Here is a 72,089-nt window from a genome sequence, read left to right as displayed (position 1 = left end):
CTTTTTCAGCATCTAATGAAATGATCATGTGTTTTTTTTCTTTGAATTTGTTTGTGTAATGGATAGCATTGATGGATTTCCGTATATTGAACCATCCCTGCATCCCTGGGATGAAGCCTTCTTGATCATGGTGGATGATCATTTTTAATGTGTTCTTGGATTTGGTGGGAAAGAATTTTATTGAGTATTTTTGCATCGATATTCATAAGGGAAATTGGCCTGAATTTCTCTTTCCTAGTTGGATCTTTTATGGTTTTGGTATCAGCATATTTGTGGCTTCATAAAAGGAGTTGGGCAGTTTTCCTTCTGTTTCTATTTGGTGGAAAAGTTTGAAGAGTATTGGTGTTAAGTCTTCTTTTAAGGTCTGATAGAATTCTGCCCTGAAACCATCTGATCCTGTACTTTTTTTGGTCAGAAGGCTATCTATGACCCCTTCTATTTCTTTAGGGGTTATGGGTCTGCTTAGATGATCTATTTGATCCTGATTTAATTTTGGTATTTAGTATCTTTCTAATAAATTGTCCATTTCCTCCAGATTCTCCAGTTGTGTTGAGTACAGGCTTTTATAGTAGGATCTGATGTTTTTTGACTTTCTTCAGTTTCTGTTGTAATATCTTCCTTTTCATTTCTAATTTTGTTAATTTGGATACTGTTTCTGTGCCCTTTGGTTAGTCTACCTAAGGTTTTATCTATCTTATTGATTTTTTCAAAGAACCAGCTCCTGATTTTGTTGATTCTTTGTATGGTTCTCTTTGTTTCTACTTGATTGATTTCAGCTCCGAGTTTGATGATTTCCTGTCTTCTTCTCCTCCTGGGTGAATTCGCTTCTTTTTTCCCAGGGCTTTCAGTTGTTCCATTAATCTTCCAGTGTATTCTCTCTCCAATTTCTTTTTGGAGGCACTCAAACTATGAGATTTCTTCTTAGCACTGCTTACATTGTATCTCATAGATTTGGGTATGATGTGCCTTCATTTTCATTAAATTCTAAAAAATTTTTGATTTCTTTATTTCTTCTTTGAGTAGAATATTGTTCAGTTTCCATGTATATGTTGGCTTTCTTTTGTTTTCAATGTTATTAAAGACCAATTTTACTCCATAGTGATCTGATAGGAGGCATGGGATTATTTCAATCTTCTTATATTTGTTGAGGTCTGTCTTGTGACCAACTATATGATCGATTTTGGAGAAAGTACCATGAGGTGCTGAGAAAAAGGTATATTCTTTTGCTTTGGGATAAAAAGTTATATATATATATATATATGCTAAATCCAATTGATCCAATGCTTCAATTAGTTTCACTGTCTCCCTGTTTAGTTTCCTGATTGTTCCTTTGATGAGAGTGTAGTTTTGAAGTCACCCACAATTATTATGTTGGGTGCAATGTGTGCTTTGAGCTTTAGTATAGTTTCTTTCGGAGAGTGGAGGACTAGAAAAGGGGAAATCATTTGAAATGTAAATAAAAATATATCGAATAAAAAAAGAAAAATGAATATATCAAATTAAGAAAAAAAGAAAAGAAAATTATATAATAAAGAATTGGCAGAGTAATACAAAACTGGCTGTACATAAGATGCAAGGAACTAATTTATTCAGTATATTCTTAATAATTACCTTATATACCTAATAAATAGTTGACCATTAAAAAAAAAAGAAAGAAAAGAAAAAAGTGAATGAGGGCACCCTTATATTTGGAGCATAGATGTTCAGGATTGAGAGTTCTTCTTGTTGGATTTTTCCTTTGACCAGCAAGAAGTGTCCTTCCATGTCTCTTTTGACGAAATTAGGTTGAAAGTCAATTTTATCTGATATTAGAATGGCAATTCCTTCTTGTTTCCTGAGGCCATTTGCTTATAGAATTATCTTCCAGCCTTTTACTCTAAGGTAATGTTTGTCCTTGACACTGAAGTATGTTTCCTGTATGCAGCAAAATGTAGGGTCCTGTTTACGTAACCAGTCTGTTAGTCTTTGTGTTTTTATTGGGGAATTGAGTCCATTGATGTTAAGAATTATTAAGGAGTAGTGGTTATGGATTCCTATCGTTTTTGATGTTAATTTTATACTTGTGTGGTTATCTTCTTTTGGGTTTGATGAAAAAAATTTAATATCCTGCTTTTTCCCGGGTATAGCTGTTTCGTTGTAATGGTGTTTTCCCTCCTATTATCCTTTGTAGGGCTGGGTTTGTGGAAAGATGATGTGTAAATTTGGTTTTGTTATGGAATATCTTGATTTCTCCTTCTATACTGATTGAGAGTTTCACTGGGTATAGTAGTCTTGACTGGCTTTTGTGTTCTCTTAGAGTCTGCATGAGCCCTGCCCACCCAGGATCTTCCAGGTTTCATGGACTCTGGTGAGAAATCTGGTGTAATTCTGATAGGTCTTCCTTTATATGTTACTTGCCCTTTTTCTCTTACTGCCCTAAGTATTCTTTCTTCGTTTAGTACATTTGGTGTTTTGATTATTATGTGATGGGAGGTATTTCTGTTCTGGTCCAGTCTATTTGGAGTTCTGTAGGCTTCTTGTATAGTCATGGGCATCTCTCTCTTTAGGTTAGGGAAGTTTTCTTCCATAATTTTGTTGAAGGTATTTGCTGGCCTTTTAAGTTGTAAATCTTCACTCTCATCAATGCCTATAATCCTTAGGTTTGGCTTTCTCATTGTGTCCTGTATTTCCTGGATGTTTGGGGTTACAAGCTTTTTGCATTTTGCATTTTCTTTGACTGTTGAGTCCATGGTTTCTATGGTATCTTCGGCATCTGAGATTCTTTCTTCGATCTCTTATATTCTGTTGTTGATATTTGTATCTATAGCCCCTGATTTCTTCCCAAGGTTTTCCATCTCCAAAGTAGTCTCCCTTTGTGCTTTCTTAGTTGTTTCTACTTCTGTTTTTAGATCCTGGCAGTTTTTACTCAGTTCCTTCACTTGCTTGTTTGTGTTTTCCTGTAATTCTTTAAGAGGTTTTTGTGTTGCCTCTTTCATGACTTCTGCCTGTTGGTCAAAGTTTTCCTGTATTTCTTTAAGTGATTTTTGCATTTCCTCCTTATTGGCTACTATTGTTTGACCCATATTCTCCTGAATTTCTTTAAGTGATTTTTTGTGTTTCCCTTGTAAGGGCTTCTAGCTTTTGATCGTTTTCTCCTGAATTGCTTTACAAGATTTATTTATGTCTTTCATGTGTTCCTCTAACAGCATCCTTACCAGTGCTTTTAAATCTGGTTTGTAGGGGTATCCAGGACTTGCTGTTGTTGGAGAATTGGGTTCACATGCTACCATAATGCCTTGGTTTCTGTTAGTAATGTTCCTATGTTTGCCTTTAGCCATCTAGTTCTTACTGGTGTTAGATGGTCTTATTGTCACTGGCTGGTGCTTCAACCTACTGTGGACCTTTAAGGCTATTTCCATGACACTGGATGACTAAGTTTCCTCTGGCACAGATTGCTGATATGCTGCCTTCCTATTGTGTGCCTTTGGAGCCCTGCTCAGTCTTGCCTCAAGCAATGTTATACTTGGTTTGTCAAGGTGAACCCAGTGTTCCTGGACTGCTCTGTCATGGAGCATGGTGGTGGGGGTGTTACTTTCTCTGTTGATTCTCACATCACAGGCCCAACTCCTGACCAGCTGGCAGATGATCTGCCCATGTGCTCAGGTCCTGGGCGGAGGCAGACCCCTGGCGGTTTGCACCCTCAGAGATCTTAAGCTGGGGATAATACAGTATGTAGTAATGCTTTTCTGACCCAGCAGGCCGCGAAGAAGTGTTGCTGGGTTTCAAATGCTCTGCTGATGCTGGTTCTTGAATCTCCCCCCTTCTACCGAATACCCTGCTCCTGTCTGTTCTTGAGTGAGTTTCAGGAAGTAGGATCTTCCCTGTGTCAGATGTGTCACAGGTCTACCACATCTGATGGAAAGGGGTAGTGGCAATTAACCTGCTCCTGCCAGTTCTCTAGAGAGTATTAGGTAGTGGGATCTTCCCCGTGTCAGATGTGGCACTGGTCTCTGGCTGAGCTGACTGCTTGGTCACAGGAGCCAAGATGGTGGTAACCTTGGACCACAAGGCTCCGTCTAACCTCGGGACTCGATGCAGGTCAGGCGTTCCCCTGGCTGAGCTGGCTGAGCTACCAGCGCCAAGATGGAAGTGACTTTGGACCGCGGGCCTAGGCCTCCGTCTAACTACAGGACCCTCTTCAGGTCAGCTGCTTCCCTGGCTGAGCTGCTGGAGCCAAGATGGTGGCTAGCAACCTCGGATTGTGGGGCTCCGTCGAACTCAATGAACAAAAATGCTAACAGTGTAATTGATTTGATCTTTGTGAAAAACCTCAAAATAATTTTAATTTATAATCTCAAAATGTAAACATTGGGAAGCATTTTAAACTGAATCCTTAACTTATTATTGGTTTAATAGGTAGAAATTAATAAGTTGATAAACCTCAACCAATTAAAGACTGTAACATTAGACAATACTTATAGCTCAAATATCTTGTGTTTCGTTTTATAAATTTAAATCACTTCTAAATTTGCTTGCTAATTCAGCAAACACAATTAAAATTTCAATTGAATAAGGAATATGGAGTCTCATTCCTCTATTCCCAGCACTCAGGAATCCAAGGCATGTAGATTTCTCTGGATTTATTGCCAGGTTGCTGTATAAAATGAGTCTGTGGACATCCAAATTTTTAAAATAAAATTAAATTAAAAATATTAATTTTAATTAATAGAGTGGTGTTCTCATGTTTTCAAAGATAACATTTAGCACAATTAGTCTACAAAACTACTTTGTGACTCCCTGATTAGTAGAAATAAATCACCAGTTTCCCATTAACACAGTGTTATATTCATATTTATTTTGAAATCAAGTAACAAATTTAAAAGTTTGATTAGATAAAATATGAAATGGCAAAAAAATCTTCAAGCTGGTCTGCCTATTTCCATTATTATGGAATTATATGAAAAATATATGAATTTTCATAATAAGGGGAAAAGCAACAAAATCTTGATTAATATGTAACTATGAGAATAGTTTACCATAATAGATTTTGAGCAATTATTCCAAAGATGAAATTGATTCTTACTTCAAATTTTGTGTTGTTTGTGTTTGTGTATGTGTGTGTCCCTTGCATTCTCAAAACGCATCAGAACTATCATTGTGTTGTTCTATTATATAGCCTGAAACTCAACCCATTAGTAGTCCAAAAGATAGAGATAATAGTTCACAGACCACATGAAGCTCAAGAAGACAGAATACTAAAGTGTGGATGCTTCAGTCCTTAGAAGGGAGAACAAAATACTCATGGAAGCAAATACAGAGACACAATGTGGAGTAGAGACTGAAGGAAAGGCCATGCAGAGACAGTCCCACCTGGGGATGCATTCCATATACAGTCATCAACCCGAGACACTATTGTGGATGCCAAGAAGTGTATACTGATAAGAGCCTGATATAGCTTTCTCTTGAAAGGCTCTGCAAGAGCTTGACAAATACATAGCCAGTTGCTCACAGACAACCACTGGACAGAGTACAGGATCCCCATGGAGGATTCAGAGAAGAGACTGAAGGAGCTGAAGGGGATTGCAACCCCATAGGGAGAACTATATCAACCAACCAGATACCACAAAGCTTTCAGGGACTAAACCACCAACCAAAGAGTACACATGGAGTTACCCATGGTTCAAGCCACATATGTAGCAGAAGATGCCCTTGTAGGACATCAATATAAAGGTCTTTGGTCCTGTAAAGACTTGATTCCTCAGTATAGGGGAATGAGAGGGCAGGGAGGCCGGATTGGGTGGGTAGTTGCAGACACATCCTAATAGAAGCAGAGGTGGAATAGAGGGGTTCTGGGAGGGGAAACCCCATGAAATGGAATACCATTTGAAATGTAAATAATGAAAAGATGCAAATACAAAAAAAAAGAAAGAAATATGCAGGCTTTGAATTTGTCAAAGATATGGATGAAAGGTTCTAGCTCACACTGTTCTGTAACGACAGTATTCATTTCTGTTTTCCAGGGGCAAGTAAGGTTTTGATATTTGTCATTTACTGCACATAGAACATCACAAAGAACTCTTGTAGTAAGCTGTCTGAATGGAAAGATAGGGAATTTTGAAGAGGTAAGAAGGGGTCTTCTTATACCAAGGGATAGTTTCCCTTTTTAAAATGGGTAATAATTAGATATGTCTGAGAAACAATTATGAGAGGCCAAAAAAATAGCTAAAGAGGAGGAAGGATACACCCCCATAAATATCTGCCAACTCTTGAGTCAGTGAATCAGTTTATAAATCAACAGTTCTAACAAGGTCTCCCTTACTTGTCTTCTTAGAAATTATCTGTCTTCTCATTTTCAGATTTTAGGTCTTAGCTAAAGATTGAAAGTTACTTTTAATACCTTGAAAATATAAAATTTTGGAAACTTAATTTATAATATTTGAATATATTTTGTCATATGATTATTATAAAAATTATTGAGTAAAATGTTAAGTTTTAACATTTGTAATGATATGCTTGTAAAGTATGCCTAATATGTATGTTTTAAATATTTCTAATGACAAGAAGAGGAAAATGGGCATATTCATTACCTCAAACAGTTATAACTTCCTTGTATTGGCAGTACTCTTAATTTTTTCTACCAGCTAATTTGAAATAACTAGTTAGTTGGTGTATTCTGGTGCACCCGGAAGCAGACTGGGAGCACACAGCTTGCTCCTGCAGCACAGAGCTTAGGTTCCAGTCCTGAGGTCTCTGGTGGGAGCACTCATACCTCTCCCCTTCCAGATCCAGATCAGCCTGGGCTGCAACACCACATCTCCAGGTCCTGCAAGAGGCAAGAGGGGCTTCCGGGCAGCCAGCGGGGAGAAGTCAGTGTGCACTGGTGAATCCAGCAGGCCCCAGCAAGTCTACTTAAGTGACCAGAAAACCTCCACCAGAGAACTCCTAAAGCTGATAAACAACTTCAACAAAGTGGGTGGTTATAAAATCAACTTAAGCAAATCACTTGCCTTCCTATACTCAAAGGATAAGCAGGCTGAGAAAGAAGATAGGGAAACGATATCCATCAAAATAGCCACAAACAATATAAAGTATCTTGGTGTGACTCTAACAAAACAAGTGAAAGATCTATACGACAAGAACTTCAGGTCTCTGACGAAGAAAATCGAAGACCTCAGAAAATGGAAAAAACTGCCATGCTCGTGGATTGGCAGGATTTTTGTTTTTAATTTTTTTATTCGATATATTTTTTATTTACATTTCAAATATTTCCCCTTTTCTAGCCCTCCACTCCCCAAAAGTCCCATAAGCCCCCTTCTCTCCCCCTGTCCTCCCACCCATCCCTTCACACTTCCCCGTTCTGGTTTTGCTGAATACTGCTTCACTGAGTCTTTCCAGAACAAGGGGCCACTCCTCCTTTCTTCTTGTACCTCATTTGATGTGTGGATTATGTTTTGGGTATTCCAGTTTTCTAGGTTAATATCCACTTATTAGTGAGTGCATACCATGATTCACCTTTTGAGTCTGGGTTACCTCACTTAGTATGATGTTCTCTAGCTCCATCCATTTGCTTAAGAATTTCATGAATTCATTGTTTCTAATGGCTGAATAGTACTCCATTGTGTAGATATACCACATTTTTTGCATCCACTCTTCTGTTGAGGGATACCTGGGTTCTTTCCAGCATCTGGCAATTATAAATAGGGCTGCTATGAACATAGTAGAGCATGTATCCTTATTACATGGTGGGGAATCCTCTGGGTATATGCCCAGGAGTAGTATAGCAGGATCTTCTGGAAGTGAGGTGCCCAGTTTTCGGAGGAACCGCCAGACTGATTTCCAGAGTGGTTGTACTAATTTGCAACCCCACCAGCAGTGAAGGAGTGTTCCTCTTTCTCCACATCCTCTCCAACACCTGCTGTCTCCTGAATTTTTAATCTTAGCCATTCTGACTAGTGTAAGGTGAAATCTCAGGGTTGTTTTGATTTGCATTTTCCTAATGACTAATGAAGTTGAGCATTTTTTAAGATGCTTCTCCGCCATCCCAAGTTCTTCAGGTGAGAATTCTTTGTTTAACTCTGTACCCCATTTTTAATAGGGTGGTTTGGTTTTCTGGAGTCTAACGTCTTGAGTTCTTTATATATATTGGATATTAGCCCTCTATCTGATGTGGGATTGGTGAAGATCTTTTCCCAATTTGTTGGTTGCTGATTTGTCCTTTTGATGGTGTCCTTTGCCTTACAGAAACTTTGTAATTTTATGAGGTCCCATTTGTCAATTTTTGATCTTAGAGCATACGCTAATGGTGTTCTGTTCAGAAACTTTCTCCCTGTACCGATGTCCTCAAGGGTCTTCCCCAGTTTCTTTTCTATTAGCTTCAGAGTGTCTGGCTTTATGTGAAGGTCCTTGATCCATTTGGATTTGAGCTTAGTACAAGGAGACGAGGATGGATCAGTTCGCATGCTTCTGCATGCTGACCTCCAGTTGAACCAGCACCATTTGTTGAAAAGGCTATTTTTTTTCCATTGGATGTTTTCAGCCCCTTTGTCGAGGATCAAGTGGCCATAGGTGTGTGGGTTCATTTCTGGATCTTCAATCCTGTTCCATTGATTTGCCTGCCTGTCACTGTACCAATACCATACAGTTTTTAACACTATTACTCTGTAGCATTGCTCGAGGTCAGGGACACTGATTCCCCCAGAATTTCTTTTGTTGCTGAGAATAGTTTTAGGTATCCTGGATTTTTTGTTATTCCAGATGAATTTGTTAATTGCTCTTTCTTAACTCTGTGAAGAAATGAGTTGGGATTTTGATGGGTATTGCATTGAATCTGTATATTGCTTTTGGCAAAATGGCCATTTTAACTATATTGATCCTGCTGATACATGAGCATGGTAGGTTTTCCCATTTTTTGAGGTCTTCTCTCATTTCCTTCTTTAGAGTCTTGAAGATCTTGTCATAAAGATCTTTCACATGCTTGGTAAGAGTCACCTCAAGATACTTTATACTGTTTGTGGCCATTGTGAAGGGGGTTATTTCCCTAATTTCTTTCTTAGCCTGCTTATCCTTTGAGTAAAGGAAGGCCAATGATTTGCTTGTGCTGATTTTATAACCTGCCACTTTGTTGAAGTTGTTTATCAGCTGTAGTTCTCTAGTGGAGTTTTTTGGGTCACTCAGGTAGACTATCATGTCATCTGCAAATAATGATAGTTTGATTTCTTCCTTTCCAATTTGTATCCCTTTGACCTCCTTATGTTGTCAAATTGCCCAAGCTAGTACCTCAAGTACAATACTGAAAAGATAAGGAGAGAGGGGGCAGCCCTGTCTAGTCCCTGATTTTAGTGGGATTGCTTCTAGTTTCTCTCCATTTAGTTTGATGCTGGCTACCAGTTTGCTGTATATTGCTTTTACTATGTTTGGGTATGGGCCTTGAATTCCTGTTCTTTCCAAGACTTTAAGCATGAAAGGATGCTGAATTTTGTCAAATGCTTTTTCAGCATCCAATGAAATGACCATGTGGTCTTTTTTCTTTGAGTTTGTTTATGTAGTGGATTGCATTGATGGATTTCCATATATTGAACCAACCCTGCATTCCCGGGATAAAGCCTACTTGATCATGGTGGATGATCGTTTTGATGTGTTCTTGGATTCGGTTGGCAAGAATTGTATTGAGTATTTTTGCATGGATGTTCATAAGGGAAATTGGTCTGAACTTCTCTTTCTTTGTTGGATCTTTGTGTGGTTTTGGTATCAGCGTAATTGTGGCTTCGTAGAAGGAATTGGGTAGTGTTCCTTCTGTTTCTATTTTGTGGAATAGTTTGAAGAGTATTGGTGTTAAGTCTTCTTTGAAGGTCTGATAGAATTCTGCACTGAAACCATCTGGTCCTGTGCTTCTTTTGGTTGGAAGATTTTCTATGACTCTTTCTATTTCTTTAGGCGTTATGGGACTGTTTAGATGATCTATTTTGTCCTGATTTAATTTTGGTATTTGGTATCTGTCAAGGAAATTGTCCATTTCCTCCAGATTCTCCAGTTGTGTTGAGTTCAGGCTCTTGTAGTAGGATCTGATGATTTTTTGGATTTCCTCAGTTTCCGTTATTATATCTCCCTTTTCATTTCTAAGTTTGTTAATTTGGATACTTTCTCTGTGCCCTTTGGTAAGTCTGGCTAAGGGTTTATCTATCTTGTTGATTTTCTCAAAGAACCAGCTCCTGGATTCGTTAATTCTTTGTACGGTTCACTTTGTTTCCAATTGATTGATTTCAGCCATGAGTTTGATAATTTCCTGTCTTCTACTCCTCCTGGGTGTATTGGCTTCTTTTTGTTCCAGTACTTTCAGGTGTGTCATTAAGCTGCTAGCGTATGCTCTCTCCATTTTCTTTTTGGAGGCACTCAGGGCTATGAGTTTTCCTCTTAGCACTGCTTTCATTGTGTCCCAAATATTTGGGTATGCTGTGCCTTCATTTTCATTAAATTCTAAAAAGTCTCTGATTTCTTTCTTTATTTCTTCTTTGGTCAGGGTGTCATTGAGTAGAGTTTTATTCAGCCTCCATGTGTATGTGGGCTTTCTGTTGTTTTTGTTGCTATTGAAAATCACTCTTACACCATGGTGATCTGTTAGGAGGCATGGGATTAGTTCGATCATCTTATATTTGTTGAGGTCTGCCTTGTGTCCAATTATATGGTCGATTTTGGAGAAGGTACCATGAGGTGCTGAGAAAAAGTTATATTCTTTTGCTTTAGGGTGAAATGTTCTATAAATATCAGTCAAATCCATTTGGTACAAAGCTTCTATTAGTTTTACTGTGTCCCTGTTTAGTTTTTGTTTTCCTGATCGTTCCATTGAGGAGAGTGGAGTGTTGTAGTCCCCCACAATTATTGTGTTAGGTGCAATGTGTGCTTTGAGCTTTAGTAAAGTTTCTTTTACGAATGAGGGTGCCCTTGCATTTGGCGCATAGATGTTCAGAATTGAAAGTTCTTCTTGTTAGATTTTTCCTTTGACCAGCAAGAAATGTCCTTCTGTTTCTCTTTTGATGACTTTAGGTTGAAAGTCAATTTTATCTGATATTAGAATGGCTACTCCTGCTCGTTTCCTGTGACCATTGGATTGTAAGATTGTCTTCCAGCCTTTTACTCTAAGGTAGTTTTTATCTTTGACACTGAGGTGTGTCTCCTGTATGCAGCAAATTGTAGGGTCCTGTATCCTTATCCAGTCTGTTAGTCTATGCCTTTTTATTGGGGAATTGAGACCATTGATGTTAAGAGATGTTAGGGAATAGTGATTAATACTTCCTGTCATTTTTGATGTTCTTTTTATATTTGAGTGGTTATCTTCTTTTGGGTTTGATGAAGGAAGGTAACTATCTTGCTTTTTCCAGGGTGTAGTTTACTTCCTTTTGTTGGAGTGTTCCTCCTATTATTCTTTGCAGAGCTGGGTTTGTGGAAAGATATTGTGTAAATTTGGTTTTGTCATGGAATATCTTGGTTTCTCCATCTATGGTGAATGAGAGTTTTGCTAGGTATAGTAGTCTTGGCTGACATTTGTGTTCTCTTAGAGTCTGCATGAGATCTGCCCAGGATCTTCTAGCTTTCATGGTCTCTGGTGAGAAGTCTGGTGTGATTCTGATAGGTCTTCCTTTATATGTTACTTGGCCTTTCTCTCTTACTGCCTTTAATATTCTTTCTTTGTTTAGTGCATTTGGGGTTTTGATTATTATGTGATGGGAGGTATTTCTGCTCAGATCCAGTCTGTTTGGAGTTCTGTAGGCTTCTTGTATATTCATAGGCATCTCTCTCTTTAAGTTAGGAAAGTTTTCTTCCATAATTTTGTTGAAGATATTTGCTGGCCCTTTCTGTTGTAAATCTTCACTCTCATTTATACCTATAATCCTTAGGTTTGGTCTTCTCATTGTATCCTGGATTTCCTGGATGTTCTGGGATACAAGCTTTTTGCATTTTGCATTTTCTTTGACAGTGGAGTCAATGGTTTCTATGGTATCTTCAGCATCTGAGATTCTTTCTTCCATCTCTTGTATTCTGTTGTTTATATTTGCATCTATGGTCCCTGATTTCTTCTTAAGGTTTTCCATCTCAAAAGTTGTCTCCCTTTGTGATTTCTTAGTTGTTTCTACTTCTGTTTTTAGATCCAGGATGGCTTTGCTCAGTTCCATCATTTGTTTGTTTGTGTTTTCCTGTAATTCTTTAAGAGATTTTTGTGTTTCCTCTTTCATGATTTCTGCCTGTTGACTCAAGTTCTCCTGCATTTCTTTAAGCTTTTTTTTGCCTTTCTTCTTTATTGGCTTCTATCTCTTGGGCCTTATTCTCCTGCATTTCTTTAAGTGATTTTTGTGTTTCCATTATACGAGTTTCTAGCTTATTCATGTTCCCCTGTATTTCTTTAAGAGATTCATTCATGTCCTTTTTGTGTTCTTCTAGCAGCATCATGAACAGTGATTTTAAATCCAAATCTTGTTTCTCTGGTGTGTTGGCATAACCAGGACTTGCTGATGTTGGAGAATTTGGTTCAGATGTGCCCATATTGCCTAGATTTCTGTTAGTAGCGTTCTTGCATTTGTCCTTTGCCATCTTGTTCTCTGGAGCTAATTGGTCTTGTCTCTGGCTGGTGTTTCAGCCTCCTGAGAGGCTCTAGGGCTATTTCTGCAACACTGGATGGCAGGGTTTCCCCTGTTTCAGATTGCTGATGTGCTGTCCTCCTCTTGGGTGCCCTTGCAGTCCTAGTGTTCTTTGCCCCAGATTGTGTCTGTGAACCAGATGGTGCCAGTTTGCTCCTTCAGAGAGTGCTGAGGCTGTATGCTGCAGGGACCTTTTCTGCGTGCTGATCACTCTGCTGGGCAGCGGAAGTCCCAACCGGTTTGGTGCCCACAAGGCTAGCCGAGGTGCTCAGGCCCTGAGTCTAGGCAAAAGCCTGGCAGGCCAATGTCCGAGCAAAGTTCCCCTCAGCTGTGAGTGTTAATTGGGTCTGTCAGGTGGCTTGAATGGTGGCGTGTGCGCACTCCCTAAGAGTGCTGGGAGAGTCTGCTAGGCTAACAACCTCCTGGCCAGGTCGGCACACAGATGGCCACTGAGCATCCCAGGGCCTGGAGGCAGTCCAGGGCTTGACCGTCTGAGACCCCTGCTATGTCCGCTTCGGGCTATGCCTGTAAGCTGGTTTGGTTTTGCCTGCTAGGTCTCTCTGGCTTCCCATAGGCAAAATGGTGGTGGTGCGCGCACCGGCCTGGGCAACAACCTCCTGGCCTGGTCGGCACACAGATGACCCACCGAGCAGCCCAGGGCCTGGGGGTAGTCCAGGGCCTGACCGTGTGAGACCCCTGCTATGTCCGCCTCAGGCTATACCTGTTAGCTGGTTTGGTTTTGCCTGCTAGGTCTCTCTGGCTTCCAGTAGGCAAAATGGCAGTGGTGCGTGCCGCCCCGGGCAAACAACTTCCGGGCCGGGTTTGCACCCCGGTGGCCCCCCATTAGCCCAGGGCCTGGGTGCAGGCCAATGCCCGCTGGGCTTAGACACCCACGATGTTGGTCTCGGGTTATATTTGCGTACCTCAGTCTGATTTCTCTGGTGACCGAGAACCAATATGGAGGCCTCTAACTGACTGGCGGAAGGCAGAATTCTGATGTGGCTTCTGTGTGGTGAAAGGCACTGTAAATCCGCCGCTGCTTGCAGCCTGGCTGGCCAGTGATGGCCAGTGTTCATGGGCGCAGGGTCTGCCTGGACCCTGTCCGCTTGGTTCTACTGCTGATGGCCCTTCCTATGGACCAGCCGCTGCTGCTGTTGCTGCTGCTGCTGCCGCTGCCGCTGCCGCTGCTCATTGTCTCCCTGATTGCGAATTGATCCATTCTTATCTCCATGTACTAAACTTCACTCCAAGTGAATCAAGGACCTCCATGTAAAACCAGACACACTGAAACTAATAGAAAAGAAACTGGGGAAGACCCTTGAGGACATGGGCACAGGGGAAATGTTCCTGAACAGAAAACCAATAGCTTATGCTCTAAGATCAAGAATTGACAAATGGGACCTCATAAAATTACAAAGTTTCTGTAAGGCAAAGGACACTGTTAAAAGGACAAAACAGCAACCATCAAATTGGGAAAGGATATTCACCAACTCCACATCTGATAGAGGGTTAATATCCAATGTATACAAAGAACTCAAGAAGTTAGACCCCAGGGAACCAAATAACCCTATTAAAAATGGGGTACAGATCTTAACAAAGAATTTTTACCTGAAGAAATTCGGATGGCCGAGAGGCACCTTAAGAAGTGCTCAACATCATTAGTCATTAGGGAAATGCACATCAAAACAACCCTGAGATTTCACCTTACACCAGTCAGAATGGCTAAAGTCAAAAACTCAGGAGACAGCAGGTGTTGGCGAGGATGTAGAGAAAGAGGAACACTCCTCCACTGCTGGTGGGGCTGTAAGATGGCATAACCACTGTGGAAATGAGTCTGGAGGTTCCTCAGAAAACTGGACATGAGACTTCCAGAGGACCCTGCTATACCTCTCCTGGGCATATACCCAAAGGATTCCCTGGCATGCAATAAAGACACACGCTCCATTATGTTCATAGCAGCCTTATTTATAATAGCCAGAAGCTGGAAAGAACCCAGATGCTCCTCAAAGGAGGAATGGATACAGAAAATGTGGTATATTTACACAATGGATTTCTACTCAGCAATTAGAAACAATGAATTCACAAAATCTTTAGGCAAATGGTTTGATCTGGAAAATATCATCCTAAGTGAGGTAACCCAATCAAAAAAGAATACACATGGAATGCAATCTCTGATAAGTGGATATTAATTAGCCCAGAAGCCCTGAATACTCAAGGCACAAATTGCATAACAAATGACTCCAGTGAAGAAGTATGGAGAGGGTCCTGATCCTGGAAATTATTGATCTAGCATGGGAAGGGAATATAAGGACAGAGAAAAAGGAGGGAGGCGATTGGAGAAGGGATGGAGAGAAGAAGGTTGATGGGACATATGGGGAGGGGGGATGCGGGAAAGGGGAAATTATTTGGAATGTAAACAATGAATTTAGAAAAATAAAAATATTTTTTAAAAAAAGAACTATGTTTTATGTGAAAAGCAATGGAGGGCAGATAGTTACTATAATAATAATAATAATATAATAAAATATAATAATATAATAATTCCTATTATTATTAAAAATATCATGGCAACACCTGATATTGAATTTAAGACAGAATGGTTTATTTTGTCATCCAGTTTGAGGATATGGTCCTCATATAACAGGATAGTCATGATGGAAACAACCTATGGTAAATAAGGATATTGTATCCACATTCAGGAATCAAAGACAGAAAATATAAAATCTTCCTGTTTTTGTTCTGTACACAAGACCCCAGCCCTAGAGTTGCAATAACTAGAGATAAAGTGTGTCTACTCAACACTTTATCAACAAAAGTTGATACACAACAAAAAGTGAATCATCCTTCACAGGCATGCCCAGATAAATATCTTCTAGGACAGTCCAGATATTTTTTTCTGACAGTCAACATTGCAGCTGAAATTTGTACATTTTAATTGAACATTTAAATTTGGAATGAAGGCCTTATTTTTCATTTAGGGAATTTGGAATTCCATTTACCTAAAGCTAAGACTCTTCATTGATACTATTTGAATTTGCATTTAAAGTGTGGTAGATAGGCATTTATTACAATATGAAGTTTGAAGAAACATCAGAAGATGTAAAATAAATGTTTATCAGTCTCTGACCTATTCACTTAAGAAGTGGAAGAGTGAGAGAAAGGACTGAAGAAGCTGGAATACTTTAAACCTCATAGGAAGAACAACAAAATCAACCAACCAGAAACCTCAAAGCTCCAAAGGACTAAACTACAAACCAAAGATTAAACAAGGAGAGACCAATGGCTACAGCTGCATATGTAGCAGAGGATGGCCTTATTTGGCATCAGTGCAAGGAGAGACCTGTGATTCTGTGAAGGCTTGATACAATGGTGTAGGGAAATGCCAGGGTGGTAAGGTGGGAGTGTGGGGGCACTCTCATAGAGGCAAGGGTTGGGGGATGAGATAGTAGGGTTCTGGAGGGGAAACCAAGAAAGGGGATAACATTTGAAATGTAAATAAACAAAATATCCAATAAAAGTACTGACAAAAATGGAAGTGGTTATGTTTAAAAATCTTCATGACTATTGAAAAAAATTCAAAAATACAAAATAATGAAAATTATGGATATCCATCTGGATAGGGTTTTAAAAAATTGACATTTGTGAATAGGAGACTAGTAAGTCTAAGAAATATCCATTGGGGATATTGATGCTTACTCTACTATAACTTCTTCATAATGAAGTTGCTAGAAAAATCTACATGGTCATGTACCATTGCCAAATTTGAAAATACTAATATCTGCACAGTATAGTATCCTTTTCATCAGCTTTTCCTTATTTGTTTTCAGGATGACACCCAAGGCCTTCTGGATATTAACTATGCCACCTTCCCACTGAATTATACACCAGCAGGCTATTATCACTTGAAGTGGTACTTGTGTATTTTGATGTAATTCATATCCTGTATTGAAATAGAATAGCTCATTTTAATTGTGATATGAAGAACCCAGAATGAATGTGAATTATATATTATATTAATTGCATCATATTACAATGAAAATACATCATTAAAACAATAATATAGCTAAAGGTCTAAAGGTGATAAACTCTAGCCCTAGTTTTTGTTCCTGAAAATATAAATTTCTAATTTTAATGTAATTTAATATCTAACAAGCAAATCCTATTCCCTTGTATCATTTCTGATAATTATAGGATATTAATAAGTTAACCTACTCTTGCCTAAAATATTCATAGCCAGTGATTCCATTTATTTTTCTAAATATTTACATAATTAAAACAATAAATGTGATGATGTTCTTTCCCTCCACATAGAGAGAATCAATATTCTGGTATGTCTCCCCACACCATCTGTTTCTTTTCCATCCCATTATACAATGGTTTTCTTTCTTGATCTGAGAATTCAAATTCCCTAAATTTTATCTCTCTGCCCCTACCTTTACAAAGGCATGCTGAAAGAACTCCAACTTACATTCCAGCAAAAGACTTCTTTCACCCCCCACTCACTGGATGTTCACTATCTTTTTAGTGAGATCTATGTTTTACATATATTTGAAGCTTTGTTGTACATCAATTTTTTATTACTAAAGCCATCATGTAGACAAGAAGGTATTGATTTCTAAAATCATGCCTTCTAATCTATAGTTTGTCAAGATAACAATTCTGCTATGTATGGATTTTTTCCTTTATAGATTATTTGTATGAATATATTCAAAACAGAGTAGGATAAAGTCATTTAAAGTAATATACCTTTATACTTTCACATAAATACTGTTCTTTGTAAACTAGTTATTTACCTACCCATATATATGTGCGTGTATGTTTGTGTGTGAGTATATGTACAATATTTCTTATTAAGTTTCTTAAATGTATTTACTTTTATAACTATATTTATGTGTATGTACACATGACACATGTGAGGATATCAGAGGACAATATATGAGAATTTACTCTCTTTTAATTATGTAAGTTTCTGAGACTGTGATAAATCATCAAGCCTGGTGGAAAGCACATGTAAGCTATCTCACAGGTCCCAGATTACTATTTCTACACACATGCACAAGGAAGATACCTTGATTATTTACTCTCAGAAATACTTTATTTTTTAATCCATGTATAAAAATTTATCTCTTAGTAGCTATAATTAGAATCTTCATATTCTTTATCAAATGTAGTCATACTTTACCACCATAACTTATTCAAGGCATTTTTTTACTTCTGCATTCCTCAGAGTATAGATAAGAGGGTTGAGAAGAGGTGTCCCAATTGTATAAAACAAAGATACCATCTTGTCTATTGAAAAAGTGGTTGGTGGACTTGAATATATAAATATACAGTGACCAAAAAATATGACTACCACAATAAAATGAGAAGTATATGTAGACAAGGCCTTTCATCTTCCTTCTGCACTGTGGTTTCTCGGAGAGTACAAGATGAAAATATAGGAGATAAGCAGTACTATGAAACCATACATATGGCACCACTATTAGACACAACTAGCAACTTTATCACATAGGTATCCATGCAGGCAAGTTTCAACAAGGGCTGCAAATCACAGAAATAGTGATTTATCACATTTGGGCCACAGAATGGTAATCTAAAGGCTAAGAAAATTTGTGCCGAAGAGTGAATGCAAGACCCTACCCAGGCAAGAATCGCTAATACACCATAGATATGTTGGCTCATTATAGTTGTATATCTTAGAGGCTTGCAGATTGCTACATAGTGGTCAAAGGCCATAAGGATAAGCACTAAGACATCCATGCACCCAAAGAAGTAAAGAGTAAAGACCTGGGTCATATATTCATTGTACATAATAATTTTTTCTGATAGAGGGCATTCAAGATCAGTCTAGGTACTGTTGTTGTAGAGAAGAAAGCATCAGCAAAAGACAAATAGAAGAGGAAAAAGTACATGGGACTCTCAAGTGTCTGACTCATCTTAATGGTCACTATGATGAGAAATTTCCCTATTAAAGTCATAATGTAAAGAATCAAGAAGACTCCAAATATTGCTTTCTGATTTTCTGGGTCTTCAGTCAACCAAAACATTCAGTTATGCTATGGCTATACATGATATAAATGGCTGCAGGAGGTAGGAGGTGGCTGACAAATGTTTAACCTGCAAAGAAAGAAATGACATACTGCGATTAATGTCCAGAGGTTGAAATTCCTTGATTCTCCTCAATACAGTTAATCTCATTTGCCTTTTTCATGAAATACTTGAAGAAACCTTTTAAATTTCAATGTAGATACCTATGTCTCAATGAGATTTCCCATTGATTCTGATGGATTGTATAAAATCTTTTGAATTTGTTGAATGAAAGATATTAATGTTGTTCAGTACTTTGATTACTGTTGATCTTCAAAAGTATAATTCTTTCTTTGAAAAGGTGATTACTGCCCTTCCTGGGGATTCATCCCATCTACTGTCTACAAACCTGAACACTATTGAGGATGCTGGGAAGTGCCTTCTGATGGATACTGGCATGTCTGCCTCCTGAGACATTCTGCCAGAGACTGACAAATACAGAAGCATATGGATGTTCGAAGTCAACCATTTGACTGAGCAAGGGGTCCACAATGGAGGAGTTGGAGAAGGGAATGAAGGATCTGAGTGAGTTTGCAGCCCCATGTGGGGAGCAAAATTGTCAATCAGCCAGACCCTAGAGCTTCTGAGGACTGGACTACCAACCAATTATTACACATGGAGGGACACATAGCTCTGGTCCTGTCTGAAGCTGAGGATGGCCTTGTTGAACATCAGAGGCAGGAGTGGTCTTTGATACTATGGGGATTTGATGCCCTAGTGTAGGGGAATTCTAGGGTGGGAAAGTAGATTGGGTGGGTGTGTGAGGGAGCACTCTCATAGAGGCAGGGGGAGGAAGATTGGGATAGGGTGTTTCTGAAGGGAAGACGTGGAAAGTGGATAGCATTTGAAATGTAAATAAAGAAAATATCCAATAGTAGAAAAAAAGAAAAGAAAAAGAAAAGGTGATTTAGTGATCAGCAAAATTAAGAAAAAACTATAAGGGTCTGTTGTGTATGTGGGAGGGTACAAGCCCAAAGTGTTTTTAACCCATTCTAAGGCCTTTGAAAAAATAAGTATTTTATCTTTAAATACATACACATGTACATGTAGAACCATTGCTCATTCTTACCCTGTGTTCTATAATAAAAATACTATTTAATGTAATGGTTTATTAAGATTAGTCAATCCATTCTAACAATGATCTCAACTGAATTCACTTATCTTTCTATCTGTTGTTCCTGTCTTATTTATCTCCTGGGTAAATATTTTTAAAATGTATTTAATCATATTTTAATAGTGCCATTTATATTGTGCATATCATGTTACTGTTGCCATGAAAAAAATAAATATTTGAACCACATCTTAACATTGTTAAATTGATGAAAAGTATGTCATAGTATAATATTCAAAATGTAATTTTATTACATTTAGGTGTAAGCTATCCTCCCTGTAAATTTAAACTGTTATTAGAGATTTTGATTTTTAAATTTAAAAAATGCTCTTTAGAATGATATATGTTCATCTATAGGCATATACACACATATATGCATATATATGTATATACATATATATATTCCAAATTATCCTTTTCTTCAATATTATGTAAAATAAACCTTTGTTGCAATGTTATCTTTTTTCTTTTTTATTGAAAAGGGAAGTAAAAACACTTTTAGACAAACAGGTTAAAATTGACAATTTCCATGGAAAATTAAAGTGTAAAATGCTAGAGATGTAAAACATTGCTAAATAAATTAAAATATGGACTAGCAACACTTTATGATATAACTGAAGATTTACATGGAAAATATTTCTGATAAAATTGTAGAAAAGTATAGAAAAACATGCTAGAATTAAAGATATTATGAAAATTTTTTATAACTATAATAATGGTAGGCATAAAAAGTATTCCTAAGTTGATTGAAAATGGAATTATAAACATTTTCTGATAAACTTGATTATTTACATGGAAAATATTTCTGATAAGATTGAAGAAACATGCTAAAATTAAAGATTATCATGGAAATTATACAGATAAAATGATAGGCATAAAGATAATTCTAAGTTGAAGGTAGAATTATAAACATTTTCAGATAAGATTACAGATTTACATGCAAAATATCTCTGGTAACATTCAAGAAATATATAGACAAACACATTTAAATTGACTATTTCATGGAAAATTATGCATATAAAATGATAGATATAAAAATTCTTTCTAAATTAATTGAAGGTGGAATTAGAAACGTGTGCTAAAACCAAAGATTTACATTGGAAACATTTCTGATAAAATAGAGGAAATATATAGAAAGACATATTAAAACTGAATATTATCATGAAAAATAATGCAAATAAAATAGTAGACATAAAAAACATTACTGAATTAATTAAAAGGGGAATTACAAACATTTTCTGATAAAATTCAAGATTTACATGAGAAATATTTTGTTTGTCTATGTCATTTTATTGGGGAGTTGAGTCCATTGTTGTTTAGAGATATTAAGGGATAGTGATTGTTGCTTCCTGTTATTTTTGATGTTATCTTTATGTTTGTGTGAATATCTTCTTTGGGGTTTGTTGGAAGATGATTACTTTCTTGCTTTTTCTAGGGTGTGGTTTCCCTCCTTATATTGGTGTTTTCTATCTATTATCCTTTGTAGTGCTGGATTTGTGGACAGATATTGTATAAATTTGGTTTTATCATGGAATATCTTGGTTTCTCCATCTATGATGATTGAGAGTTTTGCTGGGCATAGTAGCCTGGGCTGGCATTTTTGTTCTCTTAGGGTCTGTATGAGGTCTTCCCAGGATCTTCTATCTTTCATTTTCTCCGGTGAGAAGTCTGGTGTAATTCTGATAGGTATGCCGCAATGTTACCTTTTATAATTTCTTTTAAATACATATTCCATGGTTGTAACTTGTGTGATTAAAAAAAAAAAAACTCCATTTTAAACTCATTGCCTCTCTTTGACCTAGCATTTCTATAAAATTATTCTTATGTTTTAACTCATTCATGTGAATTTTTCTTTCTCATTCTATGCATGCATATGCACATGCATGTGTATACTTGTGTGTGTGTGTGTGTGTGTGTGTTAAGCTCTAGTCTTGAATCTCAGTCTCATCGCCATGTGGGCCCAAGGGATTGATCTGAGGTTTTTAGGCATGATAGTAACTCTTTACTTGATAATCCATTTCACTGGCCATGATTTGATGCTTTACAATCATAATTATCAAATTTAAATTTAATAGCATGATAAAATATTATTTGAGATACATAATTCTTAAATATAGTATTATTGCTATCTTTAATATACAAATAATAATTTTATAAAATATAACAATTTATGAAGCATAAATAAATTTAGCTAACGCTATAGGAATTGTTCTATTGATAAAATAGCTGTTTTTCAATACTTTATAATGTAGTTTACTATTAATATGCTTTTGAGTAATTCATGCTTACTAAGAAATCACCAAAGCATACTAAATATCAGAGGAGAATTAAAATAAAACTGACTTTTAATACATACATCTGCTGTACAGAAAGAAACACCTTGAGGAGATTATATAAGCTTCCAGAGAGATTTGTGCGGTTTTGTATCTGTGAGTCTGTTTATTCTTATGCTACAGAAATATGTAGCTCTAACTCTAGGACTTAATGACTTTTGAAAGAAGTCAAGGTTTATGACAAATTTATCTTATAATGTTATTTCATATGAGTTAGCTTATGTAGACAAGATATATTTCATTAAACTCTTGTGACTTTTATAGAAACTACTTATATTTTAGTTTTTTCATAAAAATGTCACAATTCTAGTCTTTTAAAGGCATTTTTCAATCTTGATATTTGCTTGAATATATTTCAGTATAGCAAAATAAAGGGATTTGCTTTTTAGCTAAAAGTGATATTTGTTTTTGTCTGTATTCCCTTTATTTAAACATCTTTAGACATCATATAATCCAATTTGCCAATTTCCCTACTTCACTTCTGTCTTTTACAATCTGATTTAAAATATTGTGCTCATTCTTTACTCTTCCACAATTATCTTTGGTTTTAAAGGGTGAATCAAAAGAGTTAGAGGAGATAAAACTAACCAAAATACAGTGTATGAAAAATGTCTATTTTCAAGTAAAAAATATATAAGTAAATCAAGTAGTTAACTATTTAAGGCACTAATTTTATCATTTGAAAAGAGAAATAATTACAACAAAAAACCAATTTCTCCCTGATATAATGCTCACAGAGGAACCTTGCTCACAGAGGATGTTACAGTCCCAATTTGATGAGCAGACTCAAAAAAAAAAAAAAAAAAAAAGAATCTGCCCTTTGAAGCTAAAAAACTTGAGTGCCACAATATCCACTTGTAAGCCACATGTGTATTTCAACAATCTCTTTCTTTCGGGTTGCAATAAAGATTAGTTGACTTAACATAAACATCATACGCCTGTGGATATCTACTCCCATACTACTGCTGTGCTGACTTTCATCACTGGCTCTTCTATCACATCCTCCCCTTTCATGAAATTGAATTTCAAGTGCTTTATTTGTTCAAATTTTACATTGTTTTAAATGGAAATTTTCTTTATGTGGGTGAAAGAAAATCATCCTCAGTGATTTAATACCTTTTCTGCAGTGGCTAGAAAAGAAAAATGACTTATCAAATGTTCATCAAATATAGAATAACAATGATAAAAAACTCATAGTGTCTTGAAAACAGGATTTTTGTAATGAAGGTAAAATTGAAACATGATTAGTCTAATAGTGTAGAATTGAGTGATATGAAAATTAGAAAAAAATATCATTTGTGCCAAAAGAAATGAAATCACATTTAATGGGAAAGAGAAGGAAAATCATTTTCAGGAAAACAAGTCAATATAAGTCTCTCTAGGTAGAAGACTCAGAAACATAGGAAGTTTTACAGATGTAAATAGTTTCTTAGAAGAAATTCATGAAAACAAGGTGAAGAATTTTGGCTCTCTTTTCACTATTACATTATAATATTGGAGGACTCAAAACATATTAACACCCACTATTAAGGTTGATTCACTAAGATGTGGTGAGATCCTCTCTGGGAAAAGGTGCTGCCATAAAACCTGAGGACTGAGTTTGATCCCAGTAATTACAAGATAAACACCTGATTCCTATAAGAAGCCCTGTGGCTTCCACAGATCCTCACCCCCCATATATACACAGACAGAGAGACAGATACAGAGACAAAGACAGAGACAAAGAAACAGAGAAAGACAAAATCAGAGGCAGAGATGGAGACAGAGACAGAGAGCAACAGATGCAGAGAGACAAAGAAGAGACACACAGAAAGAAAGAAATGTAATAAAATTGGAGCAATGGTTCACTCATTTCCTGAACTAAAAAAAAAAGAAAAAAAGCTCTCTTGTTATTCAGTGGAACTTTGTTTGAGAGGGCCTTAAAGAGCTTAGTTGTAATGAAGATCTGAGATCATTTAATGTACCATTTTTCTCCTGCTACAGACATCTCTTGTCCTGCTCTTACTCATAGGAAAAGTGAGTTCAGATTTGCCCTTCCAAATTGTAGGGGTTTCTAGAAGACTCAGATCTGAGAGGCAAAGTTTCTGGTTCTGGGTTTTTTCTAGTAGCTGTGTGATCAACAAGCATGCTTTAGTCATGTGTGCAGACTGGAACAATATAAACTTGCTTTATTAGGTGTAATATTGTGAAACTGAATTAAAAGCAATGTTCACACAAAAATGATAGAAGGGTTACCAGGGATGACATGACTCAACAAATACACATGAAAAAAACTTACAAAGTCTATTAGTGTCCTTGATGCTGAAAGTCACAGTTTGCATACTGGAAGTATCCATTCTCAACTACTTTCTAGAGGAAGAGCAAAATGGAATGTCTTCCCTCTGCTTTATAATAGATATTTGCATTGTTTAGACTATTGTTTTGGCACACTATTTTACACTTATTTCTTGGTAGAGTATCAAGAAATGTAGTAAAAGAATAACAATAAATAACATTGGGATATATGCATACAAATATACACTTCCACAGATCTATCTATACCTATATTCTGTCTCTGTCTCTATACTTACATACCTAACTATATCTATATTTATATCATTTTCATATTTATCTCTCCATATGTCATCTTTACATTTATCTCTCTCATTCTTTTTCTGTATATATATGTATATATATATATATATATATATAATTTATTTATATTTATCTGCATATGTATGGTCAAATTTGTTAATTCATACAGAACATAAATTTGATAATACTAATAATTCTTTCATAAAGCCATCAATGGCCTTTAGAAATCTGTCTCTTCCATGTCTATTTAAGATGTAAGGCTCACTATTCAGATATTCCTTTTATCTTCATTTTTCATATGTGCTTTTCCTCTTTGACACTTTTCTATCATTGTTTTAAATATTTAAGTGGGCATGCAAAATGGAAGGATTCACATGCTGTAAGATTATCACTCTTCCAAAGCACAGTGGTTGAGATACACACTGTGGTTTTCAGCATCACTGTTCTAGCTATATCTAACAATATACACTCCATGCACTCCACCTTTCTTAAACAGACTTTTTCTCTAAATGCTCTACATTTTAAAACCTCTATCCCTGCCCCTGTTTTGTCCCCTCCCCAGTGGACTGAAAGCCCAGAATAAATACCATTTCCTAGCAAATCTTGTCCAGATCAAAGAGTCAAGTGCCTATCTTACAAATACATATCCATTGTATGCCTTTTGTGTATCCAGTGAGTTCTGTCATCCCTAGCTCATCTCCTCTAATTTTTGTTTGATCATTATTAATTTATTCAGTCTTACTGCACCAAGTGAGGCAAGTTTGTGTTGTTCCAGTCTATGCACATTATAAAATTTTTCTGTGTTTATCAAATAGCCTCCAGACAAGAACCAAGACAGGAAGCGAAGTCTCTATGCTCCAAATGTTCTAAACCATATATATATACAACAATGCTGTCTATTATAATTATGAGAAGAATCATAGTCACAAGAAACATAATGCCAATGTCAGTAAGAATCAGAATAGGAAGATCAGATGATAAGCCAGGGCAAGTTTCAGGAAACTTACCAAAATTCTAGATACAGTGTTTTAAATTTTAAGCAAGGCTTTTTTGGGGGAGCTTTTTACTTACTGTATAACCCTTACATCATACCCATAGGGAAACTGTAAATAAATATGCACTGTGTTAACCCTTATATCACATCTACAGGGTGAATGTAAGCAAAACATATATGCCAAACTACAAAACTGCTTTCATCAGCATCAGAGTCTTGTCTCTACAGAGTCAAGGCAAAATGACTGTTTATTCACAGGACCCACACCTATTTCCAAACATTGCAAGTAAATCTGCACATATCCCAAGACACAGTTTAGTCTCTCAGAGACTAGTGAAAGATAAAGAAACACAAACTATTACCAACTTCTCACCAATGTAGAAAAGGTATCTATTAAATTTGGTTTTTCAAAATTGAAAATAAAGATGAGACAATTGTGAATGAGGCAAAAGAGAGTTTAATTAGATTTTAAAACTTACCCTTTCTTTTCAAGAAAAAGATTGTTTTAGTACATCGCTCATATTTAATGTTTTTTATTTTATTTTATGCATATTTTATATTTTATGCTTTCAGATCTGATTTACTATACTGATGAATCACATACTAGAGAATATGCAACATAGAATTGGAGAACTGAGTCTTTACAGCCTAAATTGTATTTTAGATTGATCCACTCTGACTTTCAATTATAGAAACTTTGGAGAGAGAAGAAAATTCAGACATTCTTATAGAAGACCAGAATTTGACTCTACCATCGATATTCAAATATTGTCCAAAAAAATTCTTTCTCTTTCTCTCTATTTCTCTCTCTGCCCTCTCTGTGTTAAACAATAACCCCATTACTGTCTACTTTATTTATAAAGTATTTCCAAATTCATCCCTGAAAGTTTCCCTAGTAATATATGAGAACTAATCACCTTTCTCATTACAAGTATTTATAGGTATACGGAAATGTGTGCAAATGTCCAGTCTCCGGATGAACCAAGACCATGCCCCTTTCTACTCATCCCAGAAGCATTTGTTAAATGCACAATTCAACAGAAGTAGTACACTATCATAGCAACTACACAGCCAATTATTCCCAGGAAATATTGTCAATGGCATATTTGTTCCCTCTGCCCTAACTTCTTATTGTAAGGGACATTTGCCATAATGGTTACCAAGTATTCTCCCCAATTTTGTATTCAAACTCACATTGAGATTTAGACTGTAGAAAGAATAAGTAAGTTTTTTTTCAATGGCAGGCAAACACTGAGTTCAGCTAAACGTTTGAATATATATGATGGAATATAGTTTTATATGTACTATTTGAATCTGGAGTTGTAGACATATTTCCTACATATTTTCTAATTGTAAAATGTGTTAATATTAGAGTTAGGGAAACAACTAAAGTAGAATACTTTAGATATATGTATAAGGCCCTAGATCTAGTTCCCAGGTCCACATACATACATACCCATACACACACCACACATGTTGACATTAAATTATACTAATTAACTATGATTAATTAAGCAGATATTAGGTTAATATGAATGATGCTTATGAGATATATTTTAATATGCTAAGTAATTAAATTGCCAATTTTAAAATAGTTAGAAATGGAAAAAATAAAAAAGTAGATTGACAAAGAGAAAGAAAATTTAAGGGAATATTATTTTTATTTTACTCTAGTTATTTCAAGTATAACATGATAAAAATGAAATATTTTATAATTCATAGTAGCTGTGATTTAATAAATTAATGCATTTCTACTACACCGCTATAATTTTCATCTTCATAAAAAGGATTAGGGGGCTGGGGATTTAGCTCAGTGGTAGAGCACTTGCCTATTTAAGCACAAGGCCCTGGGTTCAGTCCTCAGCTCTGTTAAAAAAAAAAAAAGACAAAACACCAAAAAGACCAAACAAACAAACAAACAAAAAACAAAAACAAGGAAAAAAAGGATTAGAATTTGGTAAAGTCTGTTTTTTCTTCACCTTAATAATTTTATATATTTTCTTGCTTTTATTCCTTATTATGGAGTCTTATATTATTCTTAATTTCTCACACATAATGTACAACACATCCTCTGAGATGAATTCATAAAGGTAATAATTCTTATTCCAAATTATAACTGAATTCATATTACACAGACATTAATTAATGTGTGATAATATCCTTATCTATACAAATAATCAATATGCCTAATAGAATTTGTAATGCATGTGAGACTCACATATTTATTGCCTTGTGAATTTCTCAAAAGCTTGGACAAAAGAATAAAAGGCTTAGTTTATCATCTAAAATTGTGAATGACAAAAGAAACAATTTAAGATAACGATATTAAAAATATATAAATGTGTATGTCCATAGTATTTTAATTGCTTATATTATTTTCTCAATGCTTCAAATATTGCATAATGCTGCTTGCTGCACTATAAAATTTATGTATCATTAAATACTATAACAAAACATGCAATAATACCAAACAAACTATAATGTCATTGGAATAAATAAACAATATTTAAAGAGTGTTTATATCCAGTCCATTTGACGTCAGTTTAGCATAGCAACAAAGCAGGAAATAAAATAATGTCAATGACTCCAGATTTATAAAGATTCATGTTCAAATCAATACTTTGCTTAGTCTCCCATTTAACAGATTAGGTCTGTGATATATTTTCTCATTTCTTTTAAAAAACATTTTTTAAAAGTGTTATTTGGTTCCCTGGGGTCTAACTTCTTGAGTTCTTTGTATATATTGGATATTAGCCCTCTATCAGATGTAGGGTTGGTGAATATCCTTTCCCAATTTGATGGTTGCCGTTTTGTCCTTTTAACAGTGTCCTTTGCCTTACAGAAACTTTGTAATTTTATGAGGTCCCATTTGTCAATTCTTGATCTTAGAGCATAAGCTATCTAAACAAAGAATTTTCACCTGAAGAAATTCGGATGGCCAAGAGGCACCTTAAGAAGTGCTCAACATCATTAGTCATTAGGGAAATGCACATCAAAACAACCCTGAGATTTCACCTTACACCAGTCAGAATGGCTCAGGTCAAAAACTCAGGAGACAGCAGGTGTTGGCGAGGATGTGGAGAAGGAGGAACACTCCTTCACTGCTGGTGGGACAGTAAGATGGTAAAACCACTTTGGAAATCAGTCTGGTGGTTCCTCAGAAAACTGGACATGACACTTCCAGAGGACCCTGCTATACCTCTCCTGGGCATATAACCAAAGGATTCCCCAGTATGAAATAAAGACACATGCTCCATTATGTTCATAGCAGCCTTATTTATAATAGCCAGAAGCTGGAAAGAACCCAGATGTCCCTCAAAGGAGGAATGGATACAGAAAATGTGGTATATTTACACAATGGAATTCTACTCAGCAATTAGAAACAATGAATTCACAAAATTTTTAGGCAAATGGTTTGATCTGGAAAATATCATCCTAAGTGAGGTAACCCAATCACAAAAGAATATACATGGAATGCAATCTCTGATAAGTAGATATTAATTAGCCCAGAAGCTCTGAATACCCAAGGCACAAATCACATAACAAATGACTCCCATGAAGAAGTATGGAGAGGGTCCTGATCCTAGAAAGGATTGATCTAGTATTGGAGGGGAATATAAGGACAGAGAAAAAGGAGGGAGGTGATTGGAGAATGGATGGAGAGAAGAAAGTTTATGGGACATATAGGGAGGGGGATCTGGGAAAGGGGAAATCATTTGGAATGTAAACAAAGAATATCGAAAATAAAAATATTTTAAAAAATAAAATAAACATTTTTATTTATTCAATTTCTTTCTAAGTGAGAGTATATTTATCAAGACTCATAAGTTTAAAATTCAGGAGTGTTGATTTTGTTTTGCTATCCACTGATCCTAAACAGGCTTTTTACGTAGCTATGGATTTGAAACTATCTGTTGGAGCCTAGTTGGTTGAGCATAAGACACACAAATAGTAACAGTGTAATTACAAATTGAATTTGTTTGATAATTGAGGTCTTGGACTTTTTAATTAATTAATTAATTAATCTATTTTTCATCCTCCCTCATTCCTTACCTTCCCCTATTCCCATCCTTACAAATTCCTCCACAGATTACCCCTACTGAGAAGAAGTGGATACCTAAATTGGTGATCACCCTTCTCAGTGAAATCTAGTTCCAGCAGTACTAAGCACCTCCTCTCCATCTGAGGCCCCACCTGGCAGTCCAGGTAGGGGATGGGGATCACATGGCAGATAACAGGGAAAGAAAATTGGTTCCCCACTCAAATTGCTAGGGGAACCACATAAAAATCAGGCTGCCCATGAACTACAAATGTGTAAGAGATCTAGTTTGAGACCTTGCATGCTCTTTGGTTTGTGATTAAGTCTCTCTGAATGCCCCTAAATCCATATTCATTGTTCTACACATCTTGTACTGTCCTTGAATCCTCCAGCACACTCAGTTCTATTCCCCACTCTTCCCCAAGACTCTCTGAGCATTGCCTAATGTTTGGTTGTGGATCTCTACCTCTGTTTCTAACTGTTGCTAGACGAAGCCTCTCAGGAGGCAGTTATGCTAGGCTCTTGTCTCCAATCCTAGATGAGTATCATTAATAGTGTCAAAGATTGGCAATTTTACATGGGATATATTTCAAACTGGGGCAGTCATTGGCTGGCATTTTCCTTAATCTCAGTCCAATCCTTATCTCTGTGCCACTCATAAGCAGGACAAATTTTGAGTTAAATGTTTTGTGTTTGGTGTGATGTCCCCCTCCCTAGTTATAGGATAGTCCCACCTAGCTACAGGCTCAAATTATGTCAGTCTCCATATTCCCTACTGATAGGAAACTCAGCTAGGTTCATCCCATAGACTCCTCAGAACATCCCCAGTCCTGGACTCAAGCTATTCCTAGAGATATTTCCCATCAATTTTTATTCCATCTTCGATGCCCCCTATTCCTACACCTGAATCTCACCCACTTTCTCCTGTTCACCTCTACCCTCAGTCAATTCACTTCATCTATCCAATTCCAATGACTATTTTATTTTCTCTTCTGAGTGAGATTTACACATTCTCCCTTGGGTTGCCTATATTATTTAGTTTCTTTGGGTCTGTGAAATGTAGTACACTTGTCTTGTATTTTATGACCAATGTCACCAATAAGTGAGTACATACTATGCATGTTTTCCTGGTTTTTGGTTAGCTCTTTAATGATGTTTTCTAGCTCCATCGATTTGCCTGCAAATTTCATAATGTCCTTGTTATTAATAGCTCAGTAGTATTCCATTGTGTAGTTGTACCACATTTTCTTCATCCATTCTCCATTTGAGGGACATCCAGCTTGTTTCCAGTTCTGGCTATTATGAATAAACCTGCTATGAACTTAGTTGAGTAGGTTTCCCAGTGGTGCAGTGGGGCATGAAAACATACATACTGCAGACTGCCTGGCACTTGGAGGGGCACTCCGCCATTTTGGCTCCGAGACTCCAGAGAGATCTAACAGACAGCACCAGGTAAACAGACATAGCCGGACACCAACATTGCTGGGGTCTCAGCCTGACAGGTTTTGCCTGCACCAAGGGCCTGGGCAGCACTGGGAGCCATCTGTGCACCAAACCTGTCAGGGGGTTGTTTGCCAGGCAAAGTGATCAGCACTTGGAAAAGGTCCCCACAGCATTAGCCATCTTCGCTCCCTGACAGAACAGACAGGCAGCACCAGGTTCACAGAGACAACCCGAGTATAACATTGCTTGTGGCAAGACACACCAGGGCTCCAAGGGCATCCAAGAGGAGGGCAGCACATCAGCATCTGTGCCAGGGGAAACCCAGTCATCCAGCTGTGTGGAAATAGCCCTTACAGGCTCACAGGAGATTCAAACACCAGCCAATGACAACAAGACCAACTAATGTCAGAGATAACCAGATGGCAGAAGGCAAACATAAGAATTTTACTAACAGAAATCAAGACAATATGGCAGCATGTGAACCCAATTCTCCAAAAAGAGCAAGTCCTGAATACCGCACCACACCAGAAAAACAAGATTTGGATTTTTAATCACTGGTCATGATGCTGTTAGAGGAACACAAAAAGGACATAAATAAATCTCTTAAAGAAATACAGGGGAACATGAATAAGTTAGAAGCGCTTACAATGGAAAGAGAAAAATCACTTAAAGAAACTTGGGAGAATATGGGTCAACATATAGAAGCCAATACATAGGAAACACAAAAATAACTTAAAGAAATGGAGGAGAAATTGAGTCAACAGGCAGAAGTCATGAAAGAGGAAACATAAAAATCTCTTAAAGAATTACAGAAAAACACAAACAAACAAGTGAAGGAACTGAGCAAAAAAAACATCCAGGATCTAAAAACAGAAGTAGAAACAACTAAAAAATCACAAAGGGAGACAACTTTGGAGATAGAAAACCTTGAGAAGAAATCAGGGGCCATAGATGCAAATATCAACAACAGAATACAAGAGATAGAAGAAAGAATCTCAGATGCTGAAGATACCATAGAAACCACTGACACAACAGTCAAAGAAAATGCTAAATGCAAAAATCTTGTAAGCCAAAACATCTAGGAAATACAGGACACAATGAGAAGACCAAACCTAAGGATTGTAGGTATAGATGAGAGTGAAGATTTACAACTTAAAGGGCTAGCAAATATCTTTAAGAAAATCATGGAAGAAAACTTCCCTAAACTAAACAGAGACATCCCTATGAATATACAAAAAGGCTACAGAACTCCAAACAGACTGGACCAGAACAGAAATACCTTCTGTCACATTATAATCAAAACCCCAAATGTACTAAACAAAAAAAGAATATTAAAGGCAGTAAGAGAAAACAGCCAAGTAACATATAAAGGAAGAACTATCAGAATCACACCAGACTTCTCACCAGAGACCTTGAAAGCTAGAAGAATCTGGGAAGATCTCATGCAGACTCTAAGAGAACACAAATGTCAGCTAAGACTACACTACCCAGCAAAACTTTCAATCACCATAGATTTAGAAACCAAGATATTCCTTTACAAAACCAAATTTACACAATATCTTTCCACAAATCCAGCCCTACAAAGGATAATAGGGGGAAAACTCCAATACAAAGAAGGAAACTACACCCTGGAAAAAAGAAGACAGTAACCTTCTTTCCTCACACCCCAAAGAAGATAACCACTCAAATATAAAAATAACATCAAAAATGACAGAAAGTAATAATCACTATTCCTTAATATCTTTTAACATCAATGGACTAAATTCCCCAATAAAAAGACATCGACTAACAGACTGGATATGTAAACAGGACCCTTCATTTTGCTGCATATAGGAAACACACCTCAGTGTCAAAGACAAACACTATCTTAGAGTAAAAGGCTGGAAGACAATTTTACAAGCAAATAGTCTCAGGAAACATGCCAGAGTAGCCACTCTAATGTCAGATAAAAATTGACTTTCAACCTAAAGTCATCAAAAGAAGCACAGAAGGACACTATTTGCTGGTCAAAGGAAAAATACACTAAGAACTGTCAATTCTGAAAATCTATGCTCCAAATGCAAGGTCACCCTCATTCATAATAGCAACTTTACTAAAGCTCAAAGCATACATTGCACCTCACAAAATAATTGTGAGTGACTTCAACAATGCACGGATCAGGAAAATAGAAACTAAACAGGGACACAGTGAAACTAATTGAAGCTTTGGACCACTTGGATTTTATAAATATATACATACATATATACATATATACATACATATATATACATATACATATATACATACATATATATATATATACATATATATAATTTTATCCTAAAGCAAAAGAATATACCCTTTTTTCAGCACCTCATGGTACCTTATCCAAAATCAACCATATAATTGGTCACAAGACAGATCTCAACAAATATAAGAAGATTGAACTAATCCCATGCCTCCTATCAGATCACTGTGGAGTAAGAGTGGTCTTCAATAGCTACAAAAACAACAGAAAGCCCATATACACATGGAGGCTGAACAATACTCTACTCAATGATACCTTGGCCAAAGAAGAAATAAAGAAAGAAATCAAAGATATTTTTGAATTTAATGAAAATTAAGTCACAACATACCCATATCTATGAGACACCAAGAAAGCAGTGCTAAGAGGCAAACTTATAGCCCTGAGCGCATCCAAAAATAAATTGGAGAGAGCATACACTAGCAGCATAACTGCACACCTGAAAGCTCTGGAACGAAAAGAAGCTAATTCATACAGAAAGTGTAGAAGACTGGAAATCATCAAACTCAGGGCTGAAATCAATCAAGTGGACTCAAAGAGAACCATACAAAGAATCAACAAAACCAGGAGCTGGTTCTTTGAGAAAATCAACAAGATAGATAAACCCTTAGCCTGACTAACAAAAGGGCACAGAGACAGTATCCAAATTAACAAAATTAGAAATTAAAAAGGAGATATAACAACAAAAACTGATGATATTCAAAAAATCATCAGATTTTACTACAAAAGCCTATACTAAACACAACTGGAGAATCTGGGGGAAATGGACAATTTCCTAGACATACCAAATACCAAAATTAAATCACGATCAAATAGATCATCTAAACCATCCCATAACCCCTAAAGAAATATAAGTGGTTATAGAAAGTCTTTCAATGAAAAAAAGCACAGGACCAGATGGTTTTAGTGCAGAATTGTTGCTGCCTGCAGCTACAGGTGAACCAGAGACCTGAAAGAAAATTCTGGGGATATACTGGGGTGGGGGTGGGGGTCAACTAAAGAGAACTGAGTCATGATGACGTTCGCCGATCATGACCAAAACTTTAATAGTATTTAGTCAATATATAGCCTTTGGAAGAAATCCCTCCCACCAGACTTCAAGGAGAGAACTGAGAACTCATTGGCTCCAATCTCAGTAGGTCGCCTGCTTAGATCAGAGTACTTCAAGTCTAACAGGTCCAGAATGCTTCCAGGTGAGGCTGGCCTGAGGCTGCCCAGGACTTCCAGGTGAAAGCAGCAGCTGTATTGTTCTCTGAAGAACAAAGGCCAGGGATCACACAAGCCGAAAGCAGGGGCTGGTGGCCAGGAATGTCACAGGTTGAGCAAAGATGCTGAAAAGCCTAGGTCAATGCTGGAGGGGGAAAGGACACAGAATTCTATCAGACCTTCAAAGAAGACCTAAGATTAACACTCTTCAAACTATTCCACTAAATAGATGGCTTCAGTGCAGAATTCTATCAGACCTTCAAAGAAGACCTAACACCAATACTCTTCAAACTATTCCACAAAATAGAAACAGAAGGAACACTACCCAATTCCTTCTATGAAGCCACGATTACGCTGATACCAGAACCACACAAAGACCCAACAAAGAAAGAGAACTTAAGGACAATTTACCATATGAACATAGATGCAAAAGTACTCAATAAAATTCTTGCCAACCTAATCCAAGAACACATCAAAAATGATCATTCATCATGATCAAGTATGCTTCATCCCAGGGATACAGGGATGGTTCAATACACAGAAATCCATAAATACAATTCACAGTATAAACAGACTGAAAGAAATTAAAACCACATGGTCATTTCATTAGATGCTGAAAAAGCCTTTGACAAAATTCAGCATCCTTTCATGCTAAAAGTCTTGGAAAGAACAGGAAATCAAGGCCCATAGCTAACCATAGTAGAAGCATATACAGCAAACTGATAGTCACCATCAAACTAAATGGAGAGAAACTTGAAGCAATCCCACTAAAGTCAAAGACTAGACAAGGCTGTCTTCTCGCTCCATATCTTTTCAATATAGTACTTGTGGTAGTAGCTAGAGCAAATAGACAAAATAAGGAGGTAGAAAGGATACAAATTGGAAAGGAAGAAGTCAAAGTATCATTATTTTCAGATGATATGATAGTATACTTAAGTGACCCAAAAAATTCCACCAGAGAACTCCTACAGCTGATAAACAACTTCAGCAAAGTGGCTGGTTATAAAATCTATTCAAGCAAATACATAGTCTTCCTATTCTCAAAGGATAAGCACGCTGAGAAAGAAATTAGGGAAATGACACCCTTCACAATAGCCACAAACAATATAAAGTATCTTTGTGTGATTCTAACCAAACAAGTGAAAGGTCTGTATGACAAGTACTTCAGGTCTCTGAAGAAGGATATTGAAGAAGACCTCAGAAAATGGAAAAATCTTCCATGCTCATGAATTGGCAGGATTAATATAGTTTTAAAAAACCATCTTACCAAAAGCAAAATTCAGATTCAGCGCAATCCCCATCAAAATCCTAACTCAGTTCTTCATAGAGTTAGAAAGAGCAATTCTCAAACTGATGTGGAATAACAAAACACCCAGGATAGCTAAAACTATTCTCAACAGTAAAAGAACTTCTGGAGGAATCAGTATCCCTGACTTCAAGTAATACTTCAGAGCAATAGTGTTAAAAACTGCATGGTATTGGTACAGTGACAGGCAGGTGGATCAACAGAATAGGATTGAAGACCCAGAAATGAACCCACACACCTATGGTCACTTGATCCTCGGCAAAGGAGCTGAAAACATCCAGTGGAAAAAAGATAGCCTTTTCAACAAATGGTGCTGGTTCAATTGGAGGTCAGCATGCAGAAGAAGGCGAATTGATCCATTCTTATCTCCATGTACTAAACTTCACTCCAAGTGGATCAAGGACCTCCATGTAAAACCAGACACACTGAAACTAATAGAGAAGAAACTGTGGAAGACCCTTGAGGACATGGGCACAGGGGAAAAGTTCCTGAACAGATCACCAATAGCTTATGCTTTAAGAATTGACAAATGGAACCTCATAAAATTACAAAGTTTCTATAAGGCAAAGGACACTGTTAAAAGGACAAAACAGCAACCATCAAATTGGGAAAGGATATTCACCAACCCCACATCTGATAGAGGGCTAATATCCAATATATACAAAGATCTCAAGAAGTTAGACCCCAGGGAACCAAATAACCCTATTAAAAATGGGGTACAGATCTTAACAAAGAATTTTCACCTGAAGAAATTTGGATGGCCGAGAGGCACCTTAAGAAGTGCTCAACATCATTAGTCATTAGGGAAATGCACATCAAAACAACCCTGAGATTTCACCTTACACCAGTCAGAATGGCTAAGATCAAAAACTCAGGAGAGAGCAGGTGTTGGCTAGGATGTGGAGAAAGAGGAACACTCCTCCACTGCTGGTGGGGCTGTAAGATGGTACAACCACTGTGGAAATCAGTCTGGAGGTTCCTCAGAAAACTGGACATGAGACTTCCAGAGGACCCTGCTATACCTTTCCTGGCCATATACCCAAAGGATTCCCAGCATGCAATAAAGACACATACTCCATTATGTTCATAGCAGCCTTATTTATAATAGCCAGAAGCTGGAAAGAACCCAGATGCTCCTCAAAGGAGGAATGGATACAGAAAATGTGGTATATTTACACAATGGAATACTACTCAGCAATTAGAAACAATGAATTCACAAAATTTTTAGGCAAATGGTTTGATCTGGAAAATATCATCCTAAGTGAGGTAACCTAAACACAAAAGAATACACATGGAATGCAGTCTCTGATAAGTGGATATTAATTAGCCCAGAAGCCCTGAATACCCAAGGCACAAATTGCATAATAAATGACTCCCATGTAGAAGTATGGAGAGGGTCCTAATCCTGGAAAGGATTGATCTAGCATGGGAACGGAATATAAGGACAGAGAAAAAGCAGGGAGGTTATTGGAGAAGGGATGGAGAGAAGAAGGTTTATGGGACATATGGGGAGGGGGGATCCGGGAAAGGGGAAATCATTTGGAATATAAACAAAGAATATAGAAAATAAAAATATTAAAAAAAAAAAAGGTGAAGGCATCACCTTGGTTGCCACTAGGCCGCTAATATGGCCCATGTCTGCCAGCACGAGTGCCCTGACCTTATCACAAACCACTCTCATGTGTTCTTAGTTAATGAGGTGGGCATAAGCACTAGTGCCAGCTATAATGTGCTGGAGCTGTAAAAGCCGAGCAGTCAGCTTCTGTTTGGGAAATGAACGTATATGACGTAGACTCAAAGAAAATGGATGTGATGAAAATCTGCTTAACATTAGACATGTACCTGTGGGTGAGATGCTCCCCATCAGACAGGTCCAACCCCATGATTCAATCATGAGGCTGCAGAAGGGCAGTATAGGGCAGCCAAATTGGCTGGGGACCCTGAGTACGGCTGCACATTGCCTCCCCATTGTGCAGGATCCAGGAGAAAGGCTTCCAAGGCCTGGCACTGGCAGAGCAACTCAATCTTGTTCACGAATTCCACTCCTCCATAATATTTCTTGCCAGGGTAACCCTCTGGTGCTTTTAATTGAGACAGCACCCCAGGGCCTCCAGCTCAGCTCTGCTGCAGAAGTTCTCTAAGGCAATGACCTCCAGGCCACAACACTGTCCTTCTCCCTCTTCAGAAACTCCCAAATCTCAGGGTCCCTCTCTGATAAACTCTCCTGGACTCCAGAAGCTTTGCAAGCCTGTGTTTGTGGCACTATCCTGTGCTGGGCCCAGGCAGCCACGTGGACCAGCTGACCACATCTCTGCAGGTAGCCAAGTGGTTCAAAGCAAAGGGAAGGGTACCATCACTACCAGAGGCCACAGGAGGACCAGCCACCAATTTTGTATCAGTGTAGTACCTGGGTTGAAAACCCTCCTTTCATCTTTCTGACCTCTAAATATTCACCAGAGATGCTCCTCTGCCAATTATATTGTTAGTACCTATGGTAAAGTATGTTTTCTCTAATTTATTCCTCAGTCCACTTATCTTTGTATTAAGGATTATTAATTAGTTTTTAAATGTATTCTTCAATCTTTTTTAACAGTCCAGACTTTATAACACTCCAGTCTACCCTCTGTTCTATATCACACACACCCCTGTCATGTCTTTTTTTTTTTTAATTTTATTCAATATATTTTTTTATTTACATTTCAAATGATTTCCCCTTTTCTGGTTCCCCACTCCCCAAAAGTCACATAAGCCCCCTTCCCTCCATCTGTTCTCCGACCCATCCCTTCCCACTTCCCTGTTCTGGTAGAGGAAACCCCATCCCATCCCACCAGACCTTCCCACTCCCTGGGACCACAAGTATCTAGAGGGTTAGATGCCTATTCTCTGACTGAGTCCAGACCCAGGAGTCTTCTGCTATATATGTGTTGTGGGCCTTATATCAGTTGGTATAGGCTTGCCATATATTTTAGGGCACCAGTGAATTCTGTCAAGGAGAATGTCTATAAATAACAAGATCAAAAAGTGTATGGTCATCTGTCTACAGTGAGTATTGTGGCTCCATGTGACATGGCACTATACAAACAGTAGGAAGATGTACTATTTGTCATTCTGGATTTGGTATTGAATAGAATATTTTTCATGACACTACTCCTTGCTTTGTGAACAACAATGTTTATTTGTGTTATTATGTATTGGCACTATAAAATTAATTTAGAACTTATAGCTGATCATAGCTGAGAGCAAACCTTGTGTATTAGAAGAGATTTCATCTTGGTTATTTTTAAATAGTTTTGTAACTGTAAAGACTTTGGGGGCTCATGGAGATGGACTTAATGAATAAGAGTTGGATATGAGCTGGGATAGTGCTGAGAGGAATGCTGTATTTTAAAAGAGTATAATTGAGTGCAATGTTCATAAGCATTGCAGTTGTATTGATCAATCCTTACCGTGACACTAGTTATTAATTAAAAGCATGGAGTCCTATGCCATTTTCTGAGAAAACTTGAATTAAAAATTATTTTTGTCAGAAATAAAAAGGGAAACATAACATCAGAAACTGAGGAAATTAAAAAAAAATCATCAACTTCTACTACAAAAGCCTATACTCAACAAAATTGGAAAATTGGGATGAAATGGATAATGTTCTAGAAAAATACCAGGTGCCAAAGTTGAATCAGGATCAGATAAACAGTCTAATATAACTCCTAAAAAATAAAAGTAGTCATTAAAAGTCTCCCAACAAAAAGAAGCCCAGGAGCAGATAGGATTAGTCTTGAATTCTATCAAGCCTTCAAAGAATAACTAACACCAATACTCTTCAAACTATTCCACAAAATAGAAACAGAAGAAATACTACCTAATTCAATCTCTGAAGGCACAATCATGTTTAGACCTAAACCAAACCAAGACCTGACAATGAAAGAGAATCTTAGACCAATTTCATTTTGAATATTGAAGCAATATTTTTGTTGTTAAAATTGTGCACTTCCTAGCTTCAGTAACTCTCAAAAATACAGATGGGGGGGGGGGGGCTGAAGAAATCTCTCAGCAGTTAAGAGCACTGACTGCTCTTCCAGAGGTTCTGAGTTTAATTCCCAGCAACCACATGGCTTATAATCATCTATAATGAGATCTGGTGCCCTCTTCTGTCCTGCAGGCATACATGCAAGCAGAACACTGTATTCATAATAAATAAATATTTTTTTAAAAAAAAATAAAGATTTGTTTATAATTGTCCAATATACTTATGTAGCAATAGGAAAAGGCCAAACCACATACTTCATTATTCTACCTAATACCTAATACGCAATTTGAGGTGAACTTTATTTAATTCTATATAATCAGAGTAGATGGCCAGCAAGATGGATATAATGAAGAGTGGTTCCAAGCTACCATGCTTTCATAAACATGGTAAACTCTATTCCTTCAAGCTTTCATGCAAAATAAATAAAATGTTTTTAAATCACTGTTTTTTCATGATTTTGCTATGACACTGAAAAAAATATAACATGCATTTATATTAAGTTCAGTTAAACTGTAATATGACAGTCATGTCCATACTATCATTGGCAGAGCTTATCTTGCCTCTGGCAAAAACCTCTAATATAGCCCTTTACACCATGATATTCATCTGTGAGTTCTCTTCTTCCCATTTTCTGTATCTCTTCTTCATTCTACAGTTTCATAAATTCAGGAGATATTTTCTTTTTTTAATAAAAATATTCTCTTGGTCATCTCCTTTGCCTTTGAAAGTCTTTGTAAAATAATGAAGCCCTCTAGGAAGTTTATCCTGAGCACTTGTCTAAATTGTATGCAACAGTTTTGCCCTAGAAATCCTTATCACCCATCTACAAATTCTATACTTGATCTTAGCCAAAAGACTGAGAAGTGATCCCTCTACAAATTCTAATAAAACATTTTTCAGTTTCCTTGAAGGCAGACATAGTATTTACTTTTGATTTTCCTTATAGAAAATTCTGATCATCAGTTAGTAAAATTATATTCTATATTTTATGTACTGTGATGAGAACATAAGTAGTTGTTTGAATCATATTTGGTGAAACAATGTAAAAATGTGTAAAAGAAACTGAGAAAAAAGGATTGAAAACATGGTATATTCATTCCTCAGTTATGGATGGTAAAATTAAAATAAAATGAATCTATAATAGAATTCTGGTCACATAATTATTGGAAGAACTTTCAAAATAAATCTAGAACATCACATTACATCATTTTTTATATATAATGCAAATATTTCAAAAAATTTAAAATGTTAATTCCTCAATGAATTTGGAAAATTTGCTTAAGTAACAAAATGATCATTCTGTTACTATAATCTAATAATAATGGCTTAAGAAGTACTATTAATCCTAAAAGAAAGATATTAATTAAGTGTTCAAGGCACTTTCCTGTTTGTTCTTTAGTTTGTTATTTCATGAAAATGTCCTTATTCGGTGAAATTATTGTATGTACAATTATATATGCCAACTAATTATAGGATCAAAGGAAGTGAAATCACTTTTTAGAATAGAGATCTGCCATTTATTATTTCTTCCTCATTCTATATTTGTTTCATAAATGGAAATGGCTGTAGCTGTAATCCTTCTATGCAGAGAAATTGAATATGTCACCCAGTGAAGTATCAAAGTAGTGAGTCCCAGAAAAGTTCTCACCCTTGTTATTATCACCTGTTATCGTAGTCAGATAGTGAAAGTGCACTAAATATAAATTAGAATCGTCATCAGTGTACATCAAGCCTCAAGGTATGAATCTGGAATTAGGCAAGTCTGTCAAAACTGAGCATTCTATGCCTTTACAGCCTTGGATGATACTCAAATAAAAACAGATATTCATCATATTTCTCTAAATTAGTGGAATGGAACATCCTACTTTATCCACAAACACCATCATCTAGAAATTGAAAAGGAACATGAAACAAAATGGTAAGTCCCTTCTTGGCATTTTTTTTCCGCAACTGATCTTTATTTGAGAGGCATTATGTCACAGTATGACTTAGATGGATTATTCCTCTATTAGGCTTAGGGAGTCTTTAAGTCCTTCATTTAATTCTTTGTATTGGCACAACAAAAGAACTAGATCTACATTTGAAGATAATTGAATAATTGCATGACCTCCCTAGGATAATTCACTGGTTCTTAGATTCTCTGAGAAAGTTTGATTTATGTGAATGAAATATGGATGATCACACATTGCCCTGTAGCAAAACTGAGAATTTTGACCTGTTACTTGTCAATATCTAGTACACTGGTATCCCACGTGTAGAACTGCATTAACAAGACACAGGCCAACTTAGCCAATGTACACTTTATTCAAAGATTGAAGTCAGAATATAGAAAATGATATTCAGCATCACCATTTGCATTGGGGCATTTGAATTGAGCATGTAAGTTTTTATGGAGGCCTTATTTTATATATGGGGAATTTGGAGCTCTGCTATGACTAAGACTGAGAAGAAAGAGTCTTTGAAAACTGTGAGCTTGTATTTAAACACTGGTAAACAGGCCTGTTTTTACTATGTGAAGTTGGAACAATGAAAGATAAGAATTAAATATTTGCCTCTTTCTGACATACTTATTAAGTAATTATATTTAAAAATTCTCATGGGTATTGAAAACAAAACATAAAGACATAAAGTAATGAAAATTATGGGTATTTATATGATGTACATATAAAAACAATTGACATTAGTGAATAGGACATGAGAAATTTTCTGAAATATTATTTTTGGGTAACAATACATACCTATCCTATGAAAATGTTAAAAGTGATTTTTGTGGTCATAACCCAGTGCTAAAATGGGAAATACCCATATAACACAGTATAGTCTTTTTCATCAGCCTTTATCATTTTTTGTTTTGTTTTCAGAATGACACATGAGGCCTTCTGAATATTAATTAAGCCCACTCCCACTGAATTGTACTCAGCAGACTATTATCACTTAAAGGGATACTTCTGTGTTTCAGTGTAATTTATAACCTGGGATAGTGAAATAGAATGATTATGCTTCATTATGAGATGAAAAGGTCAGAGTAAGTGTGATTTATAATAATTTAGATTAGATTATACTAAAAATGAAGATATACCATTTAAAACACTCATATAGCAAAGGGATAAAATCTAGCTCTGATTTTCACATTCCTATATATATGAAATCTGAATTTTCTTGTACTGTTTAAAGCCAACAAACAAATTCTCTTCTCCCTCATCATTTTTAGTACTCATGGGGTGTTAATAAGGTAACCTATTCTAGGTGCAAAATACTCATATCATATACATACATAATTAGTAATCTTCTATCTATATATGAAGTTTGAAACATATTCTAGCTTTTAAATATTATTGCTTATATTTATTTGCATATTTATATTTATGTATATGTGCATGTGACATGTTTTAAGAAGTGAGGAGACAATTATAGGAGGTTATTCTTTCCTTTACCCATGTGGGTTTCAGGGATTATACTCACTTCACTAAAGCCATCAGGCTTGTGGCAAATACATTTACCCCATTAGCTATTTTCCTAGCACCAAGTTATTATTTATACATGGATACATATGTACCTCACTTGTATACTCTCAGAAATACTTTGGTTTTACTGTCTATCAAAATTAGCCTCGTAAGGAGCTATATTTTAGAATCTTCAAATATTCTTTATCAATGACAGTCATACTTTACTACACCATAACTTTTTCATAGCACTTTTTACTTCTGAATTCCTCAGAGTATAGATCAGAGGGTTCAGCAAAGGTGTCCCTATTGTGTAAAACACAGCCACCATCTTGTCTATTGGTAAAGTGATTAGTGGCCGTGTGTATATAAATACACATGGACCAAAAAATATGACCACCACAATGAAATGGGAAGTGCATGTAGACAAGGCTTTTCGTCTTCCTTCTGCACTATGGTTTCTCAGAGAGTATAAGATGACAATATAGGAGATAAGCAGTACTATGAAACTTACCATACATATGGCACCACTATTAGACACAACTAACAAATTTATCACATAGGTATCCATACAGGCAAGTTTCATCAAGGGCTGCAAATCACAGAAATAGTGATCTATCACATTTGGGCCACAGAATGGTAATCTTAAGGCTAAGAAAATTTGTGCTGAAGAGTGAATACAAGACCCTACCCAGGCAAGAATCACTAATATACCACAGATATGTTGGCTCATTATAGTTGTATATCTTAGAGGCTTACAGATTGCTACATAGCGGTCAAAGGCCATGAGAATAAGCACAAAGATCTCCATGCACCCAAAAAAGTGGGCTGCAAAGAGCTGAGTCATATATTCATTGTAGGTAATAATTTTTTTCTGTAAGAGAGTATCCACAATCAATCTAGGTGCTGTCGTCGTGGAGAAGCAAGCATCAGCAAAAGACAAATAGAAGAGGAAAAAGTACATGGGACTCCCAAGTGTCTGACTCATCTTTATGGTCATCACAATGAGAAAGTTCCCCATTAAAGTCATAAGGTAAAGAATCAAGAAGACTCCAAATATTACCTTCTCTTTTTCTGGATCCTGAGTCAACCCCAACAAAATGAACTCAGTCACACTGTTGTTATGCATCCTATCAGTGGCTGTATTAGATAGGACTGGTTGAAAAATGTTTAATCTGCAAACAAAGAAATGATATTTGAGATCAATGTCCTGATGTTGAAACTCCTTGGTTCTACCTTTGCTGATAATCTCACCTGCCTTTAAAATCCCTGAAGAATCTTGTGAAAGTTCAACATAAAACCTATTTCTGAATGAGATTTCCTATTGACTCAAAAACATACTGGACTGATTCCTGTTGATATTTCAAAATGTAGAGTATTTGTTCTTTCTTTTAAATGTGATGTGTTGATTAGGAAACTTAGGAAAACCGTATGTGTCTGTTAGGTGTTTTGGGAAGGTATGAGCTCAAACATTTTTTTTTTATGCATTAGGAGTGCCTTCAATGAATACACTTTTTATCCATGCATGCATTCACATGTACATGTAGACCTATTTCTGAATTTTTCCTTGTGCTCTATAATATAAAAAGCAATACTTAATGCAATAAACTATTTAGTCTAGAGTTTCCATTATAACACAAGTCTCATCACAATTCATTACATCTTTGTTTCTATTTTACCTGTCTCCTTTTGCTCCTGGATAAGTTATACTTTAAAAAATGTATTTAATCCAATTTTAATACTGCTTCTTCATTTAGTGTAACACTTTACTGTGAGAACATAAGGGTATAACAGTTTGGATAATACTGTAAGTTTAGTATTATCAAAGAAAAGTATGCTATAAAGTTTTTATTACATTTAGGTTAGTTCCACTAGAAATCTAATATTTTCTAGCTGTAAATTTTAGCTTTTATTAGAGATTTTACATTTTTAATAGAAAAATGTTATTTAGAAAAATATATGTACTACAAATACACATACACACACTACTTGTTTTAAATTTTATGTGAGAAACTTGTTTGCTGCAATGTTAGTTTTTATTGAGTTTGTTTTTGGTTGTGTATTCAAATATTTGAGACTTATGTGACTGAAAGCAGTCCTGAATGTAATGTTACTGCCTCATTTTGATGTAGAATTTCTATAAAATTATTAGTGTGTTTGTAACTCATATCTTCATTTCTTAATGTGTTTTTCCTCTTACCTTTTCTGTATATGTGTGAGTGTACATGTGTATATGTACATGCTCTGTGTGTGTATATGCATGCATGTGTGTATGTATATATGTACATGTGCATTTGAACCATCACAGTCATGTGAAGGCCAAAAGAGTAATTATCTCCCTCCGCCTAGTGGGTCCATAAAATTGATCTCAGTTTGTTAGGCATGGCAGCAAATCTTTACCTGATGATCCATTTCAATGGCCACATGCTTTTATACCTTACAGTCGTAAATATCAAGTTAAATTTAATACTATAATAATAGTATACTTATAGTATTCTTTCAAGAAAATTATGCTGCTTGTAATTTTTACTTTATAAATAATAATGTTATAAAAGGTAATGAATTGTGAAACAAATAATTTTAACTAGTCCTAAATGAATCATCCTCATTGATTAATATTAGCTGGTTTTCAATCTTTATATAACTTCATTAATTATTAGTTTATTTCTGTATACTTTATGGTTGTTATGAATTCAACAAAGCAAACAAAATATGTGGAAACAAAAAAATCTGAATTCATGCTTTCACTGTGCAGAGTGGAACATGTTGAGTTCATATATTTGTTTCCAGAGAGATTTGAGTCTATTTGTGTCTGTGGCTTGTGTATCCTTATCTTACATAAACATGTGGCCAGAATTATAGGTCTGGTAACTTTTCAGATCAGCTAAAGTTTGTGATAACAAGTTTAATTTATGACATTATTTTTATGACATTATTTTATAAGAGTTAGTTGATAGAAATAAATATACTTCATTATTCTCACATGAGTTTTATAAGAACAACTTACATTTTTACTTTTTTCCCTGAAAATGTCTCACATTTACCAAACTTTTTGATATATTTTAAATACAATTCAGTCTAGCAAAATAACTTTGGGACTTTTTAGCTAAAAATAATGTTGGCTTTTGTCAGTGATTATTTCTTTTGCTGTAAAATACTCTGAAAACATTTAGTCCAATTTGCCAATTCATCTATTTTATATTATTCCTATATCATATTTTTAATATAGAAGTCATTGTTTACTCATCTACAATTATCTTTAGCTTCATTGGGTCATTCAAGAGTCTGAGGAGGTAAGACTAATCAAAACACACTGCATGAACAAAATCTAATTTCAAGACAAAAATTAATGTAAACCAAATAGTTAAATATTTAAGGCACTACTTTGTTACATTAGAAGAGGAGAAATCATCTCTTCTTCTAATATAGATAGAAATAATAGATAGAAAATAATAATTTATCATGTGAAATAATGCTCAGAGATGGAATTTAAATTACTTGAACAAATGAATTCTAACCTCAAATGTGAGAGATCACTTTGTAGCCAGAGTCTCTTTGTTACCTGTGTGGGAGACATAGAGGTGTGTGCCACACTGACAAGCACAGGCAAACACCACTTCCCTGCCCATTGAAGATACAAAAGTTCAGCACTACAATATTCATATATAATTGTGTGTATTTCAACAGTATGTCTCTATTGGCTCACTATAAACTTTAGTTCATTCAATATAAAAAAGGTAGACATGTAGCTATCCATTCCTGCTTCCCTGGTTTGTCAGTCCTCAAGTATAGACTCCCATTTAATAAAACTTTTATTTCAAGTTGTTTATTTGTTCAAATTTTACATTGTTTTAAATCTAAATTTTCTTCCCAAAGTGTCTGAATAAAATCATCTTTAATGATCTTAATAGTTTTTGTGGTGGCCACAAGATAGAAATGGCATTTAAGCTTTTTATTTACAAAAAGAACAAAACAACATAGCATCTTGATGGTAGGAGCTCTATAATAAAGGAAAAATTGAGACCCAACATCTGTAATAATATACATTACAGTGATATAAAAATTAGAGAAAAGTCATTTTTGTGAAAGAAATGAAATGCCATTTAATATGACTGAGAAGGAAACAAATCAATACAACTCCCCTTGTGTAGCACACTTTAAAAACAGTAAAAAGTTTTAGAGATGTAAGTAGTTTCTTAGGAGAAATTCATAAAAGCAAGGTAATGAATTTTGTGTCTCTTTCCATTATTACAATATAAAATTGGAGGACACAAAATGTAAGAACACCCACACCTCACCAGGTATTTGTGAGATTTTCCCCAGAAAAAGTTGCTACCATCAAGTCAGACAACTTAAATTTGATCCCACAACATACATCATGAAAGAGACACTCAATCCTGTACTTACATGGATATTCCATGGAACACACACAGAAAAAGGGCAGGGGGGAAGACAGAAAGACATACAGACAGACAGAAATGTAATAAAATTGAAGCAAAGATTCATTAATCTCCTGTGATAAAAATAACCACCATTAGTTATTCAGTGCAATATTGTATATATTGTGTGTTACTGATGAGCTTAGCTATAATGAAAAGACTACAACATTCAATATTCCAGCATCCTCCTGCTAATGACATTTGTTTGCCTGTTCTTATATGTAAGAAAAGTAAAGTAATTCACCATGTAAAATTGCAGGTGTTAGAATATTTGGAGCGCAAAGTCTTTGCTTCTATTTCTGGGTCATATCTGGCAACTATGTGATAAACTAGTTTTTGTACTATGAGCACACTGGCATATCTTAATGTGGTGTTATTAGGTACAGTGCAGGAAAACTGAATAAAAAACATATTTGAACAGTAATGAAAGGACTGAGTTGTAGGGGTGACATAACTTAGCAAATACAGGTATACAAAATTTATCATGGAAGTCTATTAGTTCCATTGATGCTGAGAGTCATAAAATGCATACAGGCACTTCAGGACATCCTCCATTTGACTTCACTGGAGTACCCTTAATGAGAGGACTGGAAGTCCTGATCCTCATCTAAGTTATAGAGGGACAGCGAAATGGAATATAATCCCTCTATGTCATAAAATATATTTGAATTTTTTGGACTATGGGTCTTTTACAGTATATTTTACAGTTATTACTTTTTAAGGTCTCATGAGATGCAGTGGGAGAAATATAATAAATCATATTGGGATGTATGCATACAAATATACATATCTACATATTTAACTATATCTCTATGTTTTTATATCTCTACCTCTATCAACCTGTTCTATATTTATCACTTGCATATATTATACATACATATCTGTAACCCTAGGAAATCTTTATAAAGTCACCAAGGGCCTTTAAACATATGCCTTTCCTATGTGTTTAATCAGAAAGCAAGAACCAACACTTATTTTTCCTTCTACCTTCACTTTTCAAACATGTTCTTCCTCCCTTTTGCTTCATTCCTATCACTGTTTTAAATGGACATGTGGGCATATGAAATGAAAGGATTCATGTGCTGTAACTTTATAACTGTTCCAAAAAACAGTGGTTGATATACTCACTGTGCCATTCAGCATCACTGTTCCAGCCATTCTCACCATGTGCATTCCAAGCACTCCGTGTAAGCACACTTTCTTAAGTAGATGCTTTCTCTAATAGTTCCACATAGTACAGCCTGATGAATTTTCCTCTTCTAAAGCATCTCCCCCATATTTTTCTATTGAGAGAAAGCACAATGCAAACACCATGCTTCAGCAAATCTTGTCTATATTTACATAGTCAAGTGCCTGAGTTACAAATACATATCTCATGTAAGCTTTTTAGATGTTCATTGAGTCATCTCATCCCTAGCACATCCTTCTGTCATTTTTGTTTGAGCATTGTTAATGTATTCAGTCCTACAACACTGGAATATGGCAAGATTGTACTTTTCCAGTCTGTACATATTACAAAATCTTTGTGTTTATCAAACAGCTGTCATACAATATCCAAGAGCAGATGCCAAACCTTTGTTCTCCACATGTTCTAATCAATATATCTCTGAAGCAATATGAGAAGAATCATCGTCATAAGGAACAAAATGTTATTATTAGTAAGCATCATCAGATGGCAAACATGAGATAAGCCAGGACAAGTTTCAGGAAAGTTTAACAAAAAATTATACATGAAGAGTGTTTTATGATTAAAGTAGGGTTTTTCTTTCTTTTATTCTTTGTATTTGCATTTACATCAAACTGGAGAATGAATTGTAAACAGAAAATATATGGCAGAACTTATCAGCATATGCTCTCCTCAGCATCAAACTCTATCTCAGCAGGTTCAATGCAAACTGACTGTCTATTTACAGGGCCCATACCAATTCTTGTCCTGACTCCATACTTTACAAATAAGTCTGCAGGTATCCCAAGTCATAGTCTAGTCTCTCCGATGTCAGTATAAGATAAAGAAATAAAAACTATTACCAATTTCACATCAGTGGATAAAACTTGACTCTGTTCCATTAGGTTTTAGAGGATTGAAAATGAAAACAAGCTGATAGTGAATGGGAGAAAAGAGAGTTTAGCAAGAATCAAAAACTTACCCTTTCTTTTGCAAATAAAGACCATTTCCAATACATTGCTCATACTTTACTCTCTGTGTTCTGATTTATAATGAAAATGAATCATATATAAAATAAGGCGCACCATGTAAATTGATGAACTGAGTCTTTACAACATAAATTATCTTTTAAATTTATCCAATATGACCTTCAGGTGTAGATACTAAGGAGAAACGAAAAAATTCACAGACAATCCTGTAGAAGGCTGGAGTTAGACTCTGCCATGAAGACTGAAATATTGCCTAAAACAATTCTCCTTTTTTTCACTTAAAAATTAACCCCACTAATATCCACTTTACTACAGAAAAATATTTCTAAATTCAGCCCTTGCACTGAAAATTTTTCTGGTATATGAGCATTAAATATCTTTTTGTAACAAAATATGTACAGATACATGGAAACAGTCACATATGTGCAGTCCCCAGAGAAAGCAAGTCCATGCCCCTTTTTCACAAACCCCTGAAGCATTTATTAAATGAGCAATTTTGCAGAACTAGTACACAGTCATAGCAACTACACAGCCAATTATTCCCAGGAAATGCTGTCATAGCCATTTCTCCTTTCTGCCTCTTATGTCTTATTGTAAGATATATTTGCATAGAATTTACCAAATGCTCTGTTCAATGATTCTGTCAGAGTCACATTGAAATTTAGACAATAGAAGAAATATTATAAGTTTTTGGAGTGACAGACAAACTTTGAGCCCAGTCAAGATTTGAATATCTATATCTATATCTACATCTACATCTACATCTACATCTACATCTACAACTACATCTACATCTATATCTATCTATCCATATATATGGATAGATAGATAGATAGATAGATAGATAGATAGATAGATAGATGTGATAAAATTGAGTTATAAACCTACCACTTGAATCTGGATCTTTTGATGTATTTTAACTATGTATTTAGTTTATTAGTATTATTTGGTAATAATAATAATTCAGATTATGAGCATCCTCTCCAACTGAGGCCATAAAGGGTAGCCATGAAGACTGATCAGCTTGTCTGTTACTTCTGCGGGGAGTGCGGGTACAGGAGTTGGTGCTATTTGGTTGGTGGCTCAGGTTCTTAGAGCTCCCAAGGTTCCAGGCTTGTTGATCCTGTTGATCTTTCTGTAGGGTTCCTGTATACATCGGGGCCTTCAATTCTTCCCTAAACACTTCCATAAGTGTCTGCTATCTCTGTCTAATGTCTGGCCATGTGTATATGCTTTCTTTTCAATCGACTGGTGGGTTTAGCCTCTCAGAGGACAGTTATGGTAGACTCCTGTCTGCAGCATACAGGGAATCATAAATAATATAAAGAATTGGTCTTTGCCCATGGGATATGTTTCCAGTTGGGCAGTTATGGCTTGGCCATTCCTTCAGTCTCTACTTGATCCCTCAATTACTTTTATAGAAGATGAAATTTTGGTGAAAGACTTGTGGGTGGTTTGGTGTCCCTGTTCTTCTACTGGAAGTCCTGCCTGGTTACAAGAGGTAGGCTCTTCAGGTACCATGTCCCTACTGCTAGTAGACATGGGACATGGGAACCTCCACTAATGTAGGTCTCTGGGACATTCTGGACATTTTCCCCCTTAACCAAATCCAAGGCAGTTATAGATTTCTACTCTTTCTCTTGCCCTCTGGTTCTTTCTCAGGTAACTTCCTGTCCATGATCCTGCTTGCCCATTCAACTCTTCCTTATCCTTGTCCTCCAGTTCTCTCCCTCCCTCTGCCTCCTATGATTATTTTGTTTCCCCTTCTAAGTGTTATCAGAACATCCTTGCTTAGTCCTTTCTTCTTGTTCAACTTCTTTGAGCATGATAGGAATATCATGGGTATTCTGTACTTCATGGCTAATACCACTTATCAATGAATACCTACTAAGAATGTCATTTTGGGTCTGGGTAACCTCACTCAGGATATTTTCTCGTTCTACCCATTTGCCTGAAAAATTCAGCATATCCTCATTTTTAATAGTTGTACAGTATCCCACTGTGTAAATGAACTACATTTTCTGTATAAATTTTTCAGTTGAGGGACATCTGTATTGTTTTCAGTTGATGGTTATCAAGAATAAATTTTGTATAAACATAGTAGAGCACTTTTCCTTAGGGTATTGTGGAGCTTCTTTTGTTTTTGTTTTTATTTTGGTTTTGGTTTGGTTTTGCCTAGGAGTGATATAACTGGGTCTTCCATTAGAACTAGCTACAAACTTACAAGATACGGATTGATTTCTAGGATGGTTATACAAGTTTGCAGTCCCACCAGGAATAGAGAAATTTGTTCCTTTCTTCACATCTTCAACAGGATGTGCTGTCCATTGAGGTTTTTTATCTTTGCCAAAATGATGGATGGTATAAAATGGAGTCTCATGGTTGCTTTGGTTTGCATTTCTGTGATAACCAAGCATATTGAACATGTATTCAAAGGGTTCTTGGCCATACGAGATTTCTTTATTGAGAATTCTGTTTAGTTCTGTGCTCCAAGTTTAATTGGGTTACTTTCTTGGAGTCTAATTTCTTGAGTTCTTTATATATTTTGGATCTAATCCATCTATTGGATATAGGGTTAGTGAAGATATTTCTCCAGTCTATAGGCAGCCATTTTCTCCTATTGTCAATGTCTTTCTCCTTATATAAGCTTTTCAGGATCATGATATCCCATTGTTAACTCTTGATCTTTGGGCCTGAGCCATTGGTGTTTTGTTCAGGAACTTGACTTCTGTACCAATGTACTTGAGGGTCTTTCCCACTCTCTATTCTATTTGATTTAATATATCCAGTTTTATGTTGAGGTCCTTGATCCACTTGATTTGAATTTTGTGAAGAGTGATAAATTAATTCGGTGAGACCAGCATCTTGGCTTCTTTGTCAAAAATCAAGTGTCCATAGGAATGTGGGTTTGTTTCTAGGTCTTCAATTCTATCCAATTGATTGACCTGTCTCTTTCTGTACTAATGCCATCCAGTTTCTAGCACTCTTGCTCTATAATAGAGCTTGAGGTATGGGGTGGTGATTCCTCCAGGCATTATTTCATTGTTTAGGATTCTTTGGGCTATCCTGGAATTTCTTTTGTTTTGTTTTCTTTTTTAGTTTGATTTTGTTGTTTGTTTTGGTTTTGTTTTACATATGAACTGAAAATTTATCTTCCAGAGTCTGTAAAAAATTTCATTATCATTTTGATGGGTATTACATTGAATCTGTAGATTGCTTTTGGTAAGATGGTCATTTTCACAGTGTTAATTCTACTGATCCATGAGCTTGGAAGATATTTCCATCTTCTTATATCTTCTTCAAATTTTTGCTACCCAAACTTGAACTTCTTATCATATATATCTTTCACCCTTTTGGTTAGAATTACACCCAAATATTTTCCCTTATTGTGACTATTGTGAAGGATGTTTCCCCAATTCCCTTCTCAGCCCATTTATTATTTGTATATTTGAGGGTTCCTGAGTTTGAGTTGTGTATGCAGCCACTTATCTGTAGCTACCAGCAGTTCTGTGGTAGACTTTTGGAGGGTTGCTTAAGTATACTGTCATATCATCTGCAAATAGGAATACCTTGATTTCTTTCTTTCCAATTTATATCCTCTTGATCTCCTTTCATTGTCTTATTGCTCTAGGTAGAACTTTGAGTAACATATTAAATAAATAGGGCAGAGTGGGAAGCCTTGCCTTGTCCCTGATTTTAATGGAAATTTTTAAATTTTCCCTCCATTTAATATGATGTTGGCTATTGGATTTCTACACAACCCTGAAGCTTCAGCTTATATAGTTTCTTAAGTAGTTTATTAAAAAAAAATGCTAACATAGTCAGAGAGACAACTAAGATCAGATACTTTACTAGTATTTACATGGCCATGATTTAGTCCCCAGGACCACATTTATACATACCCATACACAAATCACAGTTATTTTTATTAATGTATAATAATCGACTATGAGAAATTTTAGCCGGGTGGTGCTGGCACACGCCTGTAATCCCAGCACCTGGGAGGCAGAGGCAGGTGGATTTCTGAGTTCAAGACAAGCCTAGTCTACAGAGTGAGTTCCAGGACAGCCAGGGCGATACAGAGAAACCCTGTCTGAAAAAAACCAAATCAAAAGAGAGAGAGAGAGAGAGAGAGAGAGAGAGAGAGAGAGAGAGAGAGAGAGAGAGAGAGAGAAATTGTAGATATGCTCTGGTATTATCAATGATATTGGTGAGATACATTTTAATATGTTAAGCAATTAATATTGCAATTTTAAAAAAGTTTGAAAACAGAATTAAAGAAATAAATGGGCATAAAAGAATAAATAAAATTTAAAGGAATACTATTTTTATTTTAATCTAGTTATTTAAGTATAATTTATACATGATAAAATGAAATATTATAAATCTGTTTTAACCACATTTTGATAAATTAACATGTTTTTAATAAAATGCTCTAAATTAATTTTTAATTTATATTTAAAGGACTAGAATTTGGTCATGTGTTTTATTTTCACTTAATGAGTTTTATATTTTTTCTCCGCTTTCATTCTTTTTAATGGAGTTATATTATCCTTTACATCCTTTACTATGTGTTGTGAAGAGTTGTTCCAAACTAGTTTAAGTTCTTCCATACAAATGTGAAATCTCACAATGCAGTACAAGTGCTCTCAAATCATGCTCTGAATGTTTAGATATCTTGATGATGGATTTATCTGGTGAATAATAATTATTCCAAAATTTGATGTAATTTACCTTGCACAGATATTTCTTAAAGTGTGATTGTATTCTTGCCAGTGCATATAACCACAATGCCTCTTAGGATCTTTAAGGCCAGTTAGACTCATAAACTTATTACTATATGAATATCATAAAAGGTTGAGGAACAAAGTAAGATGTTTATTTGTATCACCATGATAACAAAAACAGTCGTATAACAATGATGTTAAAAGTATGTTTTAACTACTTCTGTTATTTCCATAATACAAGTATCACAGAATGCTTTTTGCTCTCTCTCTCTCTCTCTCTCTCTCTCTATATATATATATATATATATATATATATAGTTCCTTATATATATATAAGGAACAATGAACCAAATTAAAAAAATTGTTTATGTAGTGCAATATATCCATGTTAGGTCAGTTGAGCCTAGAACAAAACAGTGAATGATATGTAATAATAAAAGCTCAGGCTCCAGACTTACAAAGGTCTATATTTAAATCAATGCATTGTTTACTTTCCCGTTTTACAGATTATTTAAATTATTGAAAATCAAAAGCAAAGTTGTGCATACTGCTCTTGGGAGATTCAGTAAGCAGACAGATATAATTCCAGGTATAGCCTGACATCTGAGGTTAGAAGTGTTGACAGCTTGTGTTCAAAGATTCAAGGTGACAGAAGAGATTCCCTATTGGCTTGCAGTATCCATAGGATTTAAACAGGAATAAAACCTTTGTTGTTTGAAAAAAAGCAATGACAAAACTGTGTGGTACAAACATCTAGAATATATTTCTGAATTATGAGAAAAAATTCTAAAGGCTATTTGTACCTGGTAGCTCCTATTTGACCATGATATGACCAAGATTCCTGTATATTTTTCTCATTTAAAGTATTTTTTACCTATTTAACCTTTTCCCCTGCATGACAGAGAATTTATATAAGGCTAGGAGTTCTGATTTAGTTTTGTGATCTCCTGATCATAAAAGGCTGTCTATATAGGCATGGAGTTGAAGTTATCTTTTGAATCCTGGTGAAGTAAGCCTCAAACATACATAGGTGACAGTGTAATTATAAACTGCATTTTCACTGGTTTTGCTGGACACCTTATACATATTTATTCCATTCCATCATTTAAGAACTGTATATTTGATCATCATGTAGACAGAGTTGTTCAATTGAGTCTCACTGAGGAATTCTAGTTTTCTCTGTATATTGTAGATACCAACCTTCACTCTTTGGAGAACACTACAGTTTCTATCTTATTAACCCATAATTGTCCATAAGTCTTATCTATTGATAGGTACTTTTGATACTTCCTTAGCTCATGTTGACATGCTACCTAGTGCTCCTATTGTGCAGGTCTTATATAGGAAAACATTTCAAAAGTTTTGAGGCCTACTGGTCCATCTAACACTCCTCCATTCCCATCCATATTCACTATATATAAAATACTTGTCCATAATTGGCTAATATTTAGGACAACAAATGGGTGAGAATTTAAGGGATTAATTTTTGAGTATTTCAGGAGATATAATATCACAGAAAACTCCTATTCTTTGTTTTTTTTTAAATTTTCAGTCCCCTTTCCATGATGTTTCCCAAACCTTAGGTGTGGGAGTGATTTGTAGATGTATCTAATGAGACAGGCTTCTACAACTCTGAATTTTGATTGGGAGGATTTTTCAGTAATTTTCTTTGTGTTTAGCAGTTTCCATGCTGACAGGTAAAGACTATATTTACTTGTGTATAGAAATAAAATGTTCAGATTATTTTTAGGGTTTAAACTGTTTTAATTAAGTAACAGGTGCAGGCTCTTCTCAATATCGGTAACCTTACTAACTAGTAAGCCAGGTTTGGGTATTAAATACCATTTTCCTCTTATGAAGTGGGGCTTACATCCAATTAGAGAGCTATTGTCTAGTGCCATGGTATACCTGCCACGAGTATACCCTTCATATTATTGAGTCATGCTAGTCATTCATGTGATGTATTGCTATTATAGATGAATAGGACTGATAGTTGCTTCCTTCTTTGAAAGTTTGCTTTGTTCCTCCTAGAACCAGGAAAGCAAATTCTCACTGAGGAAACATTCAGGTCAAATCATGCCCAGTGGTTTCTGGACTGTATCTCAAGTGCATGGTCCCTTCATCAAAAGGAAATTTCTTCTGTGATAACCCTTCATAGAAGGGAAAGAAGAGTAAGGGTATATGTTTGTTACAGAAGGTGATGGACTATAACTGACCTGACTTTAGAAGGAAAGACTATTTGCATCCAGGAAAGGAATGCTGACAAGGGAGAGAGAGGAGTAAAACAATAAGGTTAAAACATATTGGGATCCATCTATAAAAACATCACAAATAAATTTTTCAATACAGAAAAAAAGATCAAAACAATAATTAGTTTAAAATTTTTAAAGAGAAAATTGCTTCTTAGTTCTTTGCCACCAGAAGTTGAATGGATTCATTTAAAGGTGTATATTTTCAGGTCTGTCTTGTATGAAATGATTTATTCAAGTATGGGTCTTAGAGTCTTGAACTAATAAAGCTTTTCTGTAATGGCATAAAATCTTACTTTTCACTTTGATTTTCCACAGTTTGATTAGAGAAACACCATGATATAATTTAGTTAAAATTGTTAACATTCAAGATTTATTTACATAACTGTTAGAATATAAAACATTATTAAAAGCATTTATCTGAAACTAATATCCATCTATTTGATTTCTGAATTATCCTGAAATATTTTTATCATCATGTAAAAATACAAATAAAATAATGTAAGGTTCTAAAATTGCTCAGAAATTGAGTATGTTTTGTAGTCACCATCCTAACAGCCCCCAACACTTTAATATGAAAGACATTATTCATCCTCAATTGCATAGCAAATTTTCAGTTTACTATTTTCCAATTCCATCTACTCTTCCCTTTTTGATTAAGCCGTTGATATTCAATAGTTAAAACCTTGTACCTCTTGTTTTCAGAGTCAATCTTAATTCTACATAAATTTGTTTAACATACTGCAAATTAATTATGTTTCTACTGTGAAAATACCTTTTGACACCAAACCTTTTTCATAGCCTTTTTCATCTCTGTATTTCTTAAAGTATATATGAGGGGGTTGAACATAGGAGCAATGATGGTATAAAATAGAGCAAAAATTTTGTCCTCAGGGAAAGTGGTAGGAGGTCTAAGATAAGCAAAGATGGAAGGTCCAAAGAATAAAATAACCACAGAGATATGGGACCCACAAGTAGAAAGAGCTTTCTGTCTTCCTTCTGCTGTGTAATTCCTTAATGTGAACAGTATGACCACATATGAACCAAACAAGATAACAAAAGTTAGCAAAGCAATCAATCCAGAATTGGAAACCACCAGGATACCAATGATGGTGGTGTCAGTACAGGCAACTTTCAGCAGAGGAAAAATGTCACAGTAATAATGGTCTATTTCATTGGGGCCACAGAAAGGCAAGCAGATGAGCAAACAAAACTGTGAAAAGGAGTGTGCAGCTCCACCAACACAAGAAGCCCAGATCAGGACATGGCACCTGCTTCTGCTCATGATGATCATGTAGTGGAGGGGCTTGCAGATAGCCACACAGCGATCAAATGCCATGACTGTTAGGATTAAGACTTCAATAATACCAAAAAAGTGCATGGCAAAGACCTGTAGCATGCAGCTGGTATAAGAGATGGATTTTCGTCTCACTAGCAGATCTCCAATCAATTTGGGTGTCACACAGGATGTATAGAAAATATCCATAGAAGATAAATGACTGAGGAAATAGTACATTGGCTGGTTGAACAGAGAACTGCATCTAACTGAGATAAGGATCAGCAGATTTCCAGACAATATGGCAAGGTAACAGAATGAGAAGAACAGGAAGCAAAACACTTCAATGTTTTGCTTAGAAGACAGCCCCATGAGAAGAAATTCTGATATGTTCCTCTTGCATTCCATTTATTATACTCTATACAAGAATAGTTATCTATGTAAAAGAGAATTTCAGAAGGAAAAAGTCAATTGAATCACAAACATCTAAACATGACTGACAAATTATTGACAAAACATTTTTGTCACTTGAGTCACAAGTGTATTCAAGTCATACTTCCGTGTAGGCCCATACAAAGGGGTAGTTGGAGAACACACACAAAAAAACAATTCCTTCTCTGCCCAAACTCTAAATAAACAAAAAACAAAATCAAACAAATAAACAAGACCCCTCAATGTTACTTGTGTGGACATTTTCTTTCCTTTGCTGTTGTTTGAGCATTTCTTTCATCCCATTGGCCTTATGGTCATTTTTATTTTTGTGTTTCTGTATGTATATTTCTTGTTTCATTTTGCTTTAGTTTCAAATTTGTTTGTTTGAAAGAGAGAGAGAAAAAGAATATACAGTTGGGTGGGGAGAGAGATGCAAAGGATCTGCAAAGAATTACAGGAAGGAAATAAGTAAATTATATTTCTTGTATGTGTATATAATACTATCATTTCCTCAGTTCCTTTTCTTATTCAACGGATTCTTTAGGAGAAGACATGTCAGATTTATAGTAGTGAATACAATTATCATGACAGTAACATGAAACAGTGAGACGGGATTATGATAGACTACATCAGCAAAATTTATTAAAATAATTATTCTATATATATATAATCCCTCTGCCTTAGAATTGCTACACTCAATCTTGGCAAAAATGGTAGAAAGCACAGAAATGTAAAAAATATCATGAAAGAAGTGATAGCAAGGACTCAAATTACATTGTTTTTGACACAGCAAAAGTCATTAAGAAAGAAAGGAATGAGACATTTCTAAGAAATATGTGAAATATGTTATAAAAATTGATAGTAAAAATAAGGAATATTTGAATAAAATAAAGTAAATGATTTATTATTAGTGAGTATAGTATACCAGCTAATTGCAAATAATTTTCTGAGGTACAGTTCCTCTGCCTCATCCAGTCCTTATAAAGAAATATTTAGCACCTGGACAAATAAGAGATTTTGAATTTCATGTTTTTGATTTTTATTCTTTATATTTTACGTAAAGCCTATAATTATAAAAAATACAATGTTTATAGATGGCTATGACAGTAGAGTCATGTAATATGAACTTTAATTGTATGTTTAGCATATATGTATATATACATATGTATTATGTATCTGTTTTATTTTGTAAGCATATGTAAAATTAGTTTTAATTTTTGCACTTACCAATATCATAAGATTGTTGTTTTCAATATCATAAGATTCTCAGCTTCTCCATGTTTGAATTTTTTTATTAATTAGATTATGAAAATAAAAATTTTATACATGGAAGTAATAAGGTACCCATGGAGCATGCATATGCCAACTGCACACAGAGGAGATACAACCACATAAATTATTCATATCTTCATGTATACACTTTATTTGAATAGATTAATAATTATTAAAATGTCAAAAAATCAGATACAATGTCACACTCAAATCTGTTGAAATGATTTAAAACAATGCAATAATATTCATATTAAGACAGAAACCTGAACACATATGGATATGGACAGCTTGAGTAGCAATATAAAAGTAATTTGATTATATTATAATTGCACAATTGTATAATATTAAAACTCAGTAGAAAATTTAAGTTTAATAGTTTGTAATTTTGAAATGGTCTTTTGGAGAATGAGACCTTTTCCATAGTTAGATTTTTGCTGATACCTGAAATATATGAACATTGAAGTTTTAACATATTATCTTAATATTCTGTTTGAAATACATATTAAATAAAATATAGAAATATATTATTATATTCTTGCTCAAATTCTCATCACAATATGTGATTGCAAATCCTTAAAAATAACAAATGTAATTGTCAACAGATATATTGATGTAACAATCAAAGTTCTAAGAAGGTTCACCTGTAAATGAATTATGGCTGTTCTTCAAGATAGTTTTCCTGTTTGCTTCTTCACACACCTATCTTTTTCAGTTATTCAGCTAGCTGGTCTTGCCCACATATATAAATGTAAAATAAAACTCTATAAACTAGGATAGATATAATTTCATAAAAATATCAGGGTTGCTTTCTCCCTGTACAAAATGAAAAAGGTACTATGCTGTAAGGAAAGTGCTGTTTTCAGGCTTTTTGATTTACACTGCAATATTTGTTGAATATATAAAAGAATGATGTAACATTTAATTGATAATACTTCTTTGTACCTACTCTTAACTCAAAGATTTAAACTATGTGAAAAATATCATGCATACATATATGCTAAGTTTTGGATTCTGATGTCCGCAGACCATGAACCAAATGAAACAGAACAGATCATGATATCTTCATTTAAACTACAAGTGCAGTCTGTTTACTCAAAAGCCTGCCAAAAATGATGTTTACAATGAAACAGCAATGGGAAACTTTTGTGTTTCTTAATCCTCTTGTGAATTTTATGGCTAAAATGCACTTTAAATTTTTTATTTTTTTTAGTAGCCTCTGAGTATTGCATCTCTAGAGACTCGTACTATTTTTTAAATTTAGTGAAGCTTAAGAGATATTTCTTGTGTCTAATTTCCTTCTCTGTAAAACATTAATTTTTACTTGTTAAAATATGTAAATAAACTGTTTTTTCATTATTCACTGAATGTTTTTTGATGTGAAGTGAATAACAAAAGAACAGAGATAAGAAGATATGTACATCATATCAAAATCCTTTGCTGCTCTGGTTGATAAATGAAACTAAAATTTTGTCATTGAAAAGTGATAGAAAAAGAAGAAAAATCTTTTTTATATATATTTTTATTTTCTATATTCTTTGTTTACAATCCAAAAGCTTTCCCCTTTCCCAGTTCCCCTCTCCCCATATGTCCCATAAGTCCTCTTCTCTCCATCCATTCTCCTATCTTTCCCCCTCCCTTTTCTCTGTCCTGGTACTCCCCTACAATGCTAGATCAAGCCTTTCCAGGATTGGGGCCCTCTTCTTCCTTCTTCATGGGAAAAAAATCTTATCAATAAAGATTGACAGATAACTAAACCAATACATATAAACATATTATATATTACAGAATCATGTAATAATATATACTTACACATATAAAAACATTTCTACATACATGTGTTTGTATAATATCTATCCATAAATCTACATAAATCTATAAAAATGTATGGGTGAACATGGTATTGTTATGTTTTCAATACAAAATTTCCTTGGGAAGGGGTGGGTGGGAGGACAGGGGGAGAGAAGGGGGCTTATGGGACTTTCTGGGAGTTGGGGGCTAGAAAAGGGGAAATCATTTGAAATGTAAATAAAAATATATCGAATAAAATAAAAAAAAAAACATGATGTTCTAATTCACTATTAACTAAGATTTTAGAGGACCAAAGCCTGAGCTGATAATTACAAAACCCTTATCCAATAGTGGGTAGACATTTTTTTCAGAGGCAAAAAATTATGTCTTATGATAATCTGATGTAAAGAGAAGGGAATAGTCTGTCATGGAGGAAATTCCTTACAATTCAGAACATAAGTAATTCAATAACTAAAGGAAGTACTTGTAACCAATCAGATTCAATAGGTCCACCCCTCCAGAGACTTGTATAAGCATAATGACAGTTGAGAGTCAGACTCTCACCTAAGTTGCATACAACAGGCTTACACAAGCTGACCTGACTGGAAGATAGAAGTTAGGCAAGCTTCCTTGGAGAATAAGAAACAAACAGAAATTCTTCAAGGGTAGAAACCTAATGGACTCCTTGGAAGAGCCTCAGTACAACTGAGCTAATTGTAAATGACATTCTTCCAAAAGGTGTATTTGCTTGCATATCATACAGTAAGGATCAGATTTCCATATTCAGGTGCCTACATCCATTGTGGCTTGGAACTGTGATAATTCAACTGTCTGAATCACTTTTATTCCTGTAAATAATCCCTCTACTATAGCTCTGTAAATAACCCCAGTAAAACTTTTATGGTATTCTTACATATAACAAGTTTTTGCCCAGATTAAAATGTTCCATTTTGGAAGAAAAGATATTTAATCACAGGTGTTAAAGGGTAAGTGAAACAGCAGTATATTTTAAGCCAGGATGCTAAAATGGAGACTGCAATGGAAGCAAGATTATAGTCTAATGATAAGATTATAATGGTACAAGATGTCAAAGGGGAGGTAAAATAACATGATAATGCATAATATAGTAATATCTCAGGAAAAGCATCTTCAGGGAAAATTCACTATCATCAGGAAATCCCTAAGTCTAAGCAAATGCGCAAGGATCCTCATTTCCTAAATATATGTACTCTATAAGGACTCTTAGGAGATACTCTCAGACAAACTGCACTATCTGGAAGAAACTGAAGACTGGCCTGCCACCTGGAAGAGGGTCAGATCCACTGAGCAAGCTTCCTAGAAAATGTACTTTGCTGAGCTGCTTGCAGATTGTGCACTGTGCCTTATCGCAGCTATCATAAACTACCATCCATGCTGTTTGGGTTTTGGTAAGGCAGCTGTCTTTAAATCATTTATGATCATATCATTAATCCTTCACCCATATTCCAGTAAGTGACCTAAATAAAACTAATTTATTGATCATCTTGGATTTTGGTGCTCTCCATATTTTAGTCTGTCATCTATTCCTTATTTAGAGTTAGAAGATATTTGTCCAAATGTCCACAAGAATATAGCATTTCTTAGCAACCATTTAAGTTGCTCATGTTCAGCATTTTCCCCAGGAATTTCTTACAAAATTAGACACACATACATACTTGTGTGCATACACACACAAACAATCATGTATAATATGATTACTAAAATTTTATTGTTAAACATTGACATAATGATTATAGAATAATGATGCTGGTATATTACCCATAAAATATTATTTTTTACATGGATGGTAGATGTAAAATTTGGAACTGTGTAATATAATCTGCAAATGCTAATTAAGTAGCCATGGAAAACACAGGTAATAGAAAAGTAATAAAACTATGAGAAAAATGTAATAAGTATAAGTAAAAAATATTTCAAAATTATTACCTAAACTGAAATGATATATCTGAGATAGTTATTGACAACCATCCTGGTTAAGACAATTAAAAGTTTTAATCATTATATTATTGCCAGACTACAAGCAAGCTTATGTCCCTGAACTCTCTTGATGTCCAAGTTCAGAGGTATAGCACTAATAAAGGCAAGACAAAATGATCTATCCTTCTGCTACACCTCCAGCCACCTTCCTCAGACCTGAGGCTCCTGACCTATCCAGAAGTGTAAGTCTAGAACCATAGAGCCCAAGATTCACTTTTCCCTCCCAATACCTACTTCCATAAGAACATCCAATGTCCAAAATTATGCAGATGGCTAAAGGCCCTGGAAAGAAAACAATCAATAAGAACCCAAGAAATAGGGTTATTTGGTTCTCTGGCATCAAACTTCTTGAATTCTTTGTATATATTGGATATTAGCCCTCTGTCAGATGTAGGGTTGGTGAAGATCTTTTCCCATTTTGTTGGTTGAAGACACAATTCACATATCAAATGACTCACAAGAAGAAGGAAGGAGAAGTCCCTGGTCCTGGAAACCTGCTACATTGATGCAGCAATGTAGGGGATTATCAGAAAAGAGAAGTGGGAAGGGTGACTGGGGAATGGGAGGAGGGAAAGGAGAAATCATTTGGAATGTAAACAAAGAATATAGAAAATAAAAAAGAGTTACCTCCAAAGCACAGCTACACAGCTGCACCATGTCCTGGATACCCTTATACAACTAAAACACAAGAAAATGACCTTAAATCCAATCTTATAAAGATAATAGAGGCTTTTAAAGATGAAATCAATAAAGCCCTTAAAGAAATATGGGATTGGTTATGAGAAGAATAATTTGTTGCTTTCTCTTGGGTGTAGTTGCCTTCCTTGTTTTGGAATTTTCCTTCTGTTATCCTCCGTATGTCTGGATTAGTGTAAATGTACTGTTTAAATTTGATTTTGTCATGGAATATCTTGGTGTCCCCGTCTATGGTAACTGAGAATTTTGCTATGTATAGTACCCTGGGCTGGTCTTTCTGTTCTCTTAGCATCTCTATGACATCTGCCTAAGATCTTTTAGATTTTTGGAGTCTGTTGAGAAGTCTACAGTAATTTTGATAGGCCTGTCTTTATGTTACTTGACCTTTATCCATTACTGCTTTTAATATTCTTTCTTTGTTCTGTGCATTTGGTGTTTTGATTATTATGTAATGGAGGAATTTCTTTTCTCAACTAATCTATTTGGCATTGTTTAGGTCTATAGCTGATGGAAAGTAGTGCTTGCTGACAGGAGACTGGCATGACTATCCCCTGAGAGGTTCTGCCAGCACCTGACTAATACAGATGTAAATATTCACAGCCAAACATCAGACTGAGTCTGGGGACCACAACCGAAGAGCTAGGAGAAGGACTGAAGGAGCTAAACCACATAGGAAGAACAATATCAACTAACCCAAACCCAAGAACTCCCATGGACTAAACCACCAACCAAAGAAGATACATGGATCCAGCTACATATATGGGAGAGAATGGCCTTATCTGACATCAAAGGGAAGAGAGGACCTTGGTCTTGTAATATCTTGATGAGCCAGTGAAGGGGAATGATAGGCAGGAGTGCCTGAGTGGATGGAGAAGCAGGCTCATAGAGGAAAGGGAAGCAAGCATGGAATGAGTGATTCGTGGAGGCAAAACCAGGAAGGGGGATATCATTTGAATGTAAAAGATAATTAAATTATATATATATTACACACACACACACACACACACAAAGAGAGAGAGAGAGAGAGAGAGAGAGAGAGAGAGAGAGAGAGAGAATACAGGAAAATCAAATTACACAGATGTCTTTTAAAAGGAAACAAATCCCTTAAAACATATAGAAAAATACAATTAAACAGGTGAAGGAAATAAATAACACTATGCAAAGAGAGTCAAACAAGAAATATTCATGAGGATGAAGAAAAATGTGTGCAGTACAGATAAAATAAATTCAAATTAACTTTGCTTTTAAATGTACAATAATTATGTTTACTGTTAAAAATTAAAAATGTATGCAACATATAGTATTTAAGTTTTAAGTATTTACCTGAAAGATCCTACTTATAGAGATACTTAGAGAAAAATCAATGTTTATTGCAGCACTCTTCATAGTACATTGTTATTAGATCAAACTAGTTGTGTATCAAGAAAATGTAATAGATGAATACATTTAAATTTTATTCAACCACAAAAGTTATCTACCGGCTAGAGAAAAACTGAATATAATTATATTTAAACAAATTAATCCATGCAAAGACAAATGTTGTAGGCTTCCTCTCATTTCTGAATTTCATATAAACTTATAAAAAAGTTTCATGTGTGTGTGTGTGTGTGTGTGTGTGTGTGTGCGTGTGTATGTGTAATATTTCATCCAGTGAAGTGTCATTTTGGTCTGGTAACAGGAAACTTCTCACCTTGACAATGTCATATTGTTATTGTTGGTTAGTGAAATGAATTAAATATTAATTAGCATCTCCATAATTATAAAACTATCCATTAGGGATGAATCTTTTATGATGCAAGTCTGCTTCAAATGAGCAGCCTGTGTCCTTACTGACTTGGATGACACCCGAAGAAGAAGAGATATTCATCATATTTCTCCAAACATACTGAATGAAACATTCTACTTTTTTAATGAACACAATCTTTTGGAAATTGATAATGAGATAACTGAGTTACCTCTCTCACTTTCCTGGAAACGTTTTACTTGATTAGAAAAAAAAAAAAAACTTGAATACTTTACTGGTTCTTACCTTCATGTAGAATGAGTAGTTCATGTGAAAGAAATGTAAATGATCACAAATTGCCCAGTAGCATGTTTGAGAAGCTTGACCCATTCCCCATTTCTAAATAGCTGCCAAAATAATCACCCAGGTATGTGGATTAAGATTTCTTGTTTTGACTTCATCATTGCATGGAATTGAAACATATAATTTACTTTTAAAATATCAAAAGTGTCCTCCTCTTGAGTTATTCTGAAGAATGGAAGAGTCTACTGGATGAGATAGAACTACTGCCTTCATGAGCTCTTAGAAGTTTCTGTTACTGTTGTTGGTTTTCATTGTTTTTGTTTTTGTTTTTTGTTTTGTTTTGTTTTTGCTTACCAGTTAGTTTTAGTGTTTTTCTTTTTTTTGGTTTGTATTGTTGTTGGTTAAATTTCACTTTAGTTGTTATTTTGCTTTAACTGAATATTTTATCTTGTCTTTCATCAAATTTGCAAACCTTTTGCCTTGCTAACACTCCAATGTTAGCATTTCAGACAGGAGTCACCATTCCCAGTTTTTACTTCATTTTATGTCTAAAACATCATTTTTCTTTCTTCCCCTTCCTCTGATCTCTGAGTAAGAAAATGACACATACTATTTTCCTTGACATCTGTAGGACTATTAAACATTATGTATAAATGACTATTATAACTTAGAAAACATTGTTCACTTTTATGATGACAGTCATTCCACCACTGGCTTGAAGAATCTTCTTTTTCTGACATCTTGGTTTTTATAATTTCAATCTTATCCATTTTTATTTCAAATTTTCGTGTAGTTAGTTGTAGTTCTTTTATTTCCCTAGGACCTTACTTTTAGAGAACAGAAAGTTAAGCAAATATTTTTATGAAAGTGTTGATTTAATATTTTTGTTATATGTGTAGTTGGAAGAACTATGTGAGCGAGAAAGAAAGAGCACCGTCAGACAAATTTCCTGGATTTCCAGTACAAGCTACAGTACATAGTAGTTCTATTGCACTGAAGATGGTAGAAAAATGTTTTTTCCTTCAGTCTTTGCTCCATTTTTGTCCCTGCATTTCTTTTAGACAGGAGCAATTTGAGGTTAAAATTTTGTAGATGATTTGTTGTTCCCATCCCTCCACTGGGGGGTCCTGTTTGACTACTAGAAGTGGTCTCTTTAGGTTCCATATCTCTATTGTTGGCCATTTTGGCTAAGTTCACCCACATTGAGTCCTAGGACCACATCCCACATCCCAGGTCTCTGGGACTTTCTAGAAGTTCACGCTAATCCCCAGCCCCGTTAGTTACCTATTCATTGTCATGGCTTCTAGGCCTCTCTCCTGTCTCCTTCCATATAGTGACTAGGCCAACTTGTGATCCATCCAATGGGCAGGCACAAATCCCTGATACTATTACTAATGCTATGTTGTTCTTGTAGACAGAGCTGAGCATGACTGTCCTCTGAGCAGCTCTACCCAGAAGCTGACTGAGACAGATGCAGATTCTCACAGCCAAGGATTGGATGGAGGTCAGGGACCCTTATGCATAAGTTAAGGGTAGGGTGAAGGAACTGAAGGGGACAGCAACCCCACAGAAAGACTAAGAATATCATCTAACCTGGACCCATGGGAGTTCCCAGAGAATAAGCCATCAATCAAAGAGCATGCGAAAGCTGGTCTAATGTCCTTGGAACATATGTAGCAGAGGTGTGCCTTGTCTGGCCACAGTTGAAGAGGATGTTCCTTATCCTGTAAAGATCTTATGCCCTAGGGTGGGGGAATGGGTGATGGCAATCCTCTCAGAAGCAAAGGGGTAGAGGGAGGAGGAAAATTCTGTGGGAGTGGGAGCAGGATTCAGTCAACATTTGGGATCTAAATAAATAAAATAATTAAAATAATAAAAATACTTGATATACTAGCATAAAAAGATTGTAATTCTTGTGGAGAGTTTTGAAGAACACTATGGCAAAATTATCTTGAAAGGCAAATTGGTTTATTTTGTCTGCCAGTTTGAGGATATGTTCCATTATAGCAGGAAAGTAAAGATGTCAGCAGTCTGTGGCACCTTGTCACATTGCATTATAGTCAGGAAGCCAAAATCTTTCTCTTTTTATTGAGTCTAAAAGAACCCAGGCCATGGAATTGCATTATCTACAGCTAAGGTATTTATTTCTACCTAACCAACATAAGCTAGATCATCCCTTATAGGCATGTCCAGATGCATATCTTCTTTATGATTCCAGGTCTTTTTTCAGTGACATTCAAGATTAGAGTTCCAATTTCTACATTTCAGCTGAGTATGTTATGAGTATGTTAATTTTGATGATGGTTACCTCCTGTAACTTGACAGGCAGAACACATAATGGACAGATAAGGAGAGCAACACACCCACAAACTTTCAAACCCAAATTTGTTTCATCTAAATGCAATACAAGGACAAAGATAGAGTAGTAACTAAGGAATGATCAACTATTAACTGATCCAACTTAAAACTCATCCCTTGGGCAAGCACCAATCCCTGCCATTAATGATACTCTGTTATGAAGTGGGGTTGGTCTAATGCTTGTGTTATGTTAATTTTGTGCCTATAAACTTCTTATACTAGTATCTTCACATTAGACAATGGGGAATGCTGCCCCCAATTGGCTCCAATTGTTAAAAAATGATGCCAGCAGCCAATGGCTGGGTAGGACAATCAGAAGTTGGTGTAGGGAGAGAGAGAGAGAGAGAGAGAGAGAGAGAGAGAGAGAGAGAGAGAGAACAGAGGTACAGGAGGAAAAGGAGAAGCAGGAGGAGGAGGAGGAAGAGAACAAAGAGGAAGAGGAGGAGAAGGAAAAGGAGAACAAACAAGAGGAGGAGGAGGAGGAGGAAGAGGAAGAGGAGCACGAGATGGAACAGCCATGTAAAAATTCCTCTTAAGTAGCTGTAGTGGCCACTTCCCCAAATGGGTCTGGTTTAGCAGAGATGAAATATAGATTTTAAGGATGTTAACTGTTGGTTTCTGCGTTGATTTCTGCGCTCGCTCGGGTGTCCCGTCTGCTCCCTGCATTGTGGCTGCCTCTGCTGGGCTCACACATGCGCACCCCGGGCGCCGGGCCGCGGGCCGCGGTGGAACCGTGAACCGCAATGAGACACGCTAGACCAGATAGCTCCACATGGGCTTTATTTAAGAAGGGGGAGGGGTAGCCGGCGGGAAGGGAAGGGGGAAGAGAAAGAAAGAGAGAGAGGAAAGGAGCGCTGCTCAGTTATATACCGGCGGTGACGTAATTACAGGTAAAGGTGGGCTATGGAATTCTGGGTAAATGGCAGCCGTTGCCTAGGCAACAGACCTATACATTGCTTTTCATGGCATCACAAGCTTTGCAGGCCTCAAGCCTCGGGTACCTACATTAACTCCAGAACACTGGAGGGGATTGTTTGCTAGCCACAGGAAAGATAGCAATTGTACAGCCTTTGGACTAGTCAAGGCATATCAAAATTTACTGGTGTGTGTATGTTTGTGTGTGTGTGTGTGTGTGTGTGTGCATGCATTTATTTAATTCATGAATCTTGACAGCTTTTATGTGGGTATGTGGATATGTGTGTGTGACCCATCAGAGCACACAGTGGGCTAACTATTGTTACATTCTTATGATTCCAGATAGGTACCTAATATAACTGTCCTCTGAGAAGCTTTGTCCTACAGCTGACTGAAACAGATGCAGATACACACAGGCAGACATTGGATAGATGTCTATGACACTTACTTAAGAGTTGTAGAAAGGAATAAAGGCCCAGAGGGGAATAGAAACACCACAGGATGACCAACAAAGTCAACTATTCTAGCTCTCAGTAACTAAGCCACCAAGCAAAGAACACACATGGGCTGCAATGAGGACCCCGGTACATATGCATCAGATGTGCAGCTCAGTTTCAATGTGGGTCCCCCACCAAGAGGAGCAGAGGTTCTCCCTAAAGCTGTACCCTCACTGTGGTATGTGGTCTCCAAAAGGGATGCATTGTCTGCACTCAATGGGAGAGGATTCACCTTATCTGTCAGAGACTTGATGCACTAGGATGTGGGAATACCCAGGGAAGCCCCAGCCTCTCAGAGGAGAAAGGGAATGGGGAGAGGGGAATGTCTCAGTGAAGAGGGACTCGAGGGAGGACAGTGCTTGAGATGTAAATAAATAAATAAATAAATAAATAATAAATAGATTAAAAATAAGTTATATTTAAAATTTTTCATGTAAATTATCTTTATGAACTTATTCAAAATAGAGAAGAGTACAATTTCTAAAAGTAATTTACATACAAACTTTCAAACAAATAGTTATTTATTAATTAGGTATTTATTTATCTTTATGTATATATATATATACTTAATTATTAAATTTCTACCTATATATGAGGATTGAATAAGAATGTGACTTAATTATTAAATTTCTACCTATGTATGAGGATTGAATCCAAATATGACTTTTGAAATATTTTAGTGCATGAATTTATATATATGACAAATTTATGAATATATATGTGAATATATATAAATATATATTATATGACAAATTATGCGAATTTAATTTATTTTCTCCTTTAACCTTGTCCGTTTCAGGGACTGTTCTCATGCCATCAGGCTTGGTGGCAGGCACATCAACCCATTAAGCTATATAACTGGCCACAGATTCTCATGTATACATATACAAGACAGATATCCTGATTATATACTCTCAGAAATACTATTTATTCCCAGCTCATGTGTCATAGTTTACCTCTTAATGGACTTTAATATAGAATCCTCATATATTATTTATTATCATACTTTACCACACCATAATTTTTTCATTGCATTTTTTACTTCTGAATTCCTCAGAGTATAGATAAGAGGGTTCAGTAAAGGTGTTCCAATTGTATAAAACACAGACACCATCTTGTCTATTGGGAAAGTGGTTGGTGGGCGTGTGTATATAAATATACAGGGACCAAAAAATATGACCACCACAATGAAATGGGAAGTGCATGTAGACAAGGCCTTTCTCCTTCCTTCTGTACTGTGGTTTCGCAGAGAGTATAAGATGACAATATAGGAGATAAGCAGTACTATGAAACTTACCATACATATGGCACCACTATTAGACACAACTAACAAATTTATCACATAGGTATCCATGCAGGCAAGTTTCAACAAGGGCTGCAAATCACAGAAATAGTGATCTATCACATTTGGGCCACAGAATGGTAATCTTAAGGCTAAGAAAATTTGTGCTGAAGAGTGAATACAAGACCCTACCCAGGCAAGAATCACTAATATACCACAGATATGTTGGCTCATTATAGTTGTATATCTTAGAGGCTTACAGATTGCTACATAGCGGTCAAAGGCCATGAGAATAAGCACAAAGATCTCCATGCACCCAAAGAAGTGGGCTGCGAAGACCTGAGTCATACATTCATTGTAGGTAATAATTTTTTTCCGGGTAATGGAGTCCACGATCAATCTAGGTGCTGTCGTCGTGGAGAAGCAAGCATCAGCAAAAGACAAATAGAAGAGGAAAAAGTACATGGGACTCCCAAGTGTCTGACTCATCTTTATGGTTACCACAATGAG

General features: G+C 35.7%; 3 protein-coding genes and 2 pseudogenes across 3 annotated transcripts in view; all 5 read right to left on the bottom strand.

The window, feature by feature from the left end:
- Positions 1-17,786: 17,786 nt before the first annotated feature.
- LOC127684837 (olfactory receptor 4C11-like) lies at positions 17,787-18,655 on the bottom strand (annotated as a pseudogene).
- An 18,918-nt stretch (positions 18,656-37,573) lies between these two features.
- Positions 37,574-38,339, bottom strand: LOC127684835 (serine hydroxymethyltransferase, mitochondrial-like; annotated as a pseudogene).
- Positions 38,340-43,669: 5,330 nt separating this feature from the next.
- Positions 43,670-44,581, bottom strand: LOC127684348 (olfactory receptor 4C11-like). The gene has a single exon (XM_052181293.1). The coding sequence runs from the start codon at positions 44,579-44,581 to the stop codon at positions 43,670-43,672; it is 912 nt and encodes a 303-aa protein (XP_052037253.1).
- A 13,200-nt stretch (positions 44,582-57,781) lies between these two features.
- On the bottom strand, positions 57,782-58,705 carry LOC127684347 (olfactory receptor 4P4-like). The gene has a single exon (XM_052181292.1). It carries the CDS (start codon positions 58,703-58,705, stop codon positions 57,782-57,784), a length of 924 nt encoding a protein of 307 aa, XP_052037252.1.
- Positions 58,706-71,297: 12,592 nt separating this feature from the next.
- The window catches only part of LOC127684346 (olfactory receptor 4C11-like), a 912-nt gene continuing 120 nt past the window's right edge, over positions 71,298-72,089 (bottom strand). The window contains exon 1 of the mRNA XM_052181291.1: positions 71,298-72,089. This exon is cut by the window's right edge and continues 120 nt beyond it. Coding sequence (XP_052037251.1) covers positions 71,298-72,089 — 792 coding nt within the window.

This window comes from Apodemus sylvaticus, chromosome 5, assembly GCF_947179515.1.
Source record: "Apodemus sylvaticus chromosome 5, mApoSyl1.1, whole genome shotgun sequence".
Lineage (NCBI taxonomy): Eukaryota > Metazoa > Chordata > Mammalia > Rodentia > Muridae > Apodemus > Apodemus sylvaticus.
This window is presented reverse-complemented; position numbering and strand designations above follow the sequence as displayed.

Excerpts from the sequence above, each read along its gene's own strand:
- LOC127684348 (XM_052181293.1), bottom strand. The coding sequence starts at position 44,581 with ATGCATAACAACAGTGTGACTGAGTTCATTTTGTTGGGGTTGACTCAG.
- LOC127684347 (XM_052181292.1), bottom strand. The coding sequence starts at position 58,705 with ATGGAATGCAAGAGGAACATATCAGAATTTCTTCTCATGGGGCTGTCT.